At 37.6% G+C, this 71,613-nt stretch overlaps 13 protein-coding genes across 14 annotated transcripts; 5 read left to right on the forward strand and 8 right to left on the reverse strand.

The window, feature by feature from the left end:
* Positions 1–14,095: 14,095 nt before the first annotated feature.
* BDCG_02203 (uncharacterized protein) lies at positions 14,096–14,299 on the reverse strand (the record flags this gene model as incomplete). The annotated part of the gene is made up of 1 exon (XM_045417755.1): positions 14,096–14,299. The coding sequence occupies one exon, from the start codon at positions 14,297–14,299 to the stop codon at positions 14,096–14,098; it is 204 nt and encodes a 67-aa protein (XP_045274489.1).
* Positions 14,300–17,229: 2,930 nt separating this feature from the next.
* Positions 17,230–17,689, reverse strand: BDCG_02204 (polysaccharide synthase Cps1p; the record flags this gene model as incomplete). The annotated part of the gene is made up of 2 exons (XM_045417756.1): positions 17,230–17,622; positions 17,669–17,689. 2 exons carry the CDS (start codon positions 17,687–17,689, stop codon positions 17,230–17,232), a joined length of 414 nt encoding a protein of 137 aa, XP_045274490.1.
* Positions 17,690–18,948: 1,259 nt separating this feature from the next.
* Positions 18,949–20,876, reverse strand: BDCG_02205 (the record flags this gene model as incomplete). 2 transcript variants are annotated; one of them, XM_045417758.1, is made up of 8 exons in its annotated part: positions 18,949–19,207; positions 19,260–19,451; positions 19,589–19,838; positions 19,918–19,981; positions 20,143–20,184; positions 20,239–20,265; positions 20,545–20,611; positions 20,711–20,876. In XM_045417758.1, 7 exons carry the CDS (start codon positions 20,874–20,876, stop codon positions 19,339–19,341), a joined length of 729 nt encoding a protein of 242 aa, XP_045279940.1. In that variant the 3' UTR covers positions 18,949–19,207; positions 19,260–19,338. The 2 variants fall into 2 exon arrangements, with proteins under 2 accessions (XP_045279940.1, XP_045279941.1); XM_045417757.1 differs by having other exon boundaries at positions 19,260–19,838.
* A 57-nt stretch (positions 20,877–20,933) lies between these two features.
* Positions 20,934–22,102, reverse strand: BDCG_16515 (uncharacterized protein). The gene has a single exon (XM_045425739.1). The coding sequence runs from the start codon at positions 21,568–21,570 to the stop codon at positions 21,202–21,204; it is 369 nt and encodes a 122-aa protein (XP_045279942.1). The 5' UTR covers positions 21,571–22,102; the 3' UTR covers positions 20,934–21,201.
* A 147-nt stretch (positions 22,103–22,249) lies between these two features.
* BDCG_02206 (uncharacterized protein) lies at positions 22,250–22,893 on the forward strand (the record flags this gene model as incomplete). The annotated part of the gene is made up of 2 exons (XM_045417759.1): positions 22,250–22,354; positions 22,402–22,893. 2 exons carry the CDS (start codon positions 22,250–22,252, stop codon positions 22,891–22,893), a joined length of 597 nt encoding a protein of 198 aa, XP_045279943.1.
* BDCG_02208 (AAA family ATPase) lies at positions 22,724–31,022 on the reverse strand (the record flags this gene model as incomplete). The annotated part of the gene is made up of 8 exons (XM_045417761.1): positions 22,724–27,827; positions 27,922–28,017; positions 28,764–29,174; positions 29,224–29,296; positions 29,349–29,535; positions 29,583–30,420; positions 30,466–30,567; positions 30,642–31,022. The coding sequence occupies 8 exons, from the start codon at positions 31,020–31,022 to the stop codon at positions 27,555–27,557; spliced, it is 2,361 nt and encodes a 786-aa protein (XP_045274492.1). The 3' UTR covers positions 22,724–27,554.
* On the forward strand, positions 23,744–26,125 carry BDCG_02207 (folylpolyglutamate synthase; the record flags this gene model as incomplete). Its single annotated transcript, XM_045417760.1, has 4 exons — positions 23,744–23,840; positions 23,891–25,097; positions 25,327–25,434; positions 25,682–26,125. The coding sequence occupies exons 2-4, from the start codon at positions 24,642–24,644 to the stop codon at positions 26,123–26,125; spliced, it is 1,008 nt and encodes a 335-aa protein (XP_045274491.1). The 5' UTR covers positions 23,744–23,840; positions 23,891–24,641.
* BDCG_16516 (uncharacterized protein) lies at positions 26,201–26,770 on the forward strand (the record flags this gene model as incomplete). Its single annotated transcript, XM_045425740.1, has 2 exons — positions 26,201–26,364; positions 26,611–26,770. The coding sequence occupies 2 exons, from the start codon at positions 26,201–26,203 to the stop codon at positions 26,768–26,770; spliced, it is 324 nt and encodes a 107-aa protein (XP_045279944.1).
* Positions 31,023–36,953: 5,931 nt separating the features above from the next.
* BDCG_02209 (uncharacterized protein) lies at positions 36,954–38,537 on the forward strand. The gene is made up of 2 exons (XM_045417762.1): positions 36,954–37,380; positions 37,430–38,537. The coding sequence occupies exons 1-2, from the start codon at positions 37,089–37,091 to the stop codon at positions 38,092–38,094; spliced, it is 957 nt and encodes a 318-aa protein (XP_045274493.1). The 5' UTR covers positions 36,954–37,088; the 3' UTR covers positions 38,095–38,537.
* BDCG_02210 (uncharacterized protein) lies at positions 38,201–39,313 on the reverse strand (the record flags this gene model as incomplete). Its single annotated transcript, XM_045417763.1, has 2 exons — positions 38,201–38,804; positions 38,862–39,313. 2 exons carry the CDS (start codon positions 39,311–39,313, stop codon positions 38,201–38,203), a joined length of 1,056 nt encoding a protein of 351 aa, XP_045274494.1.
* Positions 39,314–40,187: 874 nt separating this feature from the next.
* On the reverse strand, positions 40,188–41,277 carry BDCG_02211 (uncharacterized protein; the record flags this gene model as incomplete). Its single annotated transcript, XM_045417764.1, has 2 exons — positions 40,188–40,728; positions 40,797–41,277. The coding sequence occupies 2 exons, from the start codon at positions 41,275–41,277 to the stop codon at positions 40,196–40,198; spliced, it is 1,014 nt and encodes a 337-aa protein (XP_045274495.1). The 3' UTR covers positions 40,188–40,195.
* Positions 41,278–44,350: 3,073 nt separating this feature from the next.
* On the reverse strand, positions 44,351–46,014 carry BDCG_02213 (uncharacterized protein; the record flags this gene model as incomplete). Its single annotated transcript, XM_045417765.1, has 2 exons — positions 44,351–45,480; positions 45,537–46,014. 2 exons carry the CDS (start codon positions 46,012–46,014, stop codon positions 44,351–44,353), a joined length of 1,608 nt encoding a protein of 535 aa, XP_045274496.1.
* A 251-nt stretch (positions 46,015–46,265) lies between these two features.
* Positions 46,266–46,770, forward strand: BDCG_02214 (uncharacterized protein; the record flags this gene model as incomplete). The annotated part of the gene is made up of 2 exons (XM_045417766.1): positions 46,266–46,307; positions 46,447–46,770. The coding sequence occupies 2 exons, from the start codon at positions 46,266–46,268 to the stop codon at positions 46,768–46,770; spliced, it is 366 nt and encodes a 121-aa protein (XP_045274497.1).
* Positions 46,771–71,613: the final 24,843 nt, after the last annotated feature.

The following is a 71,613-nucleotide window of genomic DNA, read 5'->3' on the forward strand; positions in this document are numbered from 1 at the left end:
GAAGTCAGTGATTTGTTTTTCTTCTACTGAAATATATATAAGAGTTACTATGTGTCTCATACAATCTTCTTAGTATACTAAGTATTATATCTGTGATATTCTTGTAATAACTCTGTAGTCTACAAGCTCACTATTTAAGCAAGATAGTCAAGCTCACTTATACAGCTTCTTAAACAACTACTCTTACATGACACTGCTGACTAGTCACTGCTTCAGTTCCGCTATGTTACAGATGAATCTATATAATAGTCAGAGAAGAATCTGTAGATTATAAAGAATTTTATAAAATAAGAAACTGAGTAACAGACTCTTTTCTCTTTATAGTAATGTAACGTGGCGGAACCGAAGCGGTGACTAGTTAGCAGTGTCATGTAGAAGTAGTTGTTTGAGAAGCCGTATGAGTGAGCTTGACTATCTTGCTTAAATAGTGAGCTCATAGACTACAAGGTTATTATGAGAATATCACAGATATGATACTTAGTATACTAAGAAGATTGTATAAGACACACAGTAACTCTTGTATATATTTCAGTAGAAGAAAAAGACAAATTGCTGACTTTTTTAATGAGAAGTCAGTATCTAGCTATTCTATATAGACAATGAATGAATACTCTTCTTTCATTTCATGAGTGAGAATAGTCAGAGTGATACCTCAGCAGTATCTCATTATCAAGAAAGAGTAATCTGCTGATCTCATATAAAAGTGAGATTCTCATATTCATCAATCAGATCTTTCTATGATACATTCAAATGATGTCATAGAGTGATTGAAAACTGGTTTAAACAGAATGAAATCATCTGCATAGAAGCAATAAGCTGTATGAAACTATAACAGAGTCTTGACATGGTTAGAAGTGTGACAATATTCTTCTCTTTAAGAGCATAGTCTCTATGCTCTTAAGATTACTGAATTAGAAATTATCTTTATTATATAGCAATGATTGTCAACTGATTAGCAGTGTGTGTGCTGTACATAATATACAGAAATAGATGAGTTTTTCTACTGACTGTGTAGATCTTTCTTTTCTCATCTTTATTCAAATCAAATATATGATAAGTGAGTTTCTTATATATCAATTTGAAAGATGAAAAATGTAATTAATAAGTGACTTACAGATCTTTTAATATATTCCATTCTATATATGAAATTCTCTGCAAAAGTGATGTGTTTTAGAGACAAAGCTAATAGTAGTGATAGGATTTTTTTAAAAAGATTCTTCTTCTCTGTGATACTTTTTTCTCTTCCTTCTTCTCATCTGTAATAGTGAGTGTATGAGAGTATTATTCTTGAAGAATAGTAGAGAACTTATTCTGATGTTTTCTAGTGAGTAAACATCTTCATGATGCAGTGACAGTCTCTGTGACTGTTAAGAAAGTCAGATTGAAGGCAGAGACAGCAGTGTCAATGAGCTGTGAGAGCACTGCTCTTATTGTCATATCTTCTTCTTCTCCTGCTTCTTTTACAGCTGTGGCAGTAGTCACTGTGCCTTGCAGTGAGATGTTATCTCTTCTGCTGATTAGTTCATCTGTATTCAGTCTGTTCTCTGTCTTCTTCATTACTATTGCAACACTGTCTCTCTCTTCAGTCAATACAGTGATGTATGACTCTGTGTGATCATTCAGAGAGAAACTCAGAAAGAGCTTGATTTCAGAAACAGTGACTCTGAGAAGCTTAATTCATAGTTCCTCTCTCACAGCATGTCTGAGCTCTGCTTAAGATGCTGCTGAGTTAAGTCTGCAGAATCTCACAGTTTCTTTATCTTCTCTCTGTGAGAAGGCTTCAGTGCAGTCTCTGATTAGCACTGCTACTTGTCTGCACTGTATTAAACAGCTGAAGAAGAGAGAGATTCTGTGCACTTATCTCTTCTCTCACTTCTGTTATTTCTGTTATATCTGTAACAATAACTTCTATCTCTCTGTAAGTATTATCTACTCTATAAGAAGACATTGTATCAGCTCTGACAAGAAGCTCAGATGCTTAAGCAGTACAGAGTGAGAATCTCAGAGCTTCAAGTATTAACAGATTCTGTTAAGACTGAGAAGATCTCTCTTACTTATCTGTAAAAGAAGATAAAAGTGTGAATCTCTGAGATGAAAAAACACCTCAGAATGACTGATCTTAAGAAGAGATTAGTCAATACTGCTGTTGAAAGTGTCATAGAGATCAATTACTGATTAAAGAGAATCTTGCTTCAGTTAAAGCAGATGACTGAGATGTTTTATAAGTTAATAAGTTAATACTTTCAGCATCTCTCATACTCTTCTGCAGCATGCTCTTCTGTGATACTGCAGTGCTAACTTCTTAACAGATAAAGATATCAGTGTCAGAGACTTCAACAGTGAAGAATGAGTTTAATGAGAATGTGATTATTAATAAGTAGACTCTGAGATTCTCTCTTTTTACTTTTTCAGCAGGCTGTGATCTCATTAGATTAGCAGCAGCTCATGAGTTGATTAATATTAATCTTTTTATTAATTTCAAATATTTCTTTTCTCTAACTGCTTCAGAATTTTTACACTTGTGTAGTCTCATTAAACTTCTAAAAAACTCTTTAAGAGAAAATAGAAGAAGAGTGCTACAGAGTCTACAAGACACTGACTCATCACTGTGAGATCATCTCTAAAAAACTCTTTGAGAAAAATGAGAAGTCTCAAGCAGCATTTCTTGCTCAATGTCTCTGATATGTAATGAGACAGTCTCTACTAGCTGTCTCATAGCTTGCAATCTCTTTCTCAGCATTTTTCAAATGCTCAAGCAGTTCTCACAAATTCTCTGATAATAAATATTCTTCTTATTTCACAAGGTATTGAAGCTTGCTGTAATATGTTCACTTATTCAATATTTTCTTTACAAGATATTCAGTATCACTCTTGATCTTGATATCATCTGGCTGAGACAGCTCTGTCTCAGAGTATTGCTTATAGAGCTTCAAATAGAAAATGTGAAAAATAGAATGAATTAATTTCAATTCTGTGAGTAATTTCAACTCATATATCTGCTTACTCATTACTCTTATTACTAAGAAAGGTTCTAGTCATCACTTACTGAGCTTCTTACACAGTCTCATTATCTTGATATTCTTTACTGAAAGTAGCACTTAATTCTCTATTGAGAACTTCATCAGAAGATGTTTTTAATTATAGTATTTTATCTGCTGCTTCTGAATGTGATGAATGCTTTTCACTGTCTTCTCATGAATTTTATTCAAAAGTTTTAATCTCACTTTTACTTCTAATACTGAGAAATACTCTGTTCTCTGTATCTGTTCAACATTCTGACTATCTATTTCTCTCTTTGAAATGTCATCTGCAACATCACTGAGTAATGAAGAATTATATTCATAATAAGTATAGAAAGAAGATATCTTTAAGATTACATTCTTTGCATTATTATATATGAATTCAGTGATCAGAAGATGTTTGAGTCAATCATTCTGATAATATGAACAGAATACTTGAAGATGCTGTTCTAGTATCTGATTCTGATATTCAGTCTGATCATCAGTCTGCAGATGAAATGTGATACTGAGAAGATATCTTATTATAAGATGATAGTAAAAAGCTGATCAGTACTTGCTGATGAAGAGGGATTCTCAATCTATTATTAACAATTTCAGAGCACTCTGATTATAAATAATGATATCTAAAAACAGATCAGTCAATTCAGAGACTTTAATCTTTTTATAAGTAGAGATATATCTGATTATCTTCATAAAGCAGTTAACAATGATTAAAATCAAGTCATATTCTTTGACTCTTGTTGACTTCAGTAGATTAACTATGAAATTCATTGATAGATTCTGTTATAAGCTCTTTAGAACAGGCAGTGATATCAACTTGCTGTATTACTTATACTGCAGAATCTTTATTCTTTGATAGATATTGTAAGTCTCAACATACTCTTTGACATCTATTCAGAGCTTATCTTAAGTGTATTTATGTTTTAGAAGCTTCTCAGTCTTCTCTAATCTGAAGTGCTCTGTATGAGAATCATTATAATGAATTCTCAATAACTTCTAACACACTGCTCTACTATGAGAGATGAAGACTGAACTATTCAGCAGTAGAAGTTCACATTCTTCTAGTTATCAGTGACTTGATTTCTTAGCAGCACTGTCTCACTCAGAGTCTGTCTCTTTCAAGTTTAAACTGAATTCTTTCTTCTTCAACTTCTAAATTTAAGCTGTAGTAGAGATATCTCTCTTCTGTAACTTATCAATGAATTTCAAAAGTAGTTGAGTTGAAAGATTATAGACTGTTTTGTTCTTTGTTAATTCAATGATTGCAAGATGTGATATGAGAAGCTTATGATCTTCAGTGTCAGTCTCTCACAGAGATTTAGATTCTCTTTTATCTTCTATACTGAGTTATACAGCTATCTCTTCAGCACTGTTTCTGAGCTTTAGAGAATTCTAACCCTCTGCAGCCAGCTTCTTCTGCAGTGATGACAGAGATTCTTTTGTAGAATTCTTCTCTGCATTAACAATATTATAATTGAGCTGTCTAGACAGTGTATCAGCAGAGTTAAGCTGATCTGAACAGTATCAGATATAGAAATCATACTCTGAAAGCAGCTTTGCTCACCTGGCTTGATGTTCTGTCAAGCTCTTTGTTGTCAAGAAGTAATGCAGATTTGCATGATCAGTGAGAACTTACACTGAATACTTACTACTCTGAAGATAATGTCATCAGATCTTAAAGAATTTGACAATTACTAACATCTTCTGATCATGAGTATCATATCTTCTCTGTGTGAGTGATAACTTCTTGAAGAAGAAGGTCACTGATCTTCATTTATAATATCTTATAGACTCTGTGAAAAAGCCTTCTCTCACAGACAATTCATTATCTATTTTCTCAGAAGTGATTATTCTCTGATTCTTTCAATATTGAAAGGTCTTCAGTATCAACTGTGAAAAGATTCTATAGATCTCATTCTCAGATGCATCAGTCTCACACTGACTGAATAAGTCAGAGTTAAAGTGATTCAGTATTGTGACATCTGTGAAAGCTTGTTTCAATTCTGTAAACACCTGCACAGTGTCTTGAGTGAGAATAAATGATCTTGTTTTTCTGTCTTTCACACTTCTCTTCAACAGATCTGTAAGAGAGGCAGTAATCTGTGAATATGCATAGATGAATTATCTGTAGAAATTCACAAATTCTAGAAATACCTGCATCTCATGATATGTCCACGGCGCTGACCAGTTCTCAAAGATAAAGACTCAGCTTCTGTTCATTGAAATGCTATTCATCTCAATAATATAATCTAAGAAATCAATCTCCTGCATGTAGAATGAGCATTTTTCAGTGTTTGCATAGAGTTGATACTGTCTTAAGTGACTCAACACTTCTTGAACATGGATATCATGTTCTTTCTCTGATTTTGAGAAGATTAAAATGTCATTCAGGTATACTATACAGGAGACATTGACAAGGCTCTGCAGTGCCTCATTTATATAGATCTGAAAGATGGCTGAAGTATTACAAAGATCAAAAGATAAAACAAGATATTCAAAATTGCTGTACTTGATATGAAAAGCTGTTTTTCAAACATTGTCTTTGTTAACTCTGATTCTATGATAGACATTCTGTATATCAATCTTTGAGAACATCTTCACTTCAGATAATCAATCAATCATCTCATCAATCAATGATAGTGAATAGTAATTCTTAACTGTCATCTTATTGAGGTCTCTGTAGTCTATGCATAGACATAGTCTATCATTCTTCTTAAATACAAAGAGTATAGATGTCTCTGCTGAACTCTTTGATGAATGTATTCAGTTCTTTGATTACACTTCTTCAAGATATTTGCACAGAACATTCAACTTCTTTACAGACAAGTTGTAAAGAGGCCTGTACAGCACTGTTACATTATCTTTAAGATAAATCTTATATTATATCTTGATATCAGGAAACTTCACTGCTTCTCTTTCTGAAAAGACATTCTTAAAATCTGTAAAGAGATGTTGTGTATATCTGTCTTCAATGATAAATACTGCTGCTAATCTTATAGTAAGGATGATGACTTCTTCATCTGTCTTCAAGTTTCAATCACCTGCTATGCAGTATATCAACTCAATCTTTTTCTCAAGATTCTTCTGATGAAACTCTTCAGATTTCTCTATCACTGTCTCTTCATTAGTGAGATGATACTGTCACATCTGAGTGACTCAGTCAATGAGAGAATTGTTTTCTCTCAATCATAGAAGATCTAGAATGATGTTCTCATCTATGATATTGACTGTGTGAAGAAGCAGACTGCTCTTCTTGAAGATTTCTTCTGAGTCTGTGATCACACACTTCACCTGAATTATGTCAAAACAGTGACATTTCATTTCATCAGTAAATTTCACATGGCCTGATGAACCTATCTTCTTTCAACCCTTCATCAAAGAAAAGAAATAGAATATGAAGTTGATATCTACTCTGAAGTTGAGTAGGCATCTCACTGATATCTTCTTATTCAGAGTATACATTGTGATTGTAACATGAACTTGAAGATATAAGAATTATCAATTCTTTTCTTTCTCTTCTTTATCTTTCATGAATATATTTATCAGAAGAGAAGTTGACTTTGAGAAGATGTCTTCTCAGTTTCTTCTCTTCTTCAGTTTCTTATAATCACTGATATAGTGATTATCAGCTCTGCAGTTGAAACAGAGATCTTTGTCAAATCTTTTTTAATATTTCTTCACAGTGAGTGAAGAATCAGAATACTTGAAATTCTTCTTTACTTTCTCTGCACTGAAGCTGTCATGACACTGTTTAGATCCTGTTATTGATTACTTAGAAGAGGTCTTATTAACCTTTTTCTCAGAGAATTGATTATTCAAATAGATCTGAAAAGTCAGGTTAACAAGCTCAGTGTAATTAATTGATGAACTCTGATATTATAATATTATTATTCACATCTTGTGAGTCAGCTTTATAAGATAAAGCTGTGTTTTTAATTGATTCAAATCATCAGCTAATTTCTCTCAATATTCTTCAAATCTTACATTGAAATCAGAAGAATTCTTATTATCTTGTTAATATAATGAGTTGAACTACTGCACTGCTGTGAAGTTATGATTACAGTGATCTTTGATTTGATTCAGTAGAAAGTTCTTGAATTCTTCTCAAGTCATGATAGTATTAATATACTCAAGCTCTCTCTTCTTGATAATTCAAGTAGTTGCAGAGATGTCTTCAAGAAGGTTGACAGTGTATATTACTTATATCTTGTGAGTATTATACTGGCTTAGATTAAGGCGGAATTTCTGTTCAAGAATACAGATAAAGCTGTGAAATTCAGACAAGATGTTTCTCTTATATCTTAGAGAATCTCTGATCTTAATCTCTCTATCTTCATGATAGATGTAGGTGTGTAGAGGCTGCAGCAGTAGCAGAACAGTTGAAGAGCTCATATTAAAATATACAGTGAGTTCAGAAATCTCAGATTTCTGCTGAGATAGAGATGTACATACTCTAGAGAATGATGTAGTGTTTTCTTCAGAGAATGAGATTGAGTCAGTCTTAGTACAGATGTATGAGATCATATCAGTCTGTTAGAGCTCAACTGATTCAAATGTGTAATCAGATTAAGTAATTCAAATTGTAACATAATGAAACTGAAGTGATGACTAGTTGATGATATCATATAGAAGTAGTTGTTTGAGAAGCTGTATAAGTGAGCTTGACTATCTTGCTTAAATAGTGAGCTCATAGACTATAAGATTATTGTGAGAATATCACAGATATGATACTTAGTATACTAAGAAGATTGTATGAAATATGCAGTAACTCTTATATATATTTCAGTAGAAGAAAAAGATAAATCACTGACTTCTTTAATGAGAAGTCAGTATCTAGCTATTCTATATAGACAATGAGCAGATACTCTTCTCTTATTTCATGAGTGAGAATAGTCAGAGTGATATCTCAGCAGCATCTCATTGCTAAGAAAGAGTAATCTGCTGATCTTGTATAAAAGCAGAGTTCTTATATTCATCAATCAGATCTTTCTATGATACATCTGAATGATGTCATAGAGTGGTTGGAAACTGGTTCAGACAGGATGAAATCATCCGCATGGAAGTGATGGGCCGTGTGAAACCGCAACGGGGCCTTGACGCGGCCGGGAGTATGACAAGTAACAAGGAATTTTTCCTCACTGAGATTTTTTATAGATATAAAGAATTTTTAGTGAGTATCACTGCAGTGCTGAGCTGATTCTATGAAGTCACTCAGTGAAAGGCTTCACAGATGAAGTCTTAGAGAGGAGAAGATATGTAAGAAATCTTACTTCTCACAGATTCTTTATCTCTATTTCTATCTCTCATATAATTAATAGAGCTAGTGACCCTTGACTACACACAACTATATAGACTGAAGTTCATGAATACTATTCATAACTCAGCTTAAATGCTATTATACATTTAACTTCTACATTTTATCTTTCTACTGTGAATACTTCTAGTAGTTAACAGTACATATCATGCCAAGCTGCAAACACCCGAATAATCGCCTGCGAGCACTTATTCTTACAAGAACACTGAATTCAAATCTGAATGTAAAGATAATAATGTGAGAACCTGCTATCATTATCAAAAGATTAATCATATTCAGACTGACTGTTGAAAGAAATACTCTAAGAAACATTTTTTAAATTCAAATTTCAACATCAATAGAAACAAGAATAAAGACAAGAATGTAGAGAATACAGATACTACTTCTATTCATAATATTATGAAGTAAGTATTTTATATCAAAGAAAAGGTCTATGTAAGTAACTAGACAGGAAAAGATACCTGAATTCTAGACTCTGAATCAGGCACTCATGTCACACCTTACAGAAATCTTGTTATAGCAAAACCTCAGAAGGTGAAAGTGATGTTGAAAATGACAGACAGAATGATAGTCTCAGCTATGACTATAGAGAATATCAAGATATCTGTTAAAGAAGTGAATATACTGCTAAGCAGTGTCTGTTACATTTTAAAATTGAAAGTGAATCTTATGAGTATGAGTAAGCTTGTATGTCAAGTTTATATCTTCAAACAACTGGCATATGAAAATAATTATGTTATATTGCTTATGTCTTCTGATAGAATGTTCTTGTTTACTGTAAGATTGAATAACAGAGATATCTATGAGATAGAAAAGCCAGTCACATACAGAGACTTGATTCAATTTACTATACTCAATGATGATTTTGAACCTGTGAATACACTGTGAATAAAGAATAATGATACAATATTGACACTATCTGTCAAGAATGATACAAAGATTATAAAACTTATAATAATGCAATGACATTAAAAGCTAGAGTATCTGAATTCTGTGAATATTATAAAAATGATAGTGAATTCACATCTGAGAATGAGAATTATAGATTAACAAGCTTTACTGTTTTATAAGATCTGTGTCTAAGTAAAAATAACATGTTCAATCTTCACATCTATGACATGAGCTGTTAAGCTGATAATGAGATTCTTCATTGATCTGACAGAGAGTGAAAAAACACTTTTTAACAGAAATGACACTCTCACTAGAGAGAGTGTAAGCTACTGATTGAGTATAACAGACAATGCAATCTGTTATAGATGAGTAATTCTTATAATGAGAAAGAGAGAATCTACTGCAAGATTAATGAATTTCATCATAAGTATTGAGATAACTACACAATGTTGAGTTGAAACTCTACACTGAAATAATGAAGAAGAGTTCAAAAGTCAAGAACTTAAGATCTACTATCAGAGCAAAGAAATAGCATATGAAATGACTACATCTGACACATCACAATTGAATAACTTAGTGAAACACATGAATTGAATAGTTGCAGAAAAGACATAAAGCCTACTATTTAATAGTGAATTAGAAAGAGAACTTTGAAGTGAAGTAATACAAGTCATGATTATAATAATTAACACATTCTTAACATCAATGAAGATATTTGAATATAAGAAAGAAACATCACTTACATCTTTTGAAGCTTGAACTGAGATGCAATCTTCTGTTCATTGAATACAGAGATAAGAGTGCAAGGTCTAGAAGAAGGATTTGAAAGTGTTGAATAAGCTCACAGATAGAACTGATGATAAGAAATGATAGCTAGTTGAATATTAAGAATTACATCAATATCATGTATGAGATTCTGTTGCATATTATCTTAAGATTGCATAAGATATCATATTTGATAAAGCTCTTGACATGAGTACAAACACACCTGTAAATACAGTGAGAAAATTCAATGAATTGTCTAATGAATTGAACATTCTGAATGTTAGAGAGAGATAATAACACTGCCTTCTAAGAAGACTTACAAAGAAAAAGCCAGATGTTTTGAAGATGATTGTCAATAAGAACTTAGAGAGTGTAATTGATTCAATCTATCTTCTAGATAATAAGACACAGCTTGTCATAAATGAAGAGTCTGAAGACTCTGTTGATGAGAATAATTCTGTTTTAAGTGTTCTGACAGATTGATTAACTACACTGATGAAAGTCAAGAGAAGCTCAGACTGAAACTATTGATATGAGATAATGAAAAAGAAGATTAAGATATTTGAATAGAAGAAGATATATATTATTATTAAGAAGACTCTGAAAATGAATATTCTTACAGATAAATGAGTATATGATTGAAAATTCAATAATAAGAAAGAAATCATTCACTTTAGAGCTTGCTGAGTGATTAGAGAGTTCTTACAACAGCAGAGTATCTATTATACAAGATTGTATACTGCAGTGATATCAGAGTCTATATCACACAGTCTATTCACTATATTAACTGTCAAAGAATGAAAGATTAAATTAATTGACTATGTATTCACATTTTTGAATAATATACTATCACAGAATGAGATGATCTATATGCAACTGCTCACAGATGTTAAGCATGACAGAGAGAGCTTGATGAAATTACTCTGTCAGAGTTTATATGAAATGAAGCAAGCTGCAAGAGTATAATATTTTCTTGTAATGAAGTATCTGACTACATTGAAATTCAAGATATCATCTTATAATGATGAATTTCTATATCACTCTGTTTACAAGATCTATCTAATATTGCATATTAATGATTATCAGATGATGAGACTTCAAGAACAGCAATTAAACTGAGTATTAAGAAAGATTGCAAAGAGATTTGAGACAAAGAATATTGAAGAGATTAAGTCATATCTTGAGATGAAGATTAAATACTAGAGGAATGATGATCTAGTGATTACACAGAGCTGTTATATTGAGAAGATTCTTGAAGATTTTGACATGAATAAGATAAATTCAGCTGGCATCTCAATGACAGTCAGTATATGACTAAAATTCTCATCTAATGAGAGAGAGAGATTGAATGATAACTTTACAGCTATGAGATATTATCAAGAATTGAGATCATTGCAGTATTTGATCTTAAGCAGCTGATCAGATCTAATATTCACAGTCAACTATCTCTCATGTTTTAACTTGTGTCTGCACAAGGCATGTTAGACAGTGTTGAAGCATGTTCTATGTTATATCAAGAAGACAAAAAATCATGGCATATTGTATAAGAAGAAGATAGAAGATGACCTGAGTTCTGTGACATACTGTGATTCAGACTGAGTGAGAGTGAATTCTCAATACAAATTGACTATCAGCTATGTTATATTGATTAATGAGTAGACTGACTGTGTGACTGTGTCTGAGATCAGAACCAGATTTTTTGATAGTCTTATTATCAATTTAACTGATCTCATTACACAGTTTTAACATTAGATAGTAGTCTCATACTGTCTCAGTGAGACTTACTGTCTACTCTTATCACATTTTTCAAATGAGATCATAATTTCCACTTCTCAATTTAAATTATTTTTATTGCTTTAAATGACTTTCAATCTTATTTAAGCATTATCAAAAAGTGTTACTTTTTAAAAAATTAAAAATAGTCTAAAAAAAACCTTAAAATGTCTAAAAATAGTAACTTTATGCTAAGAATGAGACTAAATGAAATTAAATGAGATCACTTTCTTATTTTTTTCAAGTCATGATTTCATTTTAAGATCTGATATATAGTCACTTTACATGTTTTTTTGATAGTCAGTCTCAGCAGAATTCATGTCAAGAAATGTATGAGATCAGATTAAATGAAATTAAATATGAAATTCATGATCTCAGCAGTCAGTCTATTAATGAGTCACTGATCTCATGATAATTGTAGAGACAGACATCTATTATCAAATCAATTATGAAAGCTGAGTATATTACAGCTAGTAAGACAGCTTGTAAGATAATCTAATTGAATAATATATTATATGATACTGAATTGATAAATGATGAAAAAGTGAAAATATGCTTACATCTATAAGTTAACAATAAGAGAGCAATTGATCTAACAAAGAGGGAATTCTTAATGTGAAGATTGTATTATATCAAGATTAGATATTATATTCTCTGTACTGATGAAGCCTGCATTTGAAGATTTTATCAAAAGAGTTGACATTCAGGAAATTGAGAAGAAGAAATGATTGAATGATAATGATGATACAGCGGATCAATGAATTTTGCATGTATTTCTTGATTTTTATGATTATTACTGTACAGACGCCTTTTCTAATGAGGAAATCAGAGTCCGATTGATGTAATTAATTATTATTGCATTTTTGAAAGATTTGAGAATGAGAAAGGCCCCGGGTGACGGCTTATAGACCACGATGTAGCAAGAGAGAGTGTTGGTGATTACTAAACTGACTGCTGAAATCATGAATTTCACATTTGATCTCATTTGATCTGATCTCATACATTTCTTGACATGAATCCTGCTGGGACTGGCTATCAAAAAAACATGTAAAGTGACTATATATCAGATCTTAAAATGAAATCATAACTTGAAAAAAATGAGAAAGTGATTTTATTTAATTTCATTTAATCTCATTCTTGATATAAAGTTACTATTTTTAGATATTTTAAGGTTTTTTTTAGACTATTTTTAATTTTTTAAAAAGTAATGCTTTTTAATAACACTTAAATGAGATTTAAAGTCATTTAAAGCAATAAAAATAATTTAAATTGAGAAGTGAAAATCATGATCTTATTTGAAAAATGTGACAAGTGTAGACAGTAAGTCTCACTGAGACAGTATGAAACTACTATCTAATGTTAAAACCATGTAATGAGATCAGTTGAATTGGTAATAAGACTATCAAAAAATCTAGTCCTGGTCCCAGACACGGTCACACGGTCAGTCTAGTGATTATGTAGGCTACTGGGGCAAAAGAGCTCAATCACCACCAGCGCCTGCTGGTAGAAGGGCCGACCAACTGCGGGACTCTCAACACCCCCTCTCAGACCAGCTATCACAGAGTACAGTACTTCTTCTCAGTGGCTTCCTTCAGTGATCTCCCCACAATGGCTTCTTTTTAATAATGAACTCAGTCAGTTCTAGAGCTCACAGGACTTCTAGGACATACTTCTGAGATGTCTCTTGACACTGTTAAAATGTTCAGAGTATTTGTTAGGAATTTTTAAGTCCATTCTGGGATCAAACCCATGCATGTTGACCACAGCGGGGCTCACGCTTAACGGTCTCATAACCTGTAGACTACTGGGGCAAAAGAGCTCGATCACCACCAGCGCCTGCTGGTAGAAGGGCCGACCAACCGCGGGACCCCCAACAGATTACTACACCTACCCTAGTCACGTGCCACCCCAACCTATTTAGTGTCACTCGCGTAGTTAGATTACAACACAACAACGTTATCCTCCAAGAAGGCATGTCCACACGTGATTGCCAGCTCAATCATTGTACTCTAAATACAAAAAATAAACAAAATAAACCAAACCCTTCTCCCTCTTCCACAAAAGGGCGGCTGGGACAGTCTATGAATCAATCAATCAATCAATTAGACTAGGGACAGCCATGAAGAAAGCTAATAATGTGGAAAGGAGTAGGGACACAGAGCGGACTAGGGAGGGCCACATCATCATGGGGATAGTTCGTGATTCATGTGGGTGGAATGTCAGGGACACCAGGGCCAATTAAGTCAGAGGTGGAAATGGTTTCGGCCGGAAAAACTGTCGGCAACTGAAAAGCATCCCAAAAGCCATTCTGTAATATAAAACCAGCAAAATGTTACTCCTGCATAACCCACTCCCTCGCAAACATGATCTTTTGCCAGCGTTCATTACTCTCAAGCATATCAGAACCAAACTTCCGAGGCCTAGCATCAGGTCTGTTGTACTTCGATGAGGCGGAGTGAGGTTTGCTGACAGACAACTCACCATCCACTGCCAAAGTGAGTGGAGATGGGCGGCGAACTTTGGGGCCCAAAGGCATGGTGGTTAAATAGGTTGTGACGAAACTGTAGACCGGTAGCAGCGTTTGGAGGGTATTCACACTGTGGCTGTGTTTCGATGCCATGCATGTCTGTGTTAAGAAGCTGGTTATGGGGGAGCTTGATATCACCCGATTCGGACGATGCTGGTGTTAAAGAAAGAAGGGCCTCTCATTCCATAGCCCCATAGGTCATTAGTGGCTGGGGCTGTGGTTGAAATTCCCATGAGCTGGTTGCAGGTGTAGGGTGCATATTGTCCATTGAGTATTCGGATGGTACAGCGAGGTAGGAGAGGAGCTGGCCACTGGGTTCAATATCAACCACACTTGTAATCATGTCTGGCTTCGGGTCGGGGCTTGTCAGAGATTTGACATTTGTATCTGAGAAGCCATCTCGTCTTTCTTTAACAGAACTTGGCTTTTTGACAAAGTGTTCAATGTTTACTATGGTATCAGCGGCTATTAAACATAAGCATTATGTCCTTTGTTCATACAATATCTATGACTTCACCTCCACCTCGCACGATTCAGTAAAGAATGATAGCATACGCTATAGTCTTGAATGAAAACGAGGAAAACAAGGGCGAACAGGTTGAGGTCGTGCTGTAGAAAACTCTTGAGTTCTCCTCTCATAGAAAATCCAATTCATCTAGCAAGTTTGTTAGTAACTTCCACACATAAATTAAGCAAGGGGCAATACCTACATGTACCAATTGGCGGGCTAACCAGAAGCAATGCGTAGCTCGCAGCACAGCAAGCGTTCTTTGACAGGCCTCATGTCTATCAACTCAAAAGTCGGCAGGATAATAATAGTGTTCACTCCAGGCATATCCATGCATGAGAAGATCCTCAGGCAAGTAGGATTTTGTTCCTGAAGTCATAGGGGAAAAGGTAGGGAATCTATCAATTTCAGGTTCAATGTCAATGCTATTCAGAAACATTACAACATGCTCTCAAGGGATTTGCTTAGCAACATATTTCATTGCTTCTGGAACTTGCGCGAGGCTGAAGAGAAATGCCAGCAATGAGTGTCCGCAGGCTAGTGTGCCTTTGTCGACTGCATGTACAAGAAGTATGGAGCTGGTACAGAACATCAGCGATATAGCCAGGTCCACCTGATAATGAGATGTGGTGTCTTCAGTCCAAGGAAGTTCAGTAAAGGTCTTGAATTCACTCTTTGTTGAATATCCATAGCCAATCACTGACGCGATGTTACCCAGTGTGATATGAACACTGTTTAATCTCATAAGCCCCGCAATATCTGTCCCCAGACGCGACATAAACTGGCTTTCATTCTTTTCAAGGTTCTCAAGATCACCGGTAAAGAGATAGCGATGGATTCTCACAAACATAGTCATGGTAGCTTCATCTTCACAAGATTGGTTTTCCGCGAAGAAAAGTTGCAGGGAAGCTGTAGCACTTGGGAAAGGCTGGACAGAAAGCAAGGACTTGATGAGGAGAAAAAATCTGCAGAGGCCATCATCTCTTTTGAAAATACTTAGATGATGTTGTAGGCGGCCTGTTCCGGGACATTCTTCTGCTATCCTCTTATACCAATGCTCAGAACGAGCCCTCCAGGTGTTGATTTCAGGTTTGGTTGAACATCTAGCATGTGCCACCCTGTATGCATATCTAGAAAGATCGCCAAGAATCTCCATCGAACCTTGCCTTTCTGTAGAGTCACTTGTGCTTTCTATCAAAGGAGTTGAGGCCCCCGAGACCTCATCAACAAAAGATGTTAGCTGCTTGAAGTGCTTCTCACTTTTTCTTAAACAGTCACAATATGGGGTGATTTCTTGAAACCATATCCGTTGGAGAGCTGACCTCAGCTGCTCATCAGGCAAGTTTTGGAGCTTATCGCGTGCGGAAGATATCTGTTCATCAGTGCACTTCTCAATGCTATTTGGCAAGTCATATTGAATCTCAATGCATTTCCTTTCTGCTTCTGTAACATGACAGCACAGGGAAGCTACATCCTCCTTCAGTTGTTGCTCAGAGGGGGGGTTGGAATTGAGTTGAAGAGAGGCTGGTAGTTCAAGAACAGACACTGTTGATGGCGGCTTCAGATTATTTATCCTTTTTCCCTTCAAGGTCACGGTTGCCCCATGCTGTCTTGTTCAAAAAGTAAGCGAAACGAAGAGAAATCGGAGGAGACAGGGCAACATATCACATGGAGAGTGCATGCAGTGTATATCTTAATAGCACCATGCAGGTATTCAAAGAGGATCGAAGCAGGTAGGAGGAAAATATCCGAAGAATGCTCTTGAAAATAGCCCAAGAACTTGACAATTTTGCTGAAGAACATCCAAGTGACAAGTAAGTGCAATGGTGAGCTGTGAAAGGGAAAGTTTTGGGTTGCCTTGTGGCAGAGCCATACCAGCGCCCCATCAACTATCAATGCAGGCGGTGAAAGTGTTGTTAGGAAAACTGCATAGGTGCTGTATGGGTGCTGCCTAAGAATTCGAATAGCAGGTCAGAACATCCAACCCAGAGAATGAAGAGAAAATAGAAACTAACCACCATATATATCGCTTCACAAATAGACTACGCAGGTTGCTTCTCCAGTTACTCCTGGCCCAGTGACAACACTGCTTTAGAAAGTTCAGGTTCTCCTCCAGAGTCATGAGAACTAAGACCTCTGGATGATTCTGAAAATAAGTTCAAAAACTGTTGCAGTCAAGCCACCGGGTCAAGAAGTTATCATCGTCGCAGGACAGGCTCCTCCCACACCACTTCTCAGCAAGAAATTCTTCAATGAAGCTCGGGTTCTGCACAATCTCGGTATGATAGGCAACTGTTCTCTCTGAAAGACACGGCACCCCTCCATCTATTTTTACCATGGTGGCACAGTCAAAATTCCTCCTTCAAAGATATAAGTCTCCGAGGAAACACCAAAGCCGCTGTGACAAATTTTGCACCGGATGACGATGTAGTCATTGGCATGTGGCAACTCCCCCCATTCTGCTGTTATTCTTAAATGGCTCGATGATCCATCGGAGAAGCTGCTGGGACCAGAAAACATCATTGTCAGCAAAGACAATGATCTTGCTTTTTGCTGCTCGAATTCCAGTCACCATCTGGTTCCTTTTGTTTGGTGTCTTCACAGCTTTCACACAAACTTCAGGCCGTGGTTGCATAGTGTTGACAATGCCATCAACTATTTCCTCCACCTGTCTCCGGTTCTCCTCCACAGTTATCAGAATGACCTCGCATGGGTTGTTTGTGAGAATCAACTCGAGTGCTTCTCTTTCACAGCCATCAAGGGTAGGTATAATCACTGTAACATCATTTGGTGTCAATTTGGAATCTGCTGTTGGGAAGAGAGGCTTGGAAGTGTGATATGCCCACAGGTTGACTCCAAGCAGGACATACCAATAGAGGCTTGACAGTCATGGTCAGCATCAACAGGATATTATGCTCAAAGCAAGAAAGACTTACAAAAGTATTCAAAAACAGATTCAATAATCATTCTTGATATGCTCCATGAATGCAAAGAGATAGGGATGTACAGATGGGAATCACAGTTGTCTGATCTATGTGCCTGGTTGTGGTATGGAGACAGTTTCAAATTTGTGAGTATCAGGCTCTCATATTTATATCCATTCACCTAGCTCTAAGCTGATACGAGACTTCCGCACGATCGATATGCATGGCTGCAGCCACTACTCATTTAATCTGACAGCACTTGCAATTTTGGCCAACTAGCCCTACGCAACTTCATGTTCCGCGGTCTAGACCGCATTCTCTTCCTTCCGCATAAACACTTCTCAGGCATTGCTAAGGCTGTGATATTTCTTGCAACTTTCAAGGGGGTGATCAGAGCATGTGAGCCGGGTAATCCTTCTTCTCAGCTCGGCTTACGGTCCCACCATTTGCCTGAGTGGGAAAAAAAATCAAAGATTTTATGCTGCTAGAGATTTGGCTAGGGAACAGCAAAACCACTAATGCACTCTAGACACTGTCGCTGACTGTGCTTGCAGGTGTTACAAACAGAACCCAATCCATCTTCATATGCCTGCTGCACACTCTTGCATTCGCAGCAAAAAATCTCATCTTCTAGGACCTGCTTCTGCATTCTCACATCTGTCTGTATCCAGTTCAGTTTCCTTTGAACATTCTTTCACTTTCAATTTTCTTCCATAGCCCTTTGTTCTTGCTTCTCCAATGCTTGATTGGTAGTCTTGGTATGAAGTTCGTCTTTGCTCTTTTGCTTGCATACAGTAGGTGGTAGCTGCAATCTTGATTCAGGATACCGACACTTCTTGCAGGTATTTTTGACCCATTCCTCTACTTCTTCAAGAGCAGCCTCGGGATTCATTCTATATACATTATCCATGGCTGTTCTTCATGCAGCAAGGCTGCTCATCCGGAGTCTAGCTGAGAAATTAAGATCTATCCAAGGAACAAAGTTTGATTGACTTGTATTTTTTCTTTTAGTTTTCGGCCCGTTTGGAGCAGCTCTGCCCTGCTGCCCAGGTTCAGCTCATTCATGTGGAGATTTACACCAATCAAGGTTCCCTTGTTGCTGACTAATGAAGATCTTCTGGCCATGTAAAACTGCGGGAGAAAAGACGACAGATGAGGGTATGACTTTGTTATTGAAGTAAAAATGTATGAAACAACTAAGTGAGTAATCACACATATACACTTCCTATAAAGATTTTCTCCAGATGCCGCTATTTTCTCCTACCATACTTTTTCACCACCTGATCCCAATTGTCAACTCAATTCACAGCAGGAATAGCATTTGGCATATTTTCATAGTCCTCCACACTGCAATAGAATGGGACAGGTGTTCGCGAAAATGTAGTGCAAGCATGGCCAATGATAACATATTTCCCTCCAGTCCAATCACCATACATGACTCCCTCATAGCTTTCAACCATTGTAACTTCGTCAGAAAGATGATACCTACCTGAGAGTTAGCAAGAGTATTATCATGGCAGGTGTCAGGCAAATTCACCGCCCTCTAACATCTGGCTTTCTGGACACTATTGGGGCCATTCATTGCGCAGGTAATATGCTCTGGTAGGGTGTTTGAATCACGCCATCATCCTTTCGTTCCGCTCCGCGGTCATAAATGATGGGCCATAGGAAGTCGTTTTGAAGGGGTTGAACCAGTCCATTACCAATAGATTTCGTTCTGCGGTGATGACTAGAGGGCAACAGGCAATCAAATACTGAGCAAAGAATGGAAGCCATAAGAAATGATCCTGCCTGTAAAACAATACTGATGCCACAAGGCAGCCATGGAGCAGTATTCATCTTTATATGCAGCCATCACGCACTCACCAGAGTCTGTGAATGGAAATCTGGGCAGCACACTATCAAAGCTGTTTTGCAATAAAGTAGCGGAGCTCCGTGGCTGATGGTAGCATTCTGATGATAGTATCTTGTAGTGTTGTTGATCATATTGCCTCCAATACAATTTACCCGGAGTTGGTTTTCTTTTTTCAAGACAAAGTTTGCTGGAGTTGACAGATGACAGACTCATGTGATTGGCTGTTCGGGCCGCAGGCCCCACACCAGCCGAACCGGAGCACTGTGGGGATAATTTTGCCAAGCATCAAGAAAACATGGGGTAAGTGGATGTATAAAAGTGCGATTGGACATCTAAATACCATGAGCAATTCTGAACTTCGCAGTATGAAAGTAAATTCACCACAGAGGCTGGACCTCTCATCCCTGAAAGAGAGCCCAATACGCAAAAGCTACTATTATGAAAAAGCCAGCCAAAAAAGAACAAATTGCACTAGCTCAAGAGCCTAAGTTTTATGAATCTCCTTGAGGTGGATATCACTGCAGTAGCATTAGAGCATATCAAGATCAAACACAAACTTACTTACAAAATAAGAGTTGCTCCAGGTGGGATCAAGCCCGGAAATCCACTTTTTCAGGTTATGTTAGTGCTAGAATGATTCCTTCCAGTGAGTTAGACATACCGATCGCCATATGCATACTCCCTGTATCTGTTAGTTTAGCAAGACATAGAGCAGATGTGAGATGTACGGAGGAATAATTATGGTACACTCTTCTCCTATGGTCATATCCAATACAGCCTTCTCAAAACCTACAAGATGGTGGAGATCAGCGTGACTGAAGCGATTCCATAGCTAAATGTCTCTTGCCTATGATAATCATTCTTTTCTCCCCAGAGGCAACTTGAAGTCCCCTCTATCCGCGGTACTGTCGATCCTGTAGGATGATGAGCACGTTGGTGGGAATTGAAGACAGAGGGTCTGCCTTACATCTTACCCTTGTGACGCTCCTTGGTATCATCATGAAGATATTCAGTGTATGCTACCCTCACTCTATCTCCACAACTTGGTTTATCAACAGCATTTTCTCCCTCAATAATTATATTTGTATCTAGTACATGTTAGGATCGTGGATCCAAAGAGACGCAGCCATTACCTTGAGTGCTGGGCTTTGCCTGTGGGTGGGCTCCATCCCTGGAAGTGCTGTCCAAGCTAGTGGAGTCAGCCCCTGAGTGATTAGACTGCGGGCTATTCTCGTGAGCCTGGCTGTTATTCTTTGGGTGACTGCGCGGTTCGTCCGAGTCATGAGAAGTATCAGTCATGGCTGTGAACTGGGCCGCAGCGGACTTGGGAAAGGTGAAGGTTGTAAGCTATTGAGGATATGGTTCAATTTGAAAGACCAGAAAACTGAAGCAGAATGTTCTTGAAAAGCTACAGAAACAATGGGATGTTGTTGACCTTATATATTTCCAATGTGAAACCCGATGATACAAAGAAAGCAAGAAAATAAGATGTATGTGTGCAGCTGCTAGCCAAATGACAAAAGAAATTGAAAGAATGTATGTTGTCAGTAAAATCTACCCAATTCTCTCAGGAAGCTACACCACATCCCTCCCTGGAAGCACGACAATGCCATCATAGAATACCTCACTCGGACCAAAGTAAAGTCGCCATAACCAGGATCTCAAATTTTCGGCGAAGGTAAGCATATAGCCTCCGATGCTGCAGGTAATTAGCCAAAAGAATATGAAGTACATGGTAATACCAGTTTTTACCATCTTCAAACCAATTGGCATTGTTCAACAAGACAGAGCAAGAATAGGATGGGTCACATGGCTCTTCTGATGCAGTCTCAGTGAACTCGAAAGATACTTCAATGATAATAGCCAATTGAAATTTAGGCTCAAAGCTTGAAGTCATGGATGTGTTGTCGGCAGGCAGATGTTGAGGCACCACGAGCATCATGCAAGGAGTGAGGCTGTTGTGGGATGAGGCTGCAGAGAAATCTCTAATCATTTCACAAAGTTCAAAGAACAGTGATCCGTGGGCCAGGAAAGGCCAGATAAGGAGTGAGGATGAGAGGGTTATTGAGAATGAGTTGGTGGTGAGGCATCTCTTATATTTCTTTCTCCCTTGTGCAGTGATGATTGAATGAACCAAGGAGTGCTAAGTTCTATTCTTGACTAGATATCATGGCGCTTGATACTAATAGAATGTGCAAGGAGCCAGTATTTTGCCGCAATAAAAATCTCGAAGATCATAAGAAACAGAGAATCTTTGATCTTTTGACTCTTCTCCCGGGGATGCTAAGGCAATGCATGAAATAGAGTCTGGGCCTGCATGCACAAATATTGTGAGAGATGGAGCCAGGAGAGTAACATAAAGCAGAGTCTGAACAGCTCTGCAGTCCGGTCTGGGGTCCAATGTTAGTAATAAAAGGATCCACACTCAGAATTGCTGTTGATTGACATGCGCTGAATTTTAGCAAGCAGGTCCGTGCTGAGCCAGTGCTGCTGATGGCCAAATTATGGTTTGAATTAACTTTCGGATGGGCTCCCCTTGGCAAGACAACACTAAGGTTCGGGGCTGCTGGGGCTGCTCTGGTTAGCAGCCCCTGCCCCATTGAATTTAGACTAAGTCCTGTGCATCTTCTTTCAAATGTTTTGTGTTCTTGAAATCGTTCAGACAACTCGCAATGAGTGCTTCACTCAGCAAGCAGCTTGCATTGCAGGTAATCACAATCTGTGAGGAGGTAGGCGATGATGAGCGGATTGACAGTATTCTTTTTGAGGATGAGACTGTGAGTGCTAGCTCACAAGCAAAAACCCCAGCAACTCATTCTCCCAGTTTATAGAGAAGCTCAAGAGTCTCTTGCCAACATTTCCAGCCTCATTACAATGGCTTATCAAACATACTGCAACGACGGCGAGAAATCCGAAGGAGTATGGTGCAAGAGATATTACAAAACATAGGGCCTTTAACACCTTGTGGACGGCTTCAAAACCTGAGCTTAAGGCGGTCGTCGGAGAGTTTCTCCTCTCTTGTTGTATCAAGCCAGCAAACTTTTGGAAATGGAAATCAGAACATGTTCCAGAGGTGTCGATAAACTGCTATCTTGAGGAAGTGTACCGCTCCCATCAAGATCGACAGCGTGATACAGTTAGATGGAGGCTTTTGTTGATTTCAATCGCTGGGCTATTGGAAAGATTTAATCATGCACTCCTGAGGAATGGTACCCGCGAGGACCTTATTACTATTATCTCAAATTCCAGCTTAAGCCTGCAGCACAAAGATGAAATCCGCAAGGAACTTCCTGGTTGGATTAATAAATCCAAATGAATCAACCTGTTGGCAAAGGAAATAGGGTACGGCGGCATCTGTTGTCTTCCTGATGAACCAGGGGATTCACTGTAGGTTTAATCATTTTGCAACCTAGAGTGTCATTTTTCTAACTTTCGCAGCTGGGACCATCATCTTCCGAAAACAGGACCTGTGCGTGAGGCCTGTATAAAATTGTTGAATGATAGGGGCATTGAAGAGGCCGCATCTGAGAATGTGACCGGGGATGATCTGAATTATATCAGTGCTAATGTTGCTGCGGAAAGGGTGATTCAATATCTGCACAGCTTTTACAGTGACTTCCAGTTTCTCAACCAACATTCAGAAGGGCAAGTGCATCCGCTTGAGACAGCAGTAGGTAAGCTATTCTGGGATTTATGCAGATGAAGCACAAGTGCCGGGGTTAATAACAATATTGTGACAGTAATTGTGACCCAACCACCCCGGAAGCACAGCCAGCTGGAGCAGAGAAGCACTCACCCAAAACGCTGATGTGGCCAAGTGTCCCAACATCCATGCCGTATGGAGAATCTGTCACATTCAGTACTCAGTGATGGCGATGCAAGCGGTGTGAGAACTTTGTTATTCCTTCTTTATGCCCTTGGCTGCTCGCAAATTCAACAGGATATCCTCTTTCGCGGGCTTGAAGCACAGAAATGTTGAAATGTTGATGGAAATGTACAGGAAGTCTCATTGCAAGATGGTGATCTCAATTTGAAGTTAGCTCAACTGTTATCAGGCTGATCTGTCATTCAACAGGCCATCGACTTTTGTGTTCAGCATGGGTGTATTGCATTGAACAAATCACCTGACGGTTCACTGGCTTACTCAATTATCAATCAGTCCCAGCATCAAATCTTACAGTCCTTCAAGGCTGATGAGATGGACCGACTTGGATTGATATTTGTATCCCACATCTATCCCCAGGATGAGATTTTGAAAGCCTTGTGAGTTTATTACCCAGCCCTTTGATGGAGCTTGACTGATAAAACCTTAGCTACCATCGCATTGGAAAACTCTTATTGCCCTATATGAAATGTATGTGGTGATACATTGATGACAGGTGTCCCAGTCTTCCGGAATCAGTCCATGGTACCTTTGTGAAAGCCACTCTAGCGGCTTGTAGATTGCTCCCTAAATCTCATGCTCTCAGCTTAATTTCAACTTTGAGACTACAGGATTGTCATCTGCCGAATCACCTACGGATGGCCATAGCATTCCAGAAGAGTGTCTGTTTGAGGTCTATTGATGACCACGATGGATCCGACATTGTGATACAGGACATATTAGAAGAAATTCCTAAGGGCTCGGCGGACATAAGGGTTCATTGTGGCTATGGTTGTTTACAATTGTCGTGGGCAGAAAACGCGATTTTGTGTGAGGAGTTTGGTATAGGCAAGCAGTGTCTTGGGAGTTGGGAGCCCAGGTTAGAGTCATCATCAGCACTGTCATCAGGGTTGGAGCTTAGAGTGGTTCGATTGAAAACCACGGCCCTCAGCAGGTTATTAAGATACGAAGGGCAGTTCGAAGATGCATGTGATCCTCTTAAACAGTGTCTTGAAATGACACAGCGAGGCGCTAGCTGTTATCATATAATGCACCACCTGGCGGATGTGTATTGTGAGCTAAGAGATCCGGAGAGTGCTGAAAAGTTGGTATGAGCAGAAGTCCAACAGTTGGAGGCCGATGGCGAGCAACATTCCAGAGCTTTTTGATGTCTTGCTCTCCCTTTGGCGGAAGCCTATACCATGCAAAGTAGGCATGATGAGGCCTGGTCTCTTCTTTCTCCGCTGATCGAGTTTTATGAGAAGATGGACAGCCTTGATGTATCCAATGAAGTGGGTCACATGCGCTCAGTGATCAGCCTCACCCATTTTTTTGAAGGCAAAGAGTGCTGGATGGATGCTGAAAAGACTCTGGAAACCGCGAGGCATCTCATTGAAAAGTACAGCAACACCTTTCTACCGGATGGCTTCTATTCAGCCGTCATTTACCTCCTCTCCTCCAAGATAAATTTTTCGCTGAGGAATCAACTTGAGGGGTGGAAGTTCTTGAACTTAGCAAGAGAGATCCGCTTGAGGCGGAAGGAACAACATTTCATACCTGGACTTGGAACATATTTCTTGAGCCATCTAGATAATTGGGCAAATCGGCAATCTGCAATGCATGCACTGAGTATCGGCGCCTCTTCCGCTCCTACAGCTGTAAGATACCATGTGACATATCATCCCAGCCGCCTATTGGGCGTCATACCCGCGTGACTCGGCAGAGCCAGACGGGCCATTTTTAGCCTGATTTCTCTTGGCAGATTGCATCACCAAGAATAAAACCCAACCATTTATCCAATATGGGCGTCAAAGGTCACCATTATGGAGAGATATGAGGTTAGACATCTGTTTGAAATTGATTGTGTTGTGTACTAAGCTAGTATAGAAAGCCATCCGCTGCTTAAATAGCAGGCGGTCCCGCGCGAAGCGCAGCTTAAATGAGATGCAGGGTTCAGATGATATGGTAGCATGGTTGGCCCTTCTGGGGCACTCGGTAGGTTGAGACATCCTACCTTCATGCACCTTGCTGATTGAAAACTTAGGTTGAAGATTTGAACCATTTGAATATCATTCACATTGCAGGAACAAAAGGCAAAGGTAGTACCTGTGCATTTGTCGCATCAATTCTCAAAGCGCATGGAAAGAAGTTCAGGTCCTCATGAAAAATTGAGCTATACACATCACCGCATATGATAAATATATGTGAAAGGATCCGCATTAATGATGAGCTAATATCGCAGGATCTTTTCGCAATTCATTTCTTCAAGGTCTGGGATATGCTACTCTATCAAGCGACACCCAGTCTAGACATTCCTCATTACCTTCAGCTTCTAGCGCTTCTCTCTTTTCATGTCTTCATTCAGGAGAGGGTTGATGTGGCAATCTATGAAACTCATCTTGGTGGTGAATTTGATGCAACCAATATTATCACCGTGCCGATTGTTACAGTGATCACCTCAATCTCAATGGACCATGTTAGATTACTTGGGCCAACCATTAAAGATATTGCTTGGCATAAGGAAGGAATATTCAAATCTGGAAGTCTGGCCTTTTCTAGCACTCAGGAACCAGCAGTTGCAACAGTCCTTCAACAGAGAGCAACTGAAAAACAAGTCATGGTAAAGTTTGTTGATTTTGACAGCATGCTTTCAACTGATGTAGCGGCTCTCCAGCCTAAAGCATAAAAAATCAACTGCTCTTTGGCTGTTGCCGTGGCCCGCGCTTGGTTGTCTGCAAAGGCATTAAAAGAGCAGAGAAGCATGGATGATGTGATTGATTGTGGTATTAAGCAGTTCTCCTGGCCGGGCCGATATCAGCAAATTAGTGATCGGAATCATCAGTGGTTTCTTGACAGGGCACACACTGAGTTAAGTGTGCGTTATGCAGCGGAGTGGTTTGTTGAGCGAGTCATAGAGCACTCAAGGTGATTTTGTTTTATCTGCATCATGTGCAATGTATGCTAACCATTCTTAGCAGCACCAGCCCAGCGCGCATTCTTATTTTCAGTCATTTTTCAGATCGAGATGGCATAGCTCTTCTGCGTAGCATTGCTATGTCATTGTTTGAGAACAATATCCGGGTGCAACATGTTATTCTAAGTTTGTATGATGAATTTCGCGATGGCCGAACAAGGATTGGTATAACCTATCTTTCAACAGTATATATGTAGACTAATTCACTCTCAGATCAAAATTCGACTAACCGCTTTTCTGCTGATATTCAAGAAAGTTATGCCGAATTTTGGAGAAAATTCGATGCCGCTGCAACAGTATCATGCAAGAGAACAATTGAGGGAGCTTTACATCAAGCTAGAACAACTGGAGATTTAAACAACAGCATGCAAACCTTGATAACAGGCAGCTTGCACCTGGTCAGCGGCGCATTTTATCTTTTAGGGACTCACATAAAGGAGAGAGATGGGATCTCATCAACGAGAGGTGCATAGAATGCACACTTCAGGGAAGCCACTCATGTGTCCCTTTCCTCAGTGTAACAGGAGCTCCGGAAAGGGTTTTACAAGGAAAGAAAATTTGAATGAACACCTCCAATGTCTACACAGAGATGATGGACGCTGAACCCCTGAATGCAAGCCGAATTTGGGTCCGGAACTGAAGCCAGATGCCATGCTTCTCATACTTCCAGTGCCTCTCACATTAAAGTGAAAGCGGGAGTTGAACAACCCACAGCCTTCCCTGGGGGATGAAGGTTCATCAGATATATATGATTTAAAAGAAGAGGTTGCGCGGTTATGGGTTCAAGTACAGAAGCAAGACATGCAGCTTCGTGAGTTGGAAAGAGATGTAAGGGAGTTGCAGCAGAGGCATAATTGATTTGAGCATTCTTAGATTTTCTTTTCAATGTTCTTTTTGGGTTTCAAGCATATGTTTGCACATTTCAGCTTCAAGACATCTTGTATTTGCGGCTTTTCTTCTCCAGGCTCAATCCAGGCCATCATAACCTGGATGTGTGAGTCTTTCATGTAGCAAGGTGTTGTAGGGAACTGGGGCGGGCACTCGTGCTGCTATCGGGGGTAAGGCTACGGCGTGGATAGCGCTGGTGATGGTGTAACCGCAGTGAACTGGGCACAGCCAGGGGGAAGAGGAAGCATGACACTCAATACGCTCCCGTGCACGTAGATCCAGCTTTAATACCACCATACCTGCCACGCTTTAGAGTAGTCTTCAAACCCTTTGGTCCCCGAGTAATGAGGCCCCGGTATTGCCAACATCGAGTATCTTGATCAGCTTGGGCGCGGCCCCTTGATGCGTAGCGATGTTTCACTGGTGAAGACTGCTGCCTCATCATCCTTGGCCACTTTTTGGGTCTCCGGGGAGGAGTGTCAGGTTTGATGGTCATGTCAACCACCTCGATATCATCATTGGTCTTCTGTTGCCAAGACGGGTGTCCGTGTTTCCGTTTAAGGGATCAAGGCCGATGGGATGCTGCTGAAGAGCTGGAGGTGCAAGTGATGGAAACTCACAAGAAACTCGGAGCCGACCATCCTTCTACACTGATCAGCATGGCCAACTTGGCATTGATGTACAGGCATAAAGGTCAATGGGACGCCGCTGAACAGCTGGAAGTCCGGGTGGTGGAGACTTTTAAGAGGCCACAGAGGCTTGTGGTCTGTGGTCCGCAGTAAATGCTGGTGGGCACGGGAAATATTTCGGCCAGAAAAACCTTCAGACTGAACAGCTTACTAAACAAGAAAAAAAATGCCCGAGCGACGGCCACGAAGCCTATCAAATTCTAGGCCAAGACATGACATGTTTGAGGCGCAAATACGGGGAAAGAAGAATATCCAACCGGCGAAATATTTATCCGGCTCCAGCCCTTCCATTCCCTCCCAACTGCTTCCTCCTCCTCTTGCTGTTCGTGTTCTTGCTTTTCAAGCTTCACAGAAAGTGGGATACGCATTCTTCCTCAGCTGCATAGCAAAGTCCGGGTGCGGGGAGAATGACTGAAGGGTTACTGAGAGCGATGTTCTTATCCACCCGAAATACATCCACCATTCATGGATATAGACTATCGTCAGAACCAAGGTCACTTCGGTGCGGAGTATGAGTGCCGCGCGGATATGAAAGGATAAAAGAACAAAGGAAAAAAATGAAACCCTAAAATACACATCAGGTATACATGCTGCTGACATGAGTAAACTCTTGAGAATAATCCTTGTTTGAAATCAAGGCTTGCTTGATATACTTATAGCTAACATGACTACCATCATCTGTTGCGAGTGCATGTGCAATGGACATTAGGTTTTTGATCTGGCTTGCTGTCTTAGCAGAAGAACCTGAACTGAGAGGGTTGCAACAGACTTACCTCCCGCTCATTGAGGTTCAAAATCGCGAGGCGATCCAAGTCGTGATCGCTCATAACCGCTGGTCCTTGATGCGTACGTGCGCGGGTGGTAAAACTCGCCCGTATGTCCTTTCTTTGATGTTGGCTCAGTTTTTCGTATTTGATTTTCAAATGAATCCTGCTAAGAATTGCCTCATCAAACTCTGTTTCCCTGTTTGTTGTGAGGAAAAAGATTCCCTGGAAATACTCCAGCTTGCGAAGAAATATTGTAACATTAGCGTCCTTGAGGGCATTGATAGACGCCTGATGTTCGAGGAAGACATCAGCTTCATTCAGTAGAAGAAGGGTGTTGAACCACTTAGCAATTTGAAAGATGCAAGTGAGATTGTCCTCGACTTTATCAGGGTTCATGATGAGCTGGGCAGCAGGTATCTAAATAGATTAGCTGGAATTGTAGGCTGCCAATGAAAACAGGGCTTACTGGGTGAAGTAGTTGCTTAAAATGCTCAGACATGGCCTCGGCAGTCAAGGTCTTGCCCACACCCGGGGGGCCACTGACTCAGTTAGCACAAGTAACACACTGAGGGTTATGAGGAAAGGACCTACAACAGAAGGACATTCAAGCCCTGTCCCTTGCCCTTGACAAAGTCATCAAATGAAAGAAAGGGGACAATCCTCAACCGGGTCTTCGTGAGTGTCATTAGAGTATGCTTCTTGTCGTCTGGAATAGTCAAGCTCTTAAAAAGACTGGGTGACCACTTGATATTGTGGATGTCATCTACAGCAAACTCATCTGGGACCAGGTCAGTGGTTGCTTTAAAGATGGGAAGAAGAGCTTACAGAAAGCATTATTCTTGAAACTAAAACCAGGAACCGAGGGACAGCATATCAAATAATCATCATCAGTCATGCTGGGGTTGTTAGTATCAGTACTCTTGAATTTCTCTTTCTCTTTCATCCGCTGCTTGTTCTCAAGTTTGTCCAAGTTGAACCAAATATTTCCATCCGTATCAGACCTCATCGAGCTGGACGCCTCAACGCGCGGGCGGTAGTAATTCGGGTTCATTTCATAGAAGAATGCGGCATCGATGCCGATACGGCTGTTGACCTTCACCTGCATAGGCTCCCCTTTGTGCATGGAAAAGGCCATTCCATGACAATGCTGGATGTGTGTTCCCACTAATTGACAGAATTTCTTCCCGCATTCGATAAGGTTTTGCCTTAATCTTGTGTGCTGAGGGTGGTATTCAAGCGGAAACACTGGCAGTGCATGGATGGCTTGCAGACCTGAGAATTTTTCAATTATCAGATGAATACCAGATTTTCCAAGAGATTTTCTGTCACAGTCAATGTAGCTGCAGCTGAGTTCATAATACTCAACACCTGTGTGTTTTTCCTTCTGTTCGACAGCATTTAACACCACACATCGAGGCTTCTCTGTCCCGAAGCATGTGGCATATAGGATACATCCAGGCTTCATGACAGCCCAGAGCAAGTCCCAAGCGATTTGTCCAGCTTTTAATTGCGGTAGGAGTTGCTCGGTCACTGACTGATATGTGCGAGTGATAAAGTTGACAAACAGAGATATGTGTTTTAGCTTGTCTTCGGGGGCACCCGCTGCTCTCGCCTTATATCTCTTGAGGTCAGGGAGAAAGTTATACAGGAGCTTCTGATCAATCTGCGCCTGGTTAGTTACTGCCTGGGCCACTAAAGCAAAACATACAATAGGCTTATCTTCTTGCAAGCCAATAGCATTTGCAGCGCCCATAACATGTCGCAGGGCTTTTCGAATGAATTCTGAGTTGACGCGAACAGTAACCCTTTGCTTCAAGGAAGGCATGTCTGTTATGCTGGTTAATATGAGTTTGCAAACATGATAGAATTCGGGTAGCCACTCACCAGTTTGAGTTCTGACGACAAAGGCGTACTGATCAAGCTCGTCAATGCCCTTCTCTTCCACTGCTTCTCTCGTCTTAAACTTTGACGTTGCCTTATCCCAGCTGCAAATGGGTCAACCCGCTTGAAATCGGGTATAGACCCCATTGGAATCTCTTTAGACTTGGACGTGGGCGGCTTGCTTGGTTCAGATGTTGAGGCTTCTTCCTTGGGCTCAGACGCAGCGGCAATGCGCACTGCTTCAACAAAGAGCCGCGCAAACTCTTCTGCTTGGCCCCATGCCATCCCATGTAGAGGATTTTCGTTGGTCGGAGTGAACGGGGGCGTCTGCGTTGGAGATGAGGTGGCAGGAACCTTTCCCTTGAGATTCGTTGCTTCAGGCATTGTGATAGGTAGTGGTACGCAGAAATATAATCAGCGGCAAGATACGCAATTCGAAGATTTCTCGCAATATTCACATTCAACGAATTGTCTCTTCATTGCCTCAGGATTTGCGGGGATTTTGGCTCCTTATATGCTTATAGTGCCATCCACCCCAATCTCGACCATTGCACTCGCGCCTACTTGCCTTCATTGCGAATCATCAACCCATTAGCGAGGTCTAGGCTAGGTTTGTTGTTGAGAATGAAAAGGAACGTTGGTTCTGGCTTGCGGTAGTATGGTGATCTCTCTTCTACGTCAACCTTGGCGATGCAAATACGGGAGATGTTAGAAGGGATCCCGGTAGTTGCATTATCGGTTTTCGTGCTATAAAAAAAGAAAAAGAAGAGAAAGCAAAAGAAACTGTGCTATATGAGTTGGAGTAAGACAGCACACTATTGCTGATTGGGCAGCTGTTGATATGATGAATTTTAGATGTGTTGGTAAAGATGGAAAGATCATCTCGGACAACTGGCATGACAGGACAGGGCTACACAGGACGGGACAGGACAGGACGGGACAAAGTGCATTTCCACCAATCAATGTTCATGGTGCCCTAACGCGCCACGAGTAATCCAACGCACTAGCCCGAAAGTGGCATAGCAGGATATTAGGTATTTAGATGTATCACACTGCAGGCTGACTGGGTTTCCAACATGCAATCTGTTGGCCCTTACGGCCGTTGCGGTTAGCGATCCCACTAGATCACGTGACCCACCACTATATTATGTTCCTGTAGATAGATCTATCAATACGACCTTCAACTATTCTACAGGTTATAGCCTGGATGGCACATTTTTCTTTTTAGAACATTGTATTAACACATTTTTGACACAGATAGTTCATCTTTTTTGAAAAGACTCTTACTCTTTATTAGAGATATTTCATTTTCCCTGAATCTGTCAGTCAGTGAATTCATATACTTTATTTTTTTTGAGAAAGCATGTTCTTCATTGTGAAGAATATCACTTTTTATTTTTTTTTTTTTATACATCTAGAAGAAGCAGAGTCATCTCAATATGAGTGATACATCTGTTACTTCAGAGTTCAGCTCAAGGCTCAGAATCACATACTTCACTAGACAACTCATTGATAGAATAATCACTCATTATAAGAAAGCTTCTGACTTGCAAGATGAGACTGAGATCAGTTTTTGCCAGAGTATGAAATTTGATGATGAGATAATGAAGAAACTTCAGAACAAAGAAAAGCAGAGTCAACTTCAATATTCATCTGCAGAATCTGTTCATTTCAACTCATCAAATTCTTCATCATTTCTCACTCTCAGAATGCTGACTTTTAATAATGATCTGAATCAATCTATCTATTGCATCGCAGGCAATCTTATAAATCTTATGCAGATGATGCTACAGAACCAGATGACTGCAGCTGAAACTACTTAATATCTCACTACATCTGTCTCTGTACAAAGAGACACTACAAGAGATGAGTTACAGAAATATCAGAAGAAAGTCAAATATGCACTAGATATCAAATCAGTGATCATATTTAATAGCTCTAATTATAAAGCCTGATGTGTTGATATGTTAGCTGATATGAAAGTTATTAATGAAACTGACATTCTATTAAGAACTCAATGAGAATTCTCTTTTACACATTATATCAACTCTGAGAAGTGAAGAATTCATTTCAAGTCTCTATATAGATATATGCTATTGAGTCTTATTGAAAATGTTTAAACTACTATTAAAACCTTGAAAGCTGACAATGCTGCAGCTCTGTGAGATAAGATCAATGTGAAATATATGATATCACTGACAGAGGAATGAGTTAATGTCTTCAAGAAATTGACAAAATTACAAGTCAAGAAGAATGATTATCTTACTTTTCAGAGATGTTTTCACTATCTTATTACTCATCACAAGAAGCTCTGTCAGAGCACTGAGAATATATATCATAATCTCTTTCTCAACAATCTACAAGATTATCAAAGACTGTTTGTCAAGACATGTTTGAATGAGTTTTTCTTCACTGGTCAGAGACTTATTATCAACATTGATATTGATGATTTGATGAAGCAACTGACTAATTGTACATTCAAGAAGATCATTATCAAGTGAAAAAAGCAGTCTCAGGCTGATTCTGTGACTGTGAAAAAGAATAAGAATAAAGATAAGAACAAAGATGAGAATAAAAGCACATCTGTATGAAAGTGCACTCACTGTAGAAGATATGAATATACTGTTAACAGGTGTTTCATCTTACACTCTGATAAAAAGAGAAAGAAGGATGACAAGAAGAATGACAAGAAGAAAGAGAAGAAGAATGATTTGATAAGTTCTCAATCAGCAGCAAATGCAGTAATTATGAAGATTAAGTTCTATTTCTCTTTCACAGTCACTGGAAAATCATCCTCTAGATCTTGATATTTAAACACATGTGCAAGCCTGAATATGACAGATGAGCTTCATTCTTTCTCAAATATCAAACCTTTTAATGATAACATCTCTGTTGATTCTGTCACTGAGAGAACTGAGTTTATTAAGAAGATTGAAACTATCATCTTGAAGATTGAGAGTGATGATGTTAACTTGCAGAATATTCACTATATTTCTAATATTACAGTTAATCTGCTCTCATTTGTGAAGCTTGAAGATCAGGGATTCTGATTTACATTGTCTTTCACTATTCCCTCTTTTTTCATTTGCAGAGCCTCAAATGATGTTATTTTCCATGCAGTTCGGACTGCTCAGAACAACATATATAAGGTTGATAAATGAGAGTTCAATGAGGATTTCAATCATCTGAACAGAGTAGTCAAGTATATTGTGATGATATCTCATAAGTATAATTTTGATTGAAAAGTTGATCTTCCTGTGACTGCTGTTACTACTGTTAATAATGTCAATTCTGCAGACATGAATACAGGTCTCAAGACACAGATATCAAAGATATCAAAGACTCTTTTGAATTGACATTACAATCTCAGTCATATTCACACTGATGCTATAATTGCTATGATCAAGAATTCTCATACTGAAGTCACAATTAAGAGTTCTAAGACTAAGTTCTTTTGTAAGAAATGTGTTAAGGCTGGTATGATGCAAGATTATTTGAAAACACTGATGCCTAGATCTATCTGACTTATTGAGAAGGTTTATATTGACCTTGCAGATGATGAATGTACATTGAAAGACCTCTCTGATCACTTCTTAGAGTCTCATCAGAGAATTAAATACTGAATGCTCATCATCTGTGATGCAACTTGCTATCATTGAGTATATTTTTTAAAGTTCAAGAATGAAGCTGTTCAATACTTTGAGTTGTGGCTCAGATTCATGAGTAATCTCAGATATACAGTCTCTGCTTTTCTACAGACTGATATTGATGATGTTTTTCAATTCACATGTATACACACAGTTATGAATTCATATGATATCAAATGAAAATCAACAGCATCACATTCATTACATCAGAATGATGTTTCTGAATGTGAAATTCACACTATCATGAAATGAGTTAGAGCTGCTCTTTTGAAAGATAATCTTTCTAAGAAGTTCTGAACAGATGTTCTAGAGACAGTGATTGCAATAATCAATAATACTCTCACATCTACAGTTCTTTACAACTTGAAATTTTGATCCTCTACTGCAGAGATCTCTGTGATTTCAAGTTCACATAAGATTCCTTAATGTGCACTTACAAATACCTCACTGAATGTAAGGCATTTTCACTGATTAAGTGCAGAGGTTTTTATTCACTTGCATGAATCTCAGCAGCCCACGGATAAGCTTTCTTCACATGCCAATTTCTATTGTATCATTGAATTCAGTGACACATTGATATATCATCTATGACATTCTGAATCTGATAAGATTATTGTCAGTAGTGATGTGAGGTTTCTGATCACTGAAAAACTGATTGTCACATCTATGACACTCATTAATAATGCCAGTGAATCAGAACCTGATATTTATCTGATTGATGATGAAGATGCTTCTGACATTGATGATCTGAATTCTACATGATTGTGACCTGTGAAATCACTGACTACTTACACTTCAAGTCTTATTACAGGCAACCTTCTGAAGTTCTACAAGAATGCCACATCTCAGTCAGAGAGAGTAGAAGATTATTGAAAGAAGTTCATGCAATGCAAGATTACTGATCTGAAGAGATGCAATACATGAAGTTTAATCTCTAGATCTGACATTCTGAGAAATGAATCAATTGCTCTGAGCTGTTGAGTGTTTCTTGAGAAAGATAGGCCTGCAGACTCAAATGCTGATTCTGATGATATTCTTAGAAAATCATATTGAGTGATTTGTGATAACTGACTTAAGAAGAATTCTAGAGAAGAAATCTACACTTCTGTCATCACTGATACTGCTAATCATATTCTTTTTACAATAGCAGTACTACACAGTTGAACACTCTGTTAAGTGAATATAGTAATGACATATCTTCATAAGTGCCTCACTAAGAAGGTCTATATAAGACAACTTACTGAATTTGAGACAGGTTCACTGAAAACACTTGTCTGTGTGATTGAGAGTAGTCTATATAACCTGAACCCTGTGATGAAGATCTGATATGATTACTTAACAGCTCTGTTGAGTGATCTTGAATTTACAGTCAGCACTCATGATCCAGCACTCTGATATTATACATTCAGATGTCACCTCTATATGATGATCTACATTAACAATCTCAACATCATATTCAAAGCTTCTGAGAATGCTGATTGACTAGTAAGTATACTCAGTGAGAAATTGAAAGTCAAGAATCTACATCAGTTAATCAAGTATTTGAATATGAAGATCAATTGTTTAAATAAGAGAATTAATTTAATACATTATCAATATATCAAATGTCTTGTTAAAGATTTCTATCTTAATAATGCAGCTGTTGTCAGAATATCAATGAAGAATGAATTCTGTATTGATAATTTCTCTATATCTGAGAAAGAGACTGATTTCACAATTCAGCAATATTAATATGATATGAATTGCTTGCAATATCTTGCAGTTAAAATATGTTCTGATATTACTTATACTGTCTTGCTACTTACTCAACAGAATGTTGATTCAACATCTCAATATTGAAAGGCTCTATTACATGTTATATGTTATTTGAAAGAGATCATGAATCTGAGTATTTTCTATGAATACAGTCTGTATGAGAGTTCTGTTTCTACTGATTCTTTCATTATTTCTGATTTCTCTGATGATTTCTATCTATTCTTCAGCTACTCAGATTCTGATTGAGCTGACCTCTTAAATGATGATAGAAAATCAATATCTGACTATGTTTTTAAGCTTGCAGACAGCCTGATTTCATAATGTTCAGTGAAGCAACCTTGTATATCTCTAAGTTTCAATGAGACTGAATATATGACTCTTAGTAAGGTGATTCATGAGGCAACATGAATTCAGAATCTCATAATTGAGCTTGACTTCATCACTACATCTCTGATACAGATTCTCACTGATAATAAGAGTGTCATAGATCTCACAAAGATGACAGTCATTACAGCCTGAAGCAAACACATTGACACATGTTTTCATTTTTCATGTTGACAGTTGAATCAGAGAATCATTGATTTAGAATACATTCTCATCACTCAGATGGCAGTGGATGAACTCACTAAACCTCTAGACAATGTGACATTTGCATGATTCATGGTTTTGCTAGGTCTTACAGGCATAAAAGTTGGGAATGTTTAATTTTACATTTGTATTTGGTTTTGACAGACTATCTTGGTGGTTTGGGTGTTTTTGTATGTGATTCTTGTTATCTCGAGGGGGGGTGTTGGCCCTTACAGCCGTTGCGGTTAGCGATCCCACTAGATCACGTGACCCACCACTATATTATGTTCCTGTAGATAGATCTATCAATACGACCTTCAACTATCCTACACAATCCACAGGGTTGGTTAATAATCCACCGACTTTTCGACCGCTTCTCCATATCCGGAAGTGGGCCGGGACGGCCCGGTACCCACCAGTGCTCTGAAAGGTCAGTCCTTGCCCACTTGAAACAAGCACATCACTCCCTCTGTTGCGTCTGATGGGCGCTCAGGCCATCTTAACCTGGGCATGTGTGAGTTCCACACAGACCTCGCCTGTGAAACACCATTGGGTGAGAGGTAAGGGACACTTTTTCCGGCGAAGGGCGTTTAAATACAGACGAGAATCCGCTGTTCCTTATCTATCAGCCTCCAGGCCCACTGGATCTTTCAGTCTCCACCGAAAGCACAACAGCACTCAAGCTCTCACAAAATGGCACCTCTCGTTGCGACCACTCTTCCTAGCCTTGATAAGTCTTTGGGGATCCAGGATCTCCACAAGAGTGGTTCCTTGTATGAAGCCTGTCCTATAGATGGTTTGCAAGTAGCTGATGCCATGCAGGTACAATGAGCTTCTTGATGACTGCGACCAACCGCCCCTCGCTGATACACAATATCATGAACTTAGCGGATATTTTTGTCCGCCACAATGCCGACAAGGCCTTCGGAGTTCACTTAATCCACGGCCATTTCAAGATACCCAAGAACACCGTCATGCTCGGAATCAACTTCGAGAATCCCTCCCTTCGCTGGACTAACGCCACCAGTATTGATAAGATCGACCTTGCCTCTGTTCATGGACACATCTTCGCTCTCACCAAAGAAGGCCTATGTGCTTATGAACTACAGGATGGGCCCCTCCCTGACCTGTCTGACGTTGAGCTGGGTTTCCTAGACGAGTTTATCGAATATATTGTCAAGAATAATCTCGCGAACCTCGTCGGCCTTCAAGTTCTTGGGTGCGTTGATAGCTCCATGTTGGAACTCATTCTCGATCAAGGAACTGTCATGCTGGATTCGTCTATTGTCAAGAACACTGTACCAACGCGCGTCACGGGTTGGAGATTCGAGTCTGTCAATGGCAAACCCCGTGTTTGCTCGGCGAATGAAACTCACGCAAAAATGAACTCAGGCAACCACAAGGTTTTCAATGCTGGAAAGCCCCTCCCCAAGCTGGAAAATGTCGAAGAGCTGAAGGCCGCTCTCGTTGGGGCCGGGGTTCTTTGATCTACCGTCACATTGGGTGCCCCATGTTAGTGTAGCTACATTTTGTCAATCATTTGAACCTCATATGTCATTTTTTAAAGCGCATCTTTGATCCAGTAAATCCAGTTTAGTCACGCAGTTCCATAAATCTTGTGGGGTTAATCAACAATCCATCTAGAAGGCGCATGTTATACGCCCCATTTTCATCGTCCTGGATAGGTACTGGCTTCGGCATATTTGCAAAACGACCCGTAAAGCCGTATGAGAGCAGCAGGCCCATGCGTCTTGCCAACTTTATGATTCTGATACTTTCGTTACTTAATCCTCCAGCCTCCTGTTTGAATGTACTCCAGAACAGCTCCTCTAAAGTGCCGTAGTCGTCGTATCTGATAAGCCCACTCTTGAGGTGGACCTTGCTTATCAGTAGCTCGTGAGAGTGAAGGTCGAGGCCAAATGGCGCAACCTCAGCCTCGGCCCAATCAACTACCCCAACTAGATTGCAAGTCGTTTCGTCTACTAATATATTGCTGACGCCAAAGTCTTTATGGAGGAGCACCATGGGGAGAGAAAGAATGGCTGGTAACAAGTTGAGAGTCTCCTGGATGAATGGGTGGAAGCGGCTAGGGAGAGAGGCAAATAGTAATTGCAGTTCCGTCTCATATTGATGGCTAAGGCAGTCGCGGTACTTTTGTTCGACATCCTGCGGAGCGTTCCACGAGCGAGCAAAGAATCTAACAGTATATATCATCAGCAACTTAATATAATGTAACTTGGAGCACCAGGCATACTTTGCTATGTCAGTTACAAGATTCTTTCGCCACGAAGAGAACTTGAGCGAGTTTTCAGGCACACGAGTGTTCTGTGCCAGGAGAAAATCCAGGTAGCTAATCGCACGTATCCGGCTCATGACGTAGATGTAGAGAGGCTCCTTTCCGTCGGCACTTTCTCCAACCTGCCCCCTGAAGGAAACCTGAGGTACAAAGTGGCCATATATGGTTTGAGCGAGATTCACGATCTCCATTCTCAGCTGAAGGGACTTGAGACGAAACTGAGCGACGAATTCGCCCTTGGGCCCAGCATAGACGGTGTAACTGCAGACGCCTTGCACAGCTACTGGAATGATATCGCCTCCAAGGTGCTCCTTCACATAGGTATCACAGGCCGAGCGGCTCGCTGAAGTCTTCGCAAAGAAGTGAGCGATCTCCTGGTCGACGGAGTATTGCAGATGACTGGTAGCCATAACGATTCTGGATTGCGGACAACGGGTTGCGGCGACACCTCGGCTTGCGAACGGACTTCTTTGTCGCTGTAAGGCCAAGCCCGACTTGGTTGCTTCAGGAATTGCCGAATTTTTGTTTTCTAGTGGCCCCGCGGTGTCAGCTGCTCATCAGCAAAAGATGACGGACCATCATGCGATAATGAAAAGTTTTAGGGGCACCTGATCCCTCATATATTGGATGCCCAAAATAATAAAATAGATTGTTGTTGGTTGGTTTTCCCACGGGCTGAGTGGGGTGGGAGAAAAGTTCTGGGTGAGGGGTTGTGTTGGGCAACCAACACTTTCTCCAGCCTTCCACTAGACGACGTCACAAACCCAAGCGGTACGTTTGAGAGGCTGCACTTACTGCGAAATACAAGATCAAAACGACGCAAGTCAAATTACCTCAAATTACCTTGATTCTTCATGTGAGATTTATCTTTTGGGCGCTGCTTGCGTCCACGAACGCGCAGAGGCTAACCCTTCACACAGTTCGAGCTTTGCGAGGTTAGGCAAATTGATTTAGACAACTCCTACCTTCTTCAACCTTCGCTGACAAAAAACAGTTCCTCAGCCGTTCGCGCTACCAAAAGACGATGTCTGATACTGGCGAAAAGGCGCTTAACGGCCAAATGGAGAAGATATCAAACAAGTGCTTCGAGATAAAGGAGGCCATGATCATGACCTTTGAAGGCCGCTCGTGCAATATTGCCGACAGTGAAGGCAATCCTATCCCCAAAGGCAAACTAGGCCCTGAAGATGGGCAAACAACAAGAGAGGTGGAGGCCGGTTATCGATGTTACGTGATGAGGGCACAAGTGAAGTTTGAAAAAAAGGTTGATAGCTGCTAAAGGTATGTCATCTTTATTCAATAGCTCCCCCCAGCACGTCTTCTATCTCCAGCTCAGCCGAATCTTGAGGATCCCCGAGTCCTAAGGTATCGGAGACGCTGAATCCATCGAAATACCCCATCCTAACAACCAAAAGAGCATCTTCATTAATCTTCTCCGGCAGATACAGGGACAAGCAGTTCGTGACTGATAAGCCCCCCCTCTGCTGCTCCTCTTTCCACAACTTGCTCGTCTTCATTCCGGCCTGAAACGGTTCAGGAAGTTTCTCGATCATATGGCGTCTCATAAAAGCGAAGGATAGATACGGACCATCACCAAATAACATCGGAACCCCTGACTGGATGAGTTTCGGCATCGCATCTTGTAATGCACTTCTTAACTTACCTGGAACCTGAGGTTCTAACCGCGGACGCTTTGACAACGGTTCGCCGGGTTCATCAGGGTTATCATTCGTTTTATCCACAAGCTCATGTTCGTGCTCTCTAGTTTGTTTTGAATCTTGCCGCCGGCTAGGATATATGGCCATCATTGAGTTGCGATAATGCCCTTGACAGTGGAATTATTAGATTGAAATGACATGTACAGCATAGTATGAATATCATCATTTCCCCTACCTGCCGAAGGCACATCTTCTGGAAGGCCAAATTGGAGGCGTCTCCTTGGTCTGCTCAGCGGGGAGAGAACCAGGGAGCCTTGACTGTCTCCATTCGGTGGTGGTAGATTCTGGCAAACGGTGCGGGTAACCTCGGGAAGTGATTTGATAGGAGCTTTCGATGCCCACCAGTGAGAAAGGTCGTCGTAGAATGTTCCAGTCGGAATTTTAGGCAGGCGGGAAAAGGGAAATGACAGAGAACAGAGCACAAATAGTTCTGGGTTTATAGCATGAACTTTTCTCGAAAAATAACGTGCACGACGTCTGACGCTTCCTTGAGATCTTGATCTCTGCTTCAGCAATTCGTCGGTTTCTGCAAACACTCCTAGCCAAGAATTTATTTGATTTTGCTGGGTATCAGGTAGTGGATTCTGTATGTCCAAAATCTGATCTTCAAGGCGAGGTTTAAAATTACCGTCAAAAAAGGTGGTAGAGTCTATCATCTCGTCAGCAGAGGAACAGGACAAGACAGGAGAGGACAGGACAGAGATCTAGGCAAAAAGGGCACCAAACCAAATTTCCACACTCACATCCTGATTGATAAAGTCGAAAATATAGTCTTCTCTGGCGATGCTTTCATGACATACGAATTTTTAGAAAGTTGCAATGAAGGGACGAGTGAGGATATATCAGGAACACATGCCCCCTTCTTACCGAGCAATGGATCGCAAGTCTTCTGTTTTGCAACTCGCTCCTCTTCCCGGTCGGATCACTCCGCTTGCCCTTTGCAATGATTGGAAATCCTAGCCCTCACCAACACACTATCTCCAGGCCAGCCGAAGGTGTGAACGCATATCAGTGTTCGGAGCCTGTGCAGCATACCCCATCGCTAGACGATTGTAAAGCGGCTGCGAAGCGTCAGTCCATCTGGTCCGCATTCTGGCTTGAAGAAAGACCACAGGCCCATGCCTCGCCACACTGCACCTTTGCAGAGCGATCTCTACAGCAGCTGTCAGTCCTCAAACAAAAGTCTCTATCATGCGTGCAGAGCATGTGGGCAGCAATCAACTCAGCCTGCCGGAGGATTTGTGTCAGCTTTGGCCGAATGCACAGGCTCTAGTCACTGTCTTCGTGTAATACATACTCGCGAATTTTCTGTGGTTCAATCTGTGAACTCCCCGGGAAGCCCACCTGTCGGTGGCGATGAGACACTCCTAACCCTGAAAGACATGAGCCCCTCTCAGTCCGTTGCCCTCCGCACCCTCAACACACCAATTCAAGAAGCCAGCACACCTGTACCTGCGAACCATGGCCGTAGTCTCCTGAAGAAAACAGGGCATATCACACATTTGAATGGCAGTATAATACATGCCAAGAGACCATACTTTGAAGCTGAGAATTGATGTAAGCCATCTTCCCTTTTCTCTGCCCTTCTCTTGACTGCTTAGATATATATAGCATATACTAAGCCTTGCTCAGGCCTGCTAAACACTGCAATTTACAGAGAATCACAGGCTAGGAAGCAGGAGCAATCAATAGAGAGTGAACAGAGAATTCAACAGTCTTGAAGAAAAAGAACTGAGTCAAGCACTGTTTAGCAGGTAAAAACCTTCAACACAAGCCCTCTGAGAAACAATTCTGAGGGTCAAGAAAAACCCATGCATCTCAGACAGGGGCTGCTGCATAAAGTGGAAACATTGAAGCAAACATGCCATAGCAATGCTTCTTATTTCACTGTTGATTCCTTCATCATTGATGATGACTGAGAGAATGTGGTAGAAACTGTACCTCTGTTCCAAAAGATATCTCTGAAAACACTGCCCTTGTCACTCCAATGAATTCAAAATCAAGTGGTCACTAAGGAGATCCCAAATCATGACAAGCTGTGGTGGGAATTTGTCTGCAAGAAACTGAAGATTATTTCCTGAGAAATGATTCAAGAATGCAAAGTCAATCAGGGGCTGTTCACTACAGCTACTGGATATCTAAAATCGTGTTCTGGAAACCACTTCATGGGTGATAGGAATTCCCGGTAGCGATTCTATTGTTGCTTAAGTAGCTGAAATTGCCTTTTTGAACATGAATGAAGAGAGACCTTATATGTTTCAGGCTAGAGAAGCATTAACAATATTCGGGGTTCCAAGATAATTGCCTTTATATTGCCTTGACAGAGTGTCCCAGCTTGGCCCTACATGTCGGATTATAGTCAATCTGATATCACACAGTCACTAATTTGTCAAGTATCTGTTGTAGCCTAGAAAGTATATCTGTAAAACATTAGCTGTTAGGGTCGTGAGCCTTTGAAGCACGGTAATGGAGGATGAGCCAGAAGGATATCACTTGGCACCATCTCGGGATTAAGTAATTCCTCCCCCGTACCCGCGCCCCCCTTCAATTCTCCCTTCCTGGGCTTACGGTCTTGGCACATCTCCGAAGGCTTCTGGTTTGCCAGGGCTGCCTCTTCAAGCAACTCTCTCAATATTCTGTGGCAGCTCGCGTCGCAGGTATGGCAAAATTATCGCAAGATGAACTCTCTATCATCACAAAATATCCTTTGGCTGACTCGCTCGAATTCAACCTGACGTGATCAAGGCGCATTGGTCCCTTTATATGGAAGGCAACATCATTCAGGCACGCTGATCGACCTGGATCTCGCCAAAAGAAATCGGTACGCGGAGCGGGGCGCGACACCAGACCGGCGCCATGGAATTTATGGCCATCGAGGTGTCATGGCTGGAGAATGTCAAAAGAGCGACGACAAGGCAATGGACAATATGCTGAATGATTGGTACACTGGGTCGTACAAATTGGAACGCTGTCTTCAACCTTATCACCACTATCTCTCGAACCACCCCCCCGACGAGCATCCCTCTGTTGTTTGATGGCACGCCGTTCAGATCGACGTCATCATCGCAGAGAGGATCAGAGCAGACGCGTGCGTGAGCAAAAATAGAACGCACCAGAGCCGGCTGCTCGCTTTCATGAATTTCAGTTGGGAAATAGGCATCCTCTACACGTATATCTGAGATGGATAATACCCGGTTCACTGTTCGCGTGCATGCCTGTTGTCATATCCTACCGATTATTCTCCTTTACGAAGCTGTTTCCCTATTTCATTATGTACAACACCCTAATGCTCTGAGGCTCGTTTCTTGGTTATTTCGCTGAGCTATTATTTTTAGGATCTGGGACTTTTTACAATATATACTGCTCGCGCGGACTGGTATTCTAAAATGGTGACAATACTGACGAAATCTTCTTTAGAAACACTCTGAATAAGTTTTATGAAAGGTACCATCAAATTTCTGAACTATCCAGACTTAGAGCCCTGCCGCGCCGCTTGATCTGCTTCGGCCGCGACTCTGGCAGTCTTCCTCGCAGCCCAAGGCCTTGCAAAGCACATCGTTCTTGATCTCTTCGACCTTGACAGCAGGAAACAGTGCAGCCTGAATCTCTGTTAATGCCAAAGCCTTTTTGATTACTTGACATGAGTTTTTCATAATAGGAAGGATATTTGTACCAGGTTTAAACTGAATAAAATTGGATTGTAATTCCGAAATTGGCTATACTAAACTTCTAAATCAAGCTCGGACTTGTCTCCTTGAGCCCTTTTTCAGTTTGGCCCTTGAGAGCTGTTTGCTTGCCTCGAATGACTGGCTTTCTATTTCCAAACCGCATATATCCGACCAGTGTGGTTATGCCTGGTCGCTTGGGCTGGCGGACATGAAAGTCATTGATCAAGTCTTCGCATCCGGGGACCACATTCTCCTTTGGTTCCCATGAGGGATCGGAGTAACCCTCCCATACCACTTTGTACTCCAAACGTGGCTTGCCTTCTTGATCTGTTGTGATCCTCGAGTTTGAGATGGCAGCAACAGACCATTCTGGTACCATTGCTCCGTTTCTCTTGACCATGGTCGGTGGTGGTGGTGGAGTACGGGTTGACGGATGGGTTTTATCGCGGCTGTCTCCCGACAGGCTCATTTCACGGGGACCGGCACCAACAAATGTAGCGGAGGGAGCCTCTGCTTGGTAGGAACTCTGATCTGGCGTTTGGGGGCGGGACGGGCCGCCCGTAATAGTGGCTGGCTGAGACTGTGCATCAAAGAGCGGCCGTTGCCTCTTCGCGGGTGGTAGCGTGGTGTCGACAGGCCCGGTAAGGTCTATCTCCTCAATGGGTTCGGTAGATGATAGTAGGGGACAAAATATGCGCTTACGGGTAGCCGCGTTTTGAGTTACCGAACCGCCATCGGCTGCGCCCTCAAGTTTGATCTGGGCAGCCGTTGGATGGGCGGTTCCAGGCTCCCGGTAGGATGTGAGGTCACTTCGAGAACGTTCCACCAGAGGCAGCGATTGGGAAGTGTTTGATGTCATATCATCATCATCTTGGATGGTGATAGGCGTATCTATGAACTGTGAGAATCCGGGAAACGTACTGGGGTTTTTGGGGAGCCTACCCTTACTGTCGCCAGCCCTGAAGATCAGTGTGTCCGGTCCCTTGTCGGCTTCGCCGGACGCTTCATATGTGCGGAGGTGCGGGAGATCACAACTTTCTCCATCGGACCTGCCTTCGCGTTCGGTCATGCCACCTGCGTCCAGGTCTTGAGTTGAATGCTGCGCAGGTGACGCGGGTCGCGACACAGCCGGGATTATATTGTCAAGACTCAGGTGCGAAGTGTTGTCAACATCAACAGCGAGGGATTCGTCTGGTATGTTTGTGAGAATCCCGGAAAACACGCCGATGGCGACAACAACCACCTACCTTGGCTGTCTATTGTGCGGGGAGCCTGAGTTTCTGGTATCTCGTAACCAGGGCTCTGTTCTGCAACCAAAGCCTCATCGCTGGGCGTTTCACGGTTCTGCTGAGTAACTGGGGTGGTTATAGCTCGCATATCAGTACCGGGCTCGTCGTTGTTGTCGTAAAAAAGACTGCAAAGAGGGTCATCATCATGGGCTGTATTTCTGTGGTCCACGTTCCACGTCGCCCCCTCTTCCAGAGTAAAGAATCGTGGGTCGTTCGCGGAAATTTCGGGGGTTTGCATGCTTGGAGGTTTCACAAGAGAATCCTTTTGTTGATATGTGCGGGCGATTGGGGCGGCGCTTTGCACTTGCAAGTGATCTCGCTCGCGCTGCTGGCATGGCCCAGGGAGAACTGACTTGGAAACGGGGTTGACTTCACGTGTATATGACGAACGGCTGTACCGCCGGGATCCGGGCTGGTAGAACTTGATTTTGTCCATGTTTGAGCAAGAAGAATAGGATTTGAACAAGCGTGACAGGGCCGACACAAGCTGAAGCAGGAAACATTTGGGCTTTTTAGACCTCGCACCACAGGCTTTTTATACGATCATTTCCCCCCTCACAACCCCGCGTCTGTGATCACCGTCAAATTTTGTCGCTGAGTATGTAACCGCATCCGGCGCATTAAGGGACGCCACTCGCCAACAAACAGTAAATCGCGCTATTGTTGGGGGGAAACCAGCCTCGGAAAATGTCCCAGTGGAACATGAATGCAACCTTCATGGTATCCCTGGTGAGCTGAGATATCCCACCGGAAAGAATCTGCCTCGCCGCCGAGCCAATCTTGTCACCGGCGCCGTGCTAGCAACCCTCGTAAACGGATGAAGTTGAAGCATTGACCCAAAAATCCGTGTCCAACTGCTGATATCCAGTCCCGGCGGAATCACACCAACACACCATCACACCACCACTCGCGGACTATCGTTCGATGGGAGGCCAATAACCGTGAAAGTTTGACCCTTGAGCTGGGTTCCCTGTGCCGAGCGATGCACCTCCGCGGAGGGTCGGGAGAAGTCACTGGTGGGGTTGCTGCGAACCAGGGGGAGCCTCGCGTCGTGTGGTCGCACTCTGGCGTGATGGAAAGTGACAATTCCACGCATAATCCAGTCCGGCCGCGTCATCATCGGGGCTGCGCCGCACTGGAACGGGAGGAATTGGGGCCCTCAGCCCAAGGGGGTTCAGCCGGTAGCGTCTGAGACCTGCAGCGCCATGGCTGGCGACGGACATCCAGTCATAGCTGGCAACGTCGCGCAGCGCATCGCTCGATCCGAGAGCGACTAGGCTCTTCCGCAAAGGTGACCTGGATTACTGGTGCGACACGTTCGCCGCAAGGCGAGCAAAAGAGGTGCTGCTGCGAATAGCAAGTCAGGATTCATGAGCAAGACGAAGGCAGAGCGTAGTGTAGAAAACCAACAAGGTTAGGTAAGGGAGCCAATGTAGTGAATCAGGCCGACGTCGAGCAGAGGGTGAGGCCCTGATGAGCAGCAGCTCGCGGCGGGTTAGAAGAGCGTGAGCAGGGGGTGAGCATCAGGCGAACTCAGGAGGATGCAGGGTAACTAACTCCGACTTGCTTTTGAGAGGCGGGGGCACCGTAGAGTTGGGCGTGAGACCAGATGGGTAAGAAGGGAAAGACTGGAAATGGAGAGAGAGCGATTACAACGTCGAACAGAGGGTGGAAACGGCCGTATTTATAGTGCGCTGAGGCAGCGTTCAAGCCGCGAGGGTTGCGCTAAACCCGATGTGGAACGGCCGACCCCCGGTCGTGAGGGGGCCGTTTCCCGAACGGGAGGCCCCTAACAGGAAGCAGAAAACTTGACCTCGCTAAGTGCGCCACTTGACCTCGTTATGTAAGCTGACCTTGCAAATGTGGCCCGTGCCACTATCTGACCTCGCTCAATACATCTTTTCTTGTAATTTGAAACCACTCAATTATTTATCATTAATTATCAACTGATTTTCAATCAATTATTAATTACTTAAATATACAGATTGAATTTATTTTTATTACTATAATTAATTAACAATTAATTCAGAATTAATTCAAAATCAATTTAAAATCAATTTAAAATTAATTTAATACTGAAATTATTCTTGAATTTAATTATTATTATTATTATTATTCTTCAATTATAGATGTATACAGTCAGAGACTATGACATCTATCTGAGAACTTTTAGTTCTCAGGGTTTTTTCTATATCTGTAAAGTTAACTATTATACATTCATCAATTTCAGATATACAAAATCAGAAAATTCCAGCTCAGAATATAAAAACTGTTTACAAATTACAGTATTTTAACATCTTCTGATACTTTGAAATCATTTAACAATATCATGACAAAGGAAAAGAGAACACAGTCTTAAAGATAGACATATTAAATAGATAGATAGAAAGAAATTAAAAGAAAAAGATAAAGTAAAGAAAGACTGTAATAAAACAAATTATTAAAAGATAGTATATAGCTGTTTTAACAGATTATATCTGATTGATTTTCTTCTCTTCATATTCAGATAATTCTGAATTTAGTCATTTTCTTATAGCTGCTTGAGTTTCTGATAGAAAGTCTATTAAGTATTTAATTCCTGTCTCAGTTGAGAATAAGAATCTTATATTTAATTAATTTAGATTATACTTCTCTTTCAATCTGACTCTAAGACTATTGTATAATGCATAGTGTATTATAATATACTCAGAATTCTTATTTGTATTGCAGAATAAGCATTCTATTGAGTTAAATCTATTATCAAATCTTTGTATATAAGGTTTAAAATAGTCATGTTCTAGTTTCAGCTGTATTATAGATGAGAATATTTTCTTTTTATATTTAATTGAACAAGATTTTCACTTGGGTTTTATTTCAAATCTTGAATAATATATACTCTTCTTTTATTTCTATCAGCTTTCATTTCACTTATCTAAACAAGATTCTTTTATTTTTCTCTTTATAAAAGATCAGAACATAATTTTTTAAATAGATCTGCTTAATTCTGCACTCTTTTTTACAGCTGAATCAGCCAATTCATTATCATGAATATTTATATAAGTAGGAACTCAGTGCAGATGAATTATCAGCTTTGATATTCTTCTCTTTTGAATTTTCAAAACAGAGTTTAAGATCAGTTCAAGATTCATTTGATTATTATAAATCTGACTATTTCTAAGTCTTTTTAAAGCAGCTTGACTATCAGAGAATATTCATATCTCTTTCAAACAATTTCCTCTTTTATAAGATTTTATTTCAATGAGTTTGAAAGCTTTCACTATTATAAATAGTTTAGTATCAAAGACTTCAGATTCACAGTCTAGATTTCAGAAATCTGAGATAAAATTAATATTATCTTCAGTATAAGCAATGTCTGTGTCTAATCTATTCAAATTCTCATTTTTTGAGTCATCTGAATAAATCAGAATAGAGTCTTTTATATTTATTGTAGAGATTCTCTTCAAATACTGTTCATATTCTTTCTCTTTTAATAGTTCACTTATTTGTAAGTTTATAAGAGATTGAAGCTTTTCTCTTCAGAGAGATAACTTCTCATGATCAACTTTTTCAATATTTAAAGAAGAAAATTAATTTTTAATCAGAGAGCATAGTCTGTACAGTTGAGAAGACATTTTCTTTGAAGAATTATTTTCATTTCAATCAAGAAATCTATTTCAATCCAGTTCATTTTCAGAGTTAATTAATGAAAATGAAGAAGAGACTCTTTCTCTGATTATATAATTTAAGCTCATCTTTACAACTCTCAGAGCATAGTTCATACAGGTCTTTTCAAATCTAATAGCAGAAGAAGAAATTGTAGCTTCAATTTTCATTGCTTTAATAGAAGATGATTTGAATGCTTTCAGAATTCTTCTCAAGACTCTGTTTTACAGACTTTGAAAGAGTTCAGTGAAATTCTCTTGATTATTTTATCAAACTTAAACTTCATAATCAGCTACTGATGTAATACAGGCTATATATAACTATCTCATAGCCTGGAAGAATAGACCTCTCTCTATATTTGATAGTCTGATTATGTTGTTCAATAGTCTTTCTACCTTGACAGTTCTTTATTGAATGTGATATTTAAAATTCAACTTGGAGTTTAACCATACTTCTAATCATTTGATATTTACACTGGGTTTAATCTCTCTATTTAAAAGAGTTAGAGATAGTTCTTTCTCATTGAATCTAGAAAAGAAATGAATTAACTCAGTTTTATTTTTATCAAATTGAATTTGATTGATATCTGCTCTAACAAAGATTTTCTTGAATTTAATAATAAAGTAAGTATTTTGTTGATGATTACTACATCTACTCTAGTCACATGCCATATCAATCTATTTATTTAGTGTAACTCGCGTAGTTAGATTATAACACAACAATGTTATTCTTCAAGAGATTATGAAGCTCTTTATAAGCAATAAATAATCATAATAATGTGCTAAATTGACATCTTCACACATCATTACAAGTGTGTCTAGATGATTTATTAATTAATTGAACTTATGATGAACCTGAGATCAGGTGAAAAGCCTGACTTAACAAAGAATTACATGCTAATATATAGAAGAAGAAATTCACAAATATCTGAAGTATAAGAAGAATTGAGTGTAAGCTTATCAACATCTGCAATGAACTGAAAAGTGACTGCTTCAGAGATATTTGAGCTGAATAAAATCATCACAGAAGAACAGTCTGATAAGTTCAATGTATACAAAGACTCAGTTAAAGATATCAGTGAGATGTCAGATAATGCAGAGAGTTCAAGTGACTGAAATGATAATAACTCAGTGAGTGAGAAGACTTATATAAGACTTGAAATTGCAAGACTTCAGCATGAGATTAAGCAGATAAAGATCAGTAGAGATGACTCTGCAGATGATGAGATAAGAGCAGATCTGACACAATATCTTCAATAGAAAGAGAAGATATCTATTATAATAAAAGTTCTTGAAGAATTCAGAAGCTAAGTAAGACTTATCAAAAGATTAATAGTTCTCACTGAATTTATTAACTACTTAATATGAAGAGAGAAAATTCTTTTGACTGTAGAATAGTCTGAAACTGATGATATTCTTAAAGATAATGATCTTGATAAGAATGTCATTATAAACATGCAATATTTCTGAAAAGAACACAATCTTTGATTATATAATTATATGTGATCTGCAATTACTCTGCAGATCAAGACTTATTTTACTATACTTAAGAAGTTCAAATTATTAGCTTATACTCTATGAACTATTATAGAGAATAACTTTTTCAAGAGATCTACTGTATATAGAACTCATTTATTTGAAGAGCTTATTAAAATAATCTTTAAAAGCAAAGAATCTGACAGAGCTTTTATTGAATAATTAATTGTCATCAGAACTGATTATATTTATCTGAAATATAAGATTGAAGATGTCATGTTTTTCAATAGATTACTGATAGAAGTTAATAGAGATTGAGCATTCTTTATAAAGAATAGAATGAACCAGATCAATGACAATAAGAACAATTCAAGATCTTTAGAAGAAGACTTTATAAGATTATACTGTGACATACTTCTACATCTTTCTACTGCGGAAAATAGTAGTACTGAATTCATGAAAAATCCCGCGAATAACACTTAAGACAAGGATAAGAAAGACAAGAACAAAGACAATAATAAGAATAAGAACACTGAATTCAAACCTGAATATAGAGATAATGATGTGAGAATCTGCTATCATTATCAAAAGATTGATCATATTTAGACTGACTGTTGAAAGAAATACTCTGAGAAACATTCTTCAAACTTTAATACAAATAGAAACAAGAATAAAGACAAGAATGCAGAGAATACAGATACTGCTTCTGTTTACAATATTATAAAACAAGTATTTTGCATCAAAGAAAAGGCCTATATAAGTGACTAGACAGGAAAAGATATCTGAATTCTAGACTCTGAATCAGGCGCTCATGTCACACCCCACAGAGATCTTGTCATGACAAAACCTCAGAAGGTGAAAGTGATGTTGAAAATGACAGATGAAACAGTAATCTCTGCTGCAGCTATAGAAGATATAAAGATTTCAGTGAAAGAGATAGATATGCTGTTAAATAATGTCTGCTATGTCTCAAAGTTAGAAGTGAATCTCATGAGTATAAGTAAGCTTGTATGTCAGAGTTATATCTATAAGCAGTTAATATATAAGAATAATCATGCTATGTTGATTATGTCTCCTGATCACATGTTCTCATTTACAGTAAGATTAAATGAGAATGATATCTATGAGATGAAAAGGCTGATTATATACAGAGACTTGATTCAGTTTACTATACTCAATGATGATTTTGAACCTGTGAATATATTACAGATGAAAGATGACACAATATTGACACTATCTGAAAGAAATGATACAAAGATTATAGAACTTACAATAATACAATAGCATTAAAAGCTAGAACATCTGAATCTCACAGATATTATAAAAATGATAGCAGATTCATAACTAGAAATGAGAATAAAGAGTGACAGAGCTTTGTTATTCTACAAGACCTGTGTACAGATAAAAATGACATGTTCAATATTCATATCAATAATAAGAACTATCAAACCTGCAATAAGATTCTTTATACACCTTGCAGATGATGACTGCACACTATATAATGAAGCCAATCTCTCTACTTAAGAAGAAGCTAATTATTGAATGAGTATTACAGATGATGCTACACACTACAGATGAATTATTCTTATAATGTCAAAGAGTGAGGTCACTGCATGTTTGATGATCTTTATTAATGAAATTGAGATTACTACTTAATACTGAATTGGAATTCTACACTGAGATGATGAAGAAGAGTTCAAAAGTCAAGAACTTAAGACCTACTGCCAGAGTAAAGAAATAGTGTATGAAATGACTATATCTGATACATCACAATCAAATTGCTCAGCAGAATATGTGAATTGAATAGTTATAGAGAAGATAAGAAGCTTGCTATTTAATAGTAAGCTAATAAAAGAGCTCTGAGATAAGGTAATGTAAGTCACAGTCATGATGATCAACACATTCTCAACATTAATAAAGATATTTGAATGTAAGAAAGAAACATCACTTACATCTTTTAAAGCTTGAACTGAGATGCAATCTTCTGTTCATTGAATACTGAGATGAGGATGCAAGGTCTACAAGAAGGATTTAAAAGTGTTGAATAAGCTCACAGATAGAACTGACAGTAAGAAATAATAGCTGATTGAATATCAAGAATTACACTAATATTGTGTGTGAGATTCTGTTACACATTATCTTGAGATTGCATGAGATGTCATATTTGATAAAGCTCTTGATATAAGTGCAAATATATCTGTGAATATAGTGAGAGAATTCAATGAATTGTCTAATGAATTGAATATTCTAAATATCAGAGAGAGATGACAGCACTGCTTACTATAACATCTAGTAAAGAAAAAGCCAGATATTTTGAAGATGATTATCAATAGAGACTTAGAGAGTGTAATTGATTTCATCTATCTTCTAGATAATGAGACACAGCTTGTCATGAATGAAGAGTCTGAAGACTCTGTTAATAAGAATGATTCTGTTCTAAGTGTTCTGACAGATTGATTAACTACACTGACAGAAGCTAAAAGAAGCTCAGACTGAGACTATTAACATGAGACAATGAAAAAGAAGATTAAGATATTTGAATAGAAGAAGACATATATTATCATTGAGAAAGCTCTGGAAATGAATATTCTTACAGATAAATGAGTATATGATCAGAAATTCAATAATAAGAGAGAAATTATCTGCTTTAGAGCTCACTGAGTGATTAGAGAGTTCTTACAACAGCAGGATATTCATTATACAAGATTGTATACTGCAGTGATATCAGAGTCTACATTACACAGTCTATTCACTATATCAACTGTCAAAGAATGAAAGGTCAAATCAATTGACTATGTATCCGTGTTTTTGAATGACATACTATTACAGAATAAGATGATCTATATACAACTACTCACAGATGTAAAGCACAGCAGAGGAAACTTGGTGAGACTACTCTGTCAGAGTCTATATGAAATGAAGTAAGCTGTGAGAGTATAATATTTCCTAGTAACAAAACACCTCATCATATTAAGATTCAAGATATTATCTTATGATGATGAATTTCTATATCACTCTGTTTACAAGATCTATCTGATATTGCATGTCAATGATTGTCAGATGACAGAATCTCAAGAACAGCAATTAGACTGAGTATTAAGAGAGATTGCAAAGAGATTTGAGATAAAGAATGTTAAAGAGATCAAGTCATATCTTGAAATGAAGATCAAATACCAGAGAAATAATGATCTAGCAGTTACACAGAGCTGTTATATTGAGAAGATTCTTGAAGATTTTGACATGAATAAGATGAATCCTGCAGAGATCTCAATGATAGCAGGCATATAACTGAAGTTTTCACCTGATGAGAATGATGAATTGAATGATGACTTTACAGCTATAAGATATCATCAAGAATTGAAATCATTACAGTATTTGATCTCAAGCAGCTGATCAGACCTGGCATTCACAGTCAACTATCTCTCATGTTTTAACTCATATTCATACAAAGCATGTTGAGCAGCGTTGAAGCATGTTCTATGTTATGTCAAGAAGACAAAAAACCATGGCATATTATACAGAAAGAAGATCAGTGATATGAGTCTGAGTTCTGTGACATACTATGATTCAGACTGAGCGAGAGTGAATTCTCAATACAAATCAACTACTGACTATGTTATATTGATTAATGAGTCATCAATCTCATAGCAGTTGCAGAGACAGACATTTATTATTAAATCAATCACAGAAGCTGAATATATTGCAGCTAGCAAGACAGCTTATAAGATAATCTGATTGAATGATATATTATATGATACTGAGTTAATGAATAATGAAAAAGCAAAAATATGCTCATATCTATGAGTTAATAATAAGGAAGCAATTGATCTAGCAAAGAGGAAATCTTTAACATAAAGATTATATCACATTGAGATTAGATATTATATTCTTCATAATTTAATTGAAAAAGGGGAAATCATGATGAAACATGTTGATTCTACAGCAAACATAGCTGATAAGCTTATCAAGTCACTGATGAAGCCTGCATTTAAAGATTTTGTTAAAAGAATTGATTTCAAAGAGATTAGAAAGAAATGATTGAATGATAATAATAATACAGTGAATCAGTGAATTTTGCATGTATTTCTTCATTTTTACAGTTATTACTGTACAGATACCTTTTCTAATAAGGAAATCAGAGTCTGATTAATGTAATTAATTATTATTGCATTTTTGAAAGATTTGAGAATGAAGAAGGCTCCGGGTGGCGGCTTATAGATGTCACGCTCCCGGCCGCGCCAAGGCCCTGTTGTGGTTCCACACGGCCCATCGCTTTCATGCGGATGATTTCATTCCATCTGAACCGGTTTCCAACCACTCTATGACATCATTCAGATGTATCATAGAAAGATCTGATTGATAAATATAAGAACCTCACTTTTATATAAGGTCAGCAGATTACTCTTTCTTGATAATAAGACACTGCTGAGGTATCACTTCAGCTATTCTCACTTGTGAAATGAGAGAAGAGTATTCACTCATTATCTATATAGAATAGCTAGATACTGACTTCTTATTAAAGAAATCAGTGATTCATTTTTCTTCTACTGAAATATATATAAGAGTTACTGTATATCTCATACAATCTTCTTAGTATACTAAGTATTATATCTATGATATTCTTATAATAACTCTGTAGTCTATGAGCTTGCTATTTAAGCAAGATAGTTAAGCTTACTCATACAGCTTCTTAAATAACTATTTCTATATAATACTACTGACTAGTCACTGCTTTGATTCTGCTATGTTACAATTTAAATCACTTAATCTGATTATAAGTTTGAATCAGTTAAGCTCTAACAGACTGATATGACCTCATGCAACTATGCTGAGATCAACTCAATCTCATTCTCTGAGAAAAACACTACATCATTTTCTAGAGTATGTACATCTCTACTCTGGCAGAAATCTGAGATTTCTGAACCTGCTGCATATTTTGATATGAGCTCTTCAACTGCTCTGTCACTGCCGCGGCCTCTACACACCTACATCTATTATGAAGATAGAGAGATTAAGATCAGAGATTCTCTGAGATATAAGAGAAACATCTTGTCTGAATTCCACAGCTTTATCTGTATTCTTGAACAGAAATTCTGCCTTAATCTGAGCCAGTATAATATTCATGAGATATGAGTAATATACACTGTCAATCTTCTTGAAGGCATCTCTGCAACTACTTGAGCTATCAAGAAGAGAGAGCTTGAGTGTATTAATACTATCATGACTTAAGAAGAATTCAAGAACTTTCTACTGAATCTGTGGCGGGCTGCGCCCGATCAATCATATAGACTATTCCATTACACTCCATAGATTCTTCCATTCCCGATCGCCGATCCGCGGCCGCTACGAATGCGCGTAGTGTACACTCTGATTCTCGGCCATTTCTGATCGCCGATCCTCGGCCGCTATGAACATGTGTAGCATACACTCTGATTCTTGGCCATTCCTGATCACCGATCCTCAGCTGCTATGAATGCATGTATATTCTTCTGCCCTGAAGCTCCACTGTGTACACCATCACATACATGTATAAATATTCATCTCAATTGCTGATTCTCACACTTTCTCTTTCTTTTCTTCTCTAATGTTTTTATCTTTGTTATATAAGATCTACAATATTATACTGATCTCTTCAGCGCAGGCCTCTTACACTATAAAAATGTTCATTGTCTTCTTATTAGGAAATAATTATTCACACATTGTCTTCTTATCAGGAACAATTATTCATCAAGAGATATCTGAACATGTAATAATGTGTAAGAAGAAAGAGAAACACAGTTAAAGTGAACACTGAGTTCTCAGATAGTTCTCAGATAGAAGCTTGCTCATCAGTTACTCTGACTCTGTAACAAGATCTTACAAAGAGAATAAGATCTTATAAAAGAGAATATCAGCAAAAGACCTGAGAGTTCTGACACTCAGATGTATGAGAATATGATTACACTTCTTCAAATTTCACAGATATCATACATTCAACAATCGATATAATCATGTCTAATGATAATATAGAACTCTTGAACATGAGCATAGACACAGTGTCACAGTGACTCTGAGCAATGTTGAAACTACAATAATAATAAATAGCTGATATGCATACAACTCAACAACATCAATATGAAGAGATTCAATAATTATCATAATAAGAAACTCATACAATCTCAACATCTACAGAATTGAATACAAAAGCACTGAAAGAATACTTAGATACTTTCACATATTTCAATACTTTCAATCTCACTCTCTACTTATCATGAAGAATGGAAATGCTTATAAAACTGAGTGTAGATGAAGATTTCATTGATTCATTAATCAATCAAGATTGATATATCAATGAATGATTGAAGAATCACATGAAACAGAAGTTTCATTCATGAATGAAAGCATACAAATCAGTGTTGTAAACATTTAATAATATTATGAAATATCTTAATATTCTGTTCTGAGACACTGTTATGTAATAGAAAGTATTAGATTGATTACAGAGCATCTGACAGAGAAACACTTCTCTTACAACATTCATTCCTAACTTCAACATCAAGATTCTAGAAGTAGATGATCAGTCTTGAGAGAATCAAATGAAGATTAATATGCTTAAGAAGATATTGACTTTCAAACTCTTACAGACTCTTATAAGTATAGATGAAGACTTAACTTATGAAGACTTCTGCACACAGCTCTGAATAATGAATGATCATCTTATCAAGCTCAAGAATATACAGAACAGTGATAGAAGATGTTACATCTCAGTGACTCATACACTCATGCTGAGAAATAACAATGATGCAGATATTATGAATTGAGTAGACTTGAATATCTATATATAAGTAAGAGTCTCTGTCATTCAAACAGGCTTTTAAGTTTCTGAGATCACTTCTGAAGGAGTTGCTGATCAACATCAACATAGAGTGTGTATCAACTGTAATCAATCAGAACACATTGCTTTCAACTGCTGATCAATCTATGTATCTTCTCATTTGAAGAATGAATCAGCGCCTGTCAACATCAATCATATTATATTAGAGAAAGATTCAGAGAATAACTATGAGAATGTCTCAGTGAAACAGGGAAAAGATTAGCTTCTATTCAAATTTATAAACAGAAGCTTGAAGAGATCAGATAATAGTAATTTAAAGAGAAGATAGTAATGAATGTGATTCTTGTATCTACTTTGATTGATAATATGTATAATATGAAAGTCATGATAGACAGTGGTCTATGTCACTATGCAATGATAAAATCTTCAGTTATAAGACATCATAATCTTCAGTGTATCTCTTTATTAAAACTCTGACTTCTCACAGAATTTGATGATCTGAAAGATGTTTGTATCTGTTATATAATAAAGCTGATCATAGATGTGAGAGGACATTAACATAAGAATGTCTATGCATATGAAGTTGATAATCTTGATTATAATCTTATATTAGAACTTGTCTGACTATCAGAACAAGGCATCTTATTGAATACTTAAAACAGAAGCTTGATATTCTCTAACAATGATAGAGTTCACAAAGATAATATTCATAAAATCATGAATCTAACACAGATCTCTGCCAACACATATAAAATACTCTGAAAAAGAAGTCATTATTAAAATCACTGACAGAGTCACTGATAAGTTTGTCAATAGCAGAATTATATATCAATCTATTCTGTCAGTCTGACTGATATCAAAAAGGTTCTAGAAAAGTTATTCTGTGTTACAATAACAGATTCTTATACAAAACTCTCTCAATAATATTATGAATATCTAGATGTCTTTTAATAAGATAATATTATAAATATACTCTTCTTACAAGGTTCTGAAGTGAATCACAGTATCAAGTTAGAAAAAAAGAATGATAAGAACTCTGAATTATTATAAGACTCTCTTTATAACATGTTCTGAGATGAACTTCTTCTTCTTTGAAAGACACTCAATGATCTGTTGAATAAAGAATTCATACACATTAGCAACTCTTTCATCACAGCCTCTATTCTCTTTGCAAAGAAATCAGATAAAGAACTCTGATTCTGTGTGAACTACTGAGATCTGAACAGACTGACAAAGAAAGATCAATATCTCTTATCTCTCATCAATGAGATTCTAGCACAGATCAGATAAGCTCAATGATTTATAAAACTAGATATTATTATCATGTTTTATAAGATTCATATCACTGAAGAAGATGAATGACTTACAGCATTCTGAACATGTTATGATCTCTTTGAATGAATAGTCACACTCTTTGAACTGACTAATGCTTCTAGTACATTTCAGAAGTATATCAACTGAGCACTCTGAGATTTTCTTAATGAGTTTGTATCTGCTTATCTAGATGACATTCTCATCTTCACTGATGAATTCAGAAAAGAATATCAAGAATATGTACAAAAGATATTACAATGACTACAAGAAGCAGAACTACTAATAGATATTGATAAGTATGATTTTGAAGTCAAGAGTATCAAGTATCTGAGTTTTATTATAGAAGCTGATAAGAGGATTTGAATGAACTCTGAGAAAGTCTCTGCCATTCTTGAATGAGAAGCTTCATGTACTGTGAAAGATGTACAAAGCTTCATCAGATTTACTAACTTCTATCAGTGATTTATATAAAACTTCTCAGATATTATGAGATCACTTACAGATCTCACTAAGAAAGACTCAGTATTTCAATGATCAGCAGATGCCAAAGCTGCATTTATATAGATAAAGAAGATGTTCATTAATGTCTCTCTGCTAATAATATTTGATTCTGATCATGAGACAGTTGTTGAAGCTGACTTCTCTAACTATATAACAGAAGAAGTAATATTGTAATATGATGATAAAGATGTTCTATAATCATATATCTTCATGTCTAAGAAACTGAGTTTCACTGAATGCAATTATGAGATCTATAACAAGGAACTTCTCACAATTGTACACTGTTTAGAAGAATGAGACTCTGAACTTCAAAGTATCTCTGAATTTGAGATAGTTATAGATTATAAGAACTTTAAATACTTCACAACTACTTGTAAACTTATTAAATAACAGATATAATAATCTGAGTTTCTAAGCTGCTTTCATTTTACAATACACTATCATTCTGACAGTCAGAACTTGATAACAGATGCTCTCTTATAATAAGAGCAAGATATATCATCTGATATAACAGATACTCACTGAATGAATCAAGAGCACTGACTCTTGAATCTGAAGATATTAATTAATCAAGATGAAACAGCTCATAGCATCATACATGCTTCTTCAATTAGAACTGATATCAATATCTTCACTTTCTCTACACTGAATGAACTGTGATATACAGCAGCTCAGACTGATAAACTTCTTCAGACTCTCACTGAAGCAGTATATTAAGAAGTACTCTGATTCCTCTCAGAACTATATATAAGAACTGATATCTCAGAATACTCAATCAATGATAATAACATTCTACAATTTCATAAATGACACTGAGTCTCTCACTCTGAATTCTTACACACTCAGATAATGTAAGAGATGCATGATTTGTATATAACTGATTATTCAGACTGTGAATAACTGTATAGAATGATCTTCTGAGAATTCTACTGATCTGAGATATTAAACAGTATCAGATACTTTATCTGAAACTGTAATCACTATTCTTCTATTATCTTATAAAAGAACTGTAGAAAAGATCTACTGAAATCACTCAATATCTCTGATAGAATCTGATAAGATGTAGTAATTGACTTCACTATTAATCTATCTGAGAGTAAAAACTGCAGGAACATTCTGATCATTGTTGACTGACTAAGTAAGAGTGTAATATTAAAATCTTATAATAAGATGAACACTGAACAAGTTACTGAAGCCTTCTTACAGAGTTCATTCTATCAGACATATGAGTTGCTGAGATTAATAGTATCAGATCAGAGTTATCAATTTGTGAGCATTCTCTGAATAAGAATCTGTTAAGTTCTCAAGATTATATACTATCTGTCAACTGTCTATCACTCTGAGACTGATAATACATCAGAATGAATAATTCAGACTGTAAAGAATTATCTTTATAAGTTCTGTAATTACTTATAAGATAATTGACATGATCTTCTTCTACATGCAGAGGTCACTATCAATGATTAAGATGCTGTTTCAACAGAGATAAGTCTGTTCTTTCTTACATATAAGTATCATATGAAAGTGTTGAATCTTCTAGAGATTACACAGTTCACACTGAATCTCTACAGTCTGATTCAGATTGCTGATAATATAATAACAAAGCTCTGAGACATCTGTAACTGAGCAGAGGTCTTCATGATAACTGTGAAATAAGACTAAGAAGATTAAATCAATATCTGATAATATTCTGCAGAGCAGTATAAGATAGAAGATCTTATATAATTGAATCTCAAGAACATACAAACCACATGTTCATCTTGTACACTAGACTACTGCCATGTCAGATATAAAGTGATAGAAGTTCTAGATAGTCACAACTATCATCTTAACACATCATCAGAGATTCATAATGTATTTCACATGAGCTTGCTTCACTGCACTATCACTGATCTGTTCTCTTCTCAGCTGATGTCTGACTGGCAGCCGCCAGGCATCATAGAAGAAGATAATGAGCTTGAGTGAGAGATTGAAGATATTCTTGATGAGAGATCCCATGGCTGTGACTGACAATATCTTGTGAAATGAGTCAGCTACAATCAATCAACCTGAACTCTGAGTTCTGTGTTATCTGAAACAGTGACTCTTGACTAATGAGAACTGCTTCTGAAAAGAGAGGGCTAATGTAGCAAGCTGCGCCTGATCAATCATTTAGACTATTTCATTACACTTCATAGATTCTTTCATTCCCAATCACTGATCCGCGGCTGCTATGAATGTGTGTAGTGTATGCTCTGATTCTCAGCCATTTCTGATCACTGATTCTCAGCTGCTATGAACATGTGTAGCATACACTCTGATTCTCAGTCATTCTCAATCACCAATCCTCAGTCACTACAAACACATGTATATTCTTCCGCCCCGAAGCTCCACCGCGTACACCATCACATATGTGTATAAATATTCATCTCAATTACTGATTCTCACACTTTCTCTTTCTTTCCTTCTCTAACATTTTTATCTTTGTTATATAAGACCTATAATATTATACCGATCTATTCGGCGCAGGCCTCTTACAGAATCAAATCAAAGATCACTATAACTGTGACTTCACAGCAGCACAGCAGTTCAACTTATTACATTAATAAGATAATGAGAATTCTTTCAATTTCAACACAAGATTTAAAGAATATTGAGAGAAATTGACTGATGATTTGAATCAATTAAAAACACAGCTTTATCTCATGAAGCTGACTCACAAGATGTGAATAATAATATCACAATATCAGAGTTTATTAATCAATTGTACTGAGCTTGTCAATCTGACTTTCTGAATCTATTTGAATAATCAATTCTCTGAGAAAAAGATTAATAAGATCTCTTCTAAGTAATTAATGACAGAATCTAAACAGCACTGTGATAGCTTCAGTGTGAAGAAAGTAAAGAAGAATTTCATGTATTATAATTCTTCACTCACTGTGAAGAAATATTAAAAAAGATTTGATAAAGATCTCTATTTCAACTGCAGAGCTGATAATTATTATATCAGTGATTATAAGAAGCTGAAGAAGAAAAGAAACTGAGAAGATATCTTCTCAAAGTTAACTTCTCTTCTGACAAATGTATTCATAGAAGATAAAGAAGAGAAAGAAAAGAATTGACAATTCTCACATCTCTGAGTTTATATTACAATTACAATGTATATTCTGAATGAGAAGATATCAGTGAGATACCTACTCAACTCTGAAGTAGATACTAACTTCATATTCTATTTCTTTTCTTTGATGAAGAGTTGAAAGAAGATAGATCTGTCAGATCATGTGAAATTTACTAATGAAATGAAATGTCACTGTTTTAGCATAATTCAAGTGAAGTGTGTGATTACAGACTCTGAAGAAATCTTTAAGAAGAGCAGTCTGCTTCTTCACACAGTCAACATCATAGATGAGAACATTATTCTAGGTCTTTTATAATTAAGAGAAAACAATTCTCTTATTGACTGAGTCACTCAGATATGATGATACTGTCTCACTGATGAAGAGACAGTAATAGAGAAATCTGAAGAGTTTCATTGAAAGAATCTTGAGAAAAAGATTGAGTCAATATACTGCATAGCAGATGATTGAAACTTGAGAACAGATGAAAAAGTCATCACTCTCACTGCAAGATTAGCAGCAGTATTTGTCATTGAAGACAGATATATACAATGTCTCTTTACAGATTTTAAGAATGTCTTTTCAGAAAGAGAAGCAGCAAAGTTTTCTGACATCAAGATATAATATAAGATTTATCTTGAAAACAGTGTAACAGTGCTGTACAGGTCTCTTTACAACTTGTCTGTAAAGAAATTGAATGTTCTGTGTAAATATCTTAAAGAAGTGCAATCAAAGAACTGAATATATTCATTAAAGAGTTCAACAGAAATATCTATACTCTTTGTACTTAAGAAGAATGATAGATTACATCTATGTGTAGACTACAGAGGTCTCAATAAGATAACAGTTAAGAATTACTATTCATTACTATTGATTGATGAGATAATCAATCAATTATCTGAAGCAAAGATGTTCTCAAAGATTGATATATAAGATGTCTATCATAGAATCAGAGTTAATGAAGACAATATTTGAAAAACAGCTTTTCATACCAAGTACAGCAATTTTGAATATCTTGTTTTATCTTTTAATCTTTGTAATACTTCAGCCATCTTTCAGACCTATATAAATAAGGTGCTGTGAGGCCTTGTTAATATCTTCTGCATAGTATACTTGAATGACATTCTAATCTTCTCAAAAACAGAGGAAGAACACAATATCTATGTTTGAGAAGTGTTGAGTTGCTTGAGACAGTATCAACTCTATATAAACACTGAAAAATGCTCATTCTACATGCAGGAGATTGATTTCTTAGATTATATTATTGAGATGAATGACATTTCAATGAACAGAAGCTGAGTCTCTGTCATTGAGAACTGGCCAGCACCGCGGATGTACCACGAGATGCAGGTGTTTCTAGAATTTGTGAATTTCTACAGATGATTCATCTATGCATATTCACAGATTACTGTCCCTCTTACAGATCTGTTAAAGAGAAGTGTGAAAGACAGGAAAATGAGACTTTTTATTCTCACTCAAGATGTCATGCAGGTGTTTGCAGAATTGAAACAAGCTTTCACAGATATCATAATACTGAATCACTTTAATCTCAACTTACTCAGTCAGTGTGAGACTGACATATCTGAGAATGAGATCTGTGAAATCTTTTCACAGTTGACACTGAAGATCTTTCAATATTGAAAGAATTAGAGAATAATCACTTCTGAGAAAACAGATAATGAATTGTCTGTGAGAGAAGACTTTTTCACAGAGCTTATAAAACACTGTAAATGAAGATCAGTGACCTTCTTCTTCAAGAAGTTATCACTCACACAGAGAAGGTATGATATTCATGATTAGAAGATGTTAGCAATTGTTGAATTCTTTAAGATCTGACAACATTATCTTCAGAGTAGTAAGTACTCAGTGCAAGTTCTTACTGATTATACAAATCTATGTTACTTCTTGATAACAAAGAGCTTGATAGAATGTCAAGTCAGGTGAGTAGAGCTGCTTTCAGAGTATGATTTCTATATCTGATACTATTCAGATCAGCTTAATCTTATCAACACACTGTCTAGACAGCCTGATTATAATATTATTAATACAGAGAAGAATTCTATAAAAGAATCTCTATCATCACTGCAGAAGAAGCTGACTGCAGAGAATTGAGATTCTCTGAAGCTCAGAAACAGCACTGAAGAGGCAGCTGCATAACTCAGTATAGAAAGTGAAAGAAAACCCAGATCTCTGCAGAGAACTGACACTGAAGATTATGAGCTTCTCATATTATATCTTACAATCATTGAATTGATAAAGGATGAAACAGTCTACAACCTTTCAATCTGACTACTTTTGAAATTCATTAATAAGTTACAGAAGAAGAATGCCTCTACTGCAGCTTGAATTCAGAAGTTGAAGAAGAAAGAATTCAGTTTGAACTTGAAAGAGACAGATTCTGAGCAGAGCAATGCTGCTAAGAAATCAAGTCACTGATAACTAGAAGAATGTGAACTTCTACTGCTGAATGATTCAGTCTTCATCTCTCATAGTAGAACAGTGTGTCAGAAGTTATTGAGAATTCATTATAATGATCTTCATACAGGGCACTTCAGGTTAGAGAAGACTGAGAAGCTTCTAAAATGTAAATATACTTAAGAAAAGCTTCAGACAGATGTCAAAGAGTATATTGAGACTTACAATATCTATCAAAGAATAAAGATTCTGTGATATAAGTAATACAGTGAGTTGACATCACTGCCTGTTTTAAAGAGCTTATGACAGAATCTATCAATGAATTTCATAGTTAATCTACTGAAGTTGATAAGAGTTAAAGAATATAACTCAATTTTAGTCATTATTGATCACTTTACAAAGATGACTAGATATATTTCTATTCATAAAAAGATTAAAGCCTCTGAATTGACTGATCTGTTTTTAGATATCATTATTCATAATCACAGTGCTCTGAAATTATTAATAACAGATTGAGAATCTCTCTTTATCAGTAAATACTGATTGGCTTTTTACTATCATCTTATGATAAGATGTCTTCTCAGTACTGTATTTCATTCACAGACTGATGATCAGATTGAACATCAGAATCAGACACTAGAACAGTATTTTCAAGTGTTCTATTTATATTATCAGAATGATTAGCTCAAACATCTTCTGATCACTGAATTTGTATATAACAATGCAAAGAATGCAATCTTAAAGATATCTTCTTTCTATACTTGTTATAAATATAATTCTTCATTACTCAGTGATGTTGTGAATAATATTTCAAAGAAAGAGATAGACAGTCAGAATATCAGACAGATACAGAGAATGAAGTATCTCTCAGTATCAGAAGTAAAAGTGAGATTAGAACTTTTGAATAAAATTCATGAGAAGATGATGAAAAGCATTCACTGCACTCAGAAGCAGTAGATAAAATACTATAATTGAAAACATCTTCTGATGAAGTTCTTGATAGAGAATTAAGTACTACTTTCAGCAAAGAATATCAAGATAATGAGACTGTGTAAGAAGCTCAGTGAGTGATAACTAGAATCTTTTCCAGTAATAAGAGTGATAAATAAGCAGATATATGAGTTGAAATTACTCACAGAATTGAAATCAATTCATTCTGTTTTTTACATTTTCTATTTGAAGCTCTATAAGCAATGTCTCAGAACAGAGCTGTCTTGACTGAATGATATTAAGATTGAGAATAATACTGAATATCTTGTGAAGAAAATATTGAACAAGTGAATACATTATAACAAGCTTCAATATCTTGTTAAATGAAAAGATTATTCATTGTCAGAGAATTCATGAGAATCACTTAAGTATTTGAAAAATGCTGAGAAAGAGATTGTAAGCTATAAGATGACTAGTAGAGATCACTCTGTTACATATCAGAGATGTTGAACAAGAAATATCACTTAAGACTTCTTGTTTTTCTCAAAGGATTTTTTAGAGATAATCTCATAATAATGAGTCAGTGTCTTGTAGACTCTGTAGCACTCTTCTTCTATTTTCTCTCAAAGGGTTTTTTAGAAGTTTAATGAGACTACATAAGTGTAAAATTCCTGAAGTGATTAATAAGAAAAGAAAGAAATATTTGAAATTAATAAAAAGATTAATATTAATCAATCTATGAGCTGCTGCTAATCTAATGAGACTGTAGCCTGCTGAAAAAGTAAAAAGAAGGAATCTCAGAGTCTACTCATCAATAATCACACTCTCATTAAACTCATTCTTCACTGTTAAAGTCTTCAGCATCAGCATCTTTGTTTACTGAGAAGTTAGCACTGCAGTGCTGCAGAGAAGCATGCTATAGAAGAGTATAAGAGATGCTGAAAGTGTCAACTTATTAACTTACAAAACATCTCAGTTATCTGCTTCAACTGAACTGAGATTCTCTTCAATCAGTGATTAATCTCTGTGACACTTTCAACAGTGATACTGGCTGACTCCTTCTTAGAGTCAGTCATTCTGAGATGTTTTTTCATCTCAGAGATTCACACTTTTATCTCTTTTTACAGATGAGCAAGAGAGACCTTCTCAGTCTTGATAAAATCTATCAATACTTGAAGCTCTGAGACTCTTACTCTGTACTGCTTGAGCATCTAGACTTCTTATCAGAGCTGACACAATGTCTTTCTGTGAAGTAATACTTACAGAGAGACAGGAGTCATTGTTACAGACATAATAGAAATAATAAGAGTGAGAGAAGAGATAGATACATAAAATCCTCTCTTTCTTCAGCTGCTTAACACAGCACAGACAAGTAGCAGTGTCAGTCAGAGATCATATCAGAGTCTCTCTACAGAGAGAAGACAAAGAAACTGCAGAACTCTGCAGACTCAACTCAACAGCATTCTGAGTAGAGCTCAGACATGTCATGAAAGAGAAACTATGAATTGAGCTTCTCAGAGCTGCTGTTTTCAGAATCAAGCTCTTTTCAGAGTTCTCTCTGAATGATCACACAGAGTCATACATCACTGTGTTGATTGAAGAAGGGAACAGTGTTGCAATGACAGTGAGAGAGGCAGAAAAAGAACTGAATACAGATGAACTGACTGACAGAAGAAATAACATCTCACTGCAAGACACAGTGACTATCATCACAGTCGCAAGAGAAGCAGGAGAAGAAGAAGAAGATATAGAAATAAGAGTGATACTTCTACAGCTCAGTGATACTGCTATCTTCATCTCTAACTGAGCTTTCTTAACAGTTACAGAGACTGCAGCTGCATCATGAAGATGTTTACTCACTAGAAAATGTCAGAATAAGTCCTTGATTATTCTTCAAGAACAATACTCTTATACACTCACTATTACAATTGAGAAGAGAGGAAAGAAAAATGTTTCATGAAGAAAGAGAAATCTTTTTGAAAAATCCTGTCACTACTGTTAGCTTTGTCTCTAAAAACACATCACTTTTGCAGAGAATTTCATATATAGAATGGAATATATTGAGAGATCTGCAAGTCACTTATTAACTATGTTTTTCACATTTCAAATTGATATATAAGGAAGTCACTTATCACATATTTGATTTGAATGAAGATGGGAAAAGAAAGATCTATACAGTCAGCAGAACAACTCATCTATTTCTTTGTACAGCATATGTACTGTTAATTAATTAGCAACTGTTGCTATATAACAAAGATAATTCCTAATTCAGTAATCTTGAGAACATAGAGACTATGCTCTTAAAGAGAAGAGTATTATCACACTTCTAGCTGTGTCAAGACTCTGTTGTGATTTCATATGACTTATTGCTTTCATATGAATGATTTCATCCTGTCTGAACTGGTTTTCAACCACTCTATAACATCATTCAGATGTATTATAGAAAGATTTAATTGATGAATATAAGAACTCTGCTTTTATACAAGATCAGCAGATTACTCTTTCTTGATAATAAGACACTGCTGAGATATCACTCCAGCTATTCTCACTTATGAAATGAGAGAAGAGTATTCACTCATTATCTATATAGAATAGCTAGATGCTGGCTTCTTATTAAAAAAGTCAGTGATTTATTTTTCTTCTATTGAAATATATATGAGAGTTACTGTGTGTCTCATACAATCTTCTTAGTATACTAAGTATCATATCTGTGATATTCTCACAATAACCCTGTAGCCTACGAGCTCACTATTCAAGCAAGATAGTCAAGCTCACTTATATGACTTTTCAAACAACTATCTCTACATGACACCGCCGACTAGTCACCGCTTCGGTTCCGCCACATTACAATAGATCACAGTGTAGCAAGAGAAGGTGTTAATAATTACTACATCTACTCTAGTCACATGCCACTTCAATCTATTCATTTAGTGTAACTCGCGTAGTTAGATTACAACACAATAACATTATTCTTCAAGATATTTATATAATTTACACTGAATTGATTATTAATTGATTTTCAATCAATTATTAATTACTTAAATATATAGATTAAATTTACTTCTCTGATCACTTTTTATCAGCTGATAAAGCAGAGATATCACTGTTTATAATAGTATCTTCATCTCTTTCAGTCTTATTATTATATCTGATCTTCAGATCAGTTATCAATTCTGTATCTTTTTCAGATCAGTCTCTGACTCTAAACAGTGTAGTCTTACTCTTTACTGTAAGTCTCTCTATAAGTAATTTCTTACAGACTCTAGCTAATAGTTTCTGCAAAGCTCTCAGTGCTGTTAGTACTCTCTACAGTCTTACAGACCTACAATTATCTCTTTTCTACTCATACAATCTCTAATCAGATATATGTAAATATGTCTAGATTTTCTATCAATGATTCTCACACTGCAGCACATTTTCACAATTTCATTGTTAATAAGAGATAAGTTCTCAGATATCTGTAAAATTCAGGTAATTAAGATAATATGAATGTTATGAATTTGTGATAAGAGTTGATCTGAATAGATGAGCTTTCTCTTCATATCTTAATTATTTTCAGGCTGAATACTTCAGTATAACTGAGAAAGTGAACACAGCTTTGTAAGAGATATCTGATTACACATATAGATAATCAGCTCTCAAGATTCTGCTATAACTGTATATACTCTGATATCTGACTTCTCTGAAGTCTGTGTATTTCTGACAGTCTTCATATCAAATATAATAATTATCTATACTGCAGATATAATACTCTCTACTTCTTTAAAAAGAGAAATTAATAGTCACAGAGAAATTAAGTATTATAAGTATTAAGAATATAAGTATGAGTTTTCTTTATTTTTTCTTTATTAATCTCTAAATTATGTTCATAGTTCTGTTTTTATTTTCTTTGTTTTTTAACTTTTAATAAGAATATAATTTCTTCTTTTCTTTATATATACTGTGAACTATTCATCTTAGTAGAAACTCATTATTTTATAGACTAGAATTTATAAATAACAGTGTTAATATCTTTATTATAATCTGATTGTTAGTAAAGACTGCATCATTCTGACTTATTAGAATTTACAGTATAAAAGTCATATCTCAGCTTTCACAGATATCTTATCTGCTTAAATAATTCTCAAGTGAACTTATTCATCTTATCAGAATATTCTTATCACTGAATCTTGAATCAGAGCTTATAATCTTGCTTCTCTGAGTTAATAATCTCTTTAATCTGATATTCTCTTTCACTCTCTAGTACTTTAGAAACAGAGTGATAAGTTACAGAGTTCTCTTCTAAGAATTTCTTATATTCACAGAGCAAAGAGATATAAAAAACATTATATATTTGTAACTCAGATAATAGTTTCAATCTATAGAACTATAAGCTAACTTTCTTTACAATCTTATAAGACTCTGTTCATAAGAGATTCAGCTTCTTACTAGATCTCTGTATAATGATGTTTTCTAGACTCAGTTAGACTCTATTATCTTTCTTAAAACTCTTTATAATATGCTTAAAGTCATAGTATCTCTTCTAATACTCTTGAGACTTTTTCAAGAATTCACAGACTTTCTTCTGAATATTCTGAATTCTCTCAGCTTATTCATAGACATTATTACACTCTATAGTGTACTCTCACAGATTTATCAAGATTATCTACAGATAAGTCTCAGTGAGTATTTCAAAGAGAGTTTTATTTATACTAACATATTTTAAATTGTTGTACACAAACTTTATAAGCAATAATCAATGCACTCAGTCATTCTGATTATATTATTATTATTATTATTATTCTTCAATTATAGATGTATGCAGTCAGAGACTATGACATCTACCTGAGAACTTTTAGTTCTCAGGGTTTTTCCTATATCTGTAAAGTTAACTATTATACATTCATCAATTTCAGATATGCAAAATCAGAAAATTTCAGCTCAGAATACAAAAACTGTTTACAAATTACAGTGTTTTAACATCATCTCATACTTTGAAATCATTTAACAATATCATGACAAAGAAAAAGAGAACACAGTCTTAAAGATAGACATATTAAATAGATAGATAGAAAGAAATTGAAAGAAAAAGATAAAATAAAGAAAGACTGTAACAAAACAAATTATTAAAAGATAGTATATAGCTGTTTTAACAGACTATATCTGATTGATTTTCTCCTCTTCATATTCAGATAATTCTGAATTTAGTCATTTTCTTATAGCTGCTTGAGTTTCTGATAGAAAGTCTATTAAGTATTTAATTCCTGTCTCAGTTGAGAATAAGAATCTTATATTTAATTGATTTAGATCATACTTCTCTTTCAATCTGGCTCTGAGACTATTGTATAATGCACAGTGTATTATAATATGCTCAGAATTCTCATTTGTGTTGCAGAATGAGCATTCTATTGAGTCAAATCTATCATCAAATCTTTGTATATAAGATTTGAAATAGCCATGTTCTAGTTTCAGCTGTATTATAGATGAGAATATTTTCTTTTTACATTTAATTGAACAAGATTTTCACTTGAGTTTTATTTCAAATCTTGAATAATGTATACTCTTCTTTTGTTTCTGCCAGCTTTCATTTCACTTGTCTAAACAAGATTCTTTTATTTTTCTCTTTATAAAAGACTAGAACATAATTTTTTGAATAGATCTGCTTAATTCTGCACTCTTTTTTGCAGCTGAATCAGCCAATTCATTATCATGAATATTCATATGAGCAGGAACTCAGTGCAGATGAATTATCAGCTTTGATATTCTTCTCTTTTGAATTTTTAAAACAGAGTTTAAGATCAGTTCAAGATTCATTTGATCATTATGAATCTGACTATTTCTAAGTCTTTTTAAAGCAGCTTAACTATCAG

This window comes from Blastomyces dermatitidis (assembly GCF_000003525.1).
Source record: "Blastomyces dermatitidis ER-3 genomic scaffold supercont1.2, whole genome shotgun sequence".
NCBI classification, from domain to species: Eukaryota; Fungi; Ascomycota; class Eurotiomycetes; order Onygenales; family Ajellomycetaceae; genus Blastomyces; species Blastomyces dermatitidis.

Excerpts from the sequence above, each read along its gene's own strand:
- BDCG_16515 (XM_045425739.1), bottom strand. The coding sequence starts at position 21,570 with ATGATTAGAGATTTCTCTGCAGCCTCATCCCACAACAGCCTCACTCCT.
- BDCG_02209 (XM_045417762.1), top strand. The coding sequence starts at position 37,089 with ATGGGCGCTCAGGCCATCTTAACCTGGGCATGTGTGAGTTCCACACAG. Across the intron at positions 37,381-37,429 it reads CTCCACAAGAGTGGTTCCTT|GTACAATGAGCTTCTTGATG; the intron begins GTATGAAGCCTG and ends GATGCCATGCAG.